General features: G+C 44.1%; 3 non-coding genes across 3 annotated transcripts; all 3 read right to left on the bottom strand.

The window, feature by feature from the left end:
- Nucleotides 1-438: 438 nt before the first annotated feature.
- Nucleotides 439-561, bottom strand: LOC122437535. Its single transcript, XR_006268346.1, has one exon. It is a non-coding gene; the product is annotated as a small nucleolar RNA SNORA26 (small nucleolar RNA).
- Nucleotides 562-31,600: 31,039 nt separating this feature from the next.
- On the bottom strand, nt 31,601-31,723 carry LOC122437531. The gene has a single exon (XR_006268342.1). It is a non-coding gene; the product is annotated as a small nucleolar RNA SNORA26 (small nucleolar RNA).
- A 39,720-nt stretch (nt 31,724-71,443) lies between these two features.
- Nucleotides 71,444-71,607, bottom strand: LOC122437557. The gene has a single exon (XR_006268365.1). It is a non-coding gene; the product is annotated as a U1 spliceosomal RNA (small nuclear RNA).
- Between the last annotated feature and the right edge of the window lie 482 nt (nt 71,608-72,089).

Raw genomic sequence — 72,089 nt, 5'->3', positions numbered from 1 at the left:
TGCCACTTTCTAAAAAATAAATTGCATTGCTATAAATGTACTCTTCAACAAAGATGTTTGTTAGCAAATTTTATGAATACCCAAGCCACCTAACAAGAAGCCAAAAAGTTAGCAAGAGCGTTCAATTTCAGGAAATTTCAGCCCGATAGAGCACAGTCACTGACAGAAAAGATTCTTGAGTTGAAGGGAAGTGATCCCTTTCTGTCCTGGGACATCCTGCTAACTTCAGTGGGCTGGGAAAGCAGCTGCCCATTCTAACAGACGGGATTCTCAGGTGGCGCTAGTGGTGAAGAACCCACCTGCTAATGTAGGACACGGAAGAGACATGGTTTTTTCTTTTTCTTTTTATTGTCAAATCAAAGGCAAGTTTAAATTTAATGACTTTGGTATTAACTATACACATGCTAGTAAGTGCTAGGACGTAAAATCTTCTGATTCAGTTGTGACTCCAGACAGGATCCAGAGAGGAGTTCTAAAAATCTCTTCTCTGAGTTTTATGGAGACTTTCTTTACCCTCTTGTGTTAGCCTCTTAAGGCACTGCATCAGCCTTAAAAGGGCAATGGAAAGGGTGAATAGACACGGTTTTGATCCCTGGTCAGGAAGATTCCCTGGAGGAAGAAATGGCAAGCCACTCCAGTGTTCTTGCCTGGGAAATTCCATGAGCAGAGGAGGCTGGAGGGCTACAGTCCATGGGATCACAAAGAGTCGGACACGGCTGAAGCAACTTAGCACACACACAATCTGACAGACGGGCTGCTCTTGCCTCCAGATGGTGTCTGGTGTCCTGAAACATGTCAGCGCTCAGGGAGCCTTTAGAAGGGCCCAGCCATCACTTCTGCTGTTGCTCAGTGCATAGAAATGGTTCAGTTGAAAAAAGGTAGGGCTCTAGGAATAAAGTCAGGTCACAGAGAAAAAGAGGAGTATGAAATGGGACAAAGGAAGGATAAAAACAATAGAATTCTCCTACCTACAAAATACAAAGCAATAGCTTACTTGCCTTGATAAAATGTTTTTTTTTTTTATTTGAACTTTGGTTGAATAAATTTTTTAATGTACTTCTTCTACAATGATGTCACCTTCAATGATTACGATAAAGGAAAGTATCATAATATGTGTGAAATGCCTGGCACGGTATCAGTCAATGAACTGTACCGGTTATGCACTTCTGTTAGGGTGGCAAAATTCATCCCAGTTTGACCTCAAGTCAGATACCCTCTGTGAGCTTTTTTGGTTTCATCCTATTTATAATGAAGAAATTTGACACATTTTTCTTTCCCCCACAGAATGTCAGGCCCCACAGCAGCCGGAAAGTAGATTCCCTTAAAGCCTTGGCTGAACCTCACACAGCAATTATCCCTAAACATTGTAGTTGGAGGATTGTTTGGGGGTGTGGGGAAGATAAGCTTTCATAAATAGTTGTTCCAGGTTTGTATCTTTTACCTTAACATGAACAAATGCTCAGTGGCCTGTTGTCACACACATTTCACCCTCCATCCAGGTTATACCAACAGCTAAACTGAAGAGACGGATGCTATAGGGGTTCCCCAAGTCTCAGACTCACAAGACCCAGGTCGGAAGAGATGCTAGGGGAATGAGCAGTTGGTTCAGACCATCACTGTCCCAGGGCTGCCTGTCTCTCTTTCCTCAAACTCAGCTTCTATGTCACTGAACACAATGCTTATGTTCACTTTGGATCATCATGATCCCTGACCTATGACCTTGAACTCAACCATGCTCTGTATCTGGAACACAACCACAGGTCAATGGCAGGAGGAAAACTCAAAGAGATGGTCAAAGTGTGTGCCACCAACACTGCTCTGGAGCCCTGGTCTGTTCAATATGTGGGTGAACTGAATGAACACAGAACGATAGCACGAGGCTGTCAGATCTTCCTAAACAGACAGGCACCACCATGTATTCAGTGGCTCAGGGGTAAAGAATCAGCCGGCAATGTAGGAGACACAGGAGATGCGGGATCAATCCTCTGCCAGGAAGATCCCCTGGAAGAGGGCAGGGCAACCTACTCCAGGATTCTTGCAAGGAGAATCCCCATAGAGAGAGGAGCCTGACGGGCTAGTGTCCTGGGATTGCAAAGAGTCAGACAAGAATGAAGTGATGGCACAAGCACACCACGTTTTCTAGGATATACACATAGACTCTTCTAGTCACTTTGACAGCTGGGAAAGAGCTCTTGTGAGGCTACAGTGACATACATAAGTGAAAGTATGAAATGCAGTGTTTAGTAATATTAAAAAAAACACAAATAGAACAACCCAGACCCAGAGGAAGAATTTAGAAAGTAGGGATATCAGACAAGTTTATTCTGAATACAACACGCTGCCCAGCAAAGAGAAGAAAATGACATAACAACAGGATGCAGCAAAAGCACTGAGATGGGACAGAAAATATATTTAAAAATTATTTATTCACTTAGTATTGTACTTTGATTTGTATCCTACAGTTTTTAGGACACAGACTAAACTGGAGAAGACCCAGAGAAGAAGTTCATCACAGTCCACAAGTTTCATGTCCTTCACTTGTGGAAAAGCCTTAAGATCGGTTTAGAGAGAAGATGAGGTGATATGGTTTGTCCAGTAGTCATGTATGCACGTGAGAGTTGGACTATAAAGAAAGCGAGTGGTGAAGAATTGATGCTTTTGAAATGCGGTGTTGGAGAAGATTCTTGAGAGCCCCTTGGACTCCATGGAGATCAAACCAGTCCATCCTAAAGGAAATCAGTCATGAATATTCACTAGAAGGACTGATGGCAGAGGCTGAAACTCCAATACTTTGGCCACCTGATGCAAAGAACTGACTCACTGGAAAAGACCCTGATGCTGGGAAAGATTGAAAGTGGGAGAAGAAGGGGACGACAGAGGATGAGATGGTTGGATGGCATCACCGACACAGTGGATGTGAATTTGAGTGAATTCCAGGAGTTGGTGATGGACAGGGAGGCCTGGTGTGCTGCAGTCCATGGGGTTACAAAGAGTCGGACAAGATTGAGTGACTGAAATGAACTGAACTGAACTTTATGACAGCCCGACAGAAATTAAGACCTGCTGGCAAAGTATTTTTACCATGAATATTTTTATACACAGATGAATGAACAATGGGAACTCAGCTGAGATAGTTTTTGGAAGGAGATAGGTCAGTGGTATCGGAACGTATGTAGACAACCCAAGAGTGGCTGCTGAGGGACTGGGTGCTATCAGTGGTGATGTCCACAAACGGTCATGGCCTAGGCACCTGGAAGGCAGGGGCCCCCAAGATTCCATGAACCCCTCCCCCTTCTAGTTCTGTTATGGCAACTCCAGATGGTTACCTAGCATGCTGGGTCCCTCTACTTCACTCCTGTCTTAGTCTGAGCCCCACAAAGCACCTGTGGCTCTGAGCTCTGGCATCTTCAACTTCTCTTTGTGGTTGAGAACCCTCTAGTTGTTCCCAACAGTAAGTCAGGAATTCCGTTTTTGTCATCCCTCAGTGCTGATTAAACCAATGTGATTTTGCTTATTTGAATCCCCCATATATTGGGTATCTCCTCCCCACCCCTGGCTTCTACCTCTTCTACCACATGTCACCATGGCAGTATGTCTTCCGTCTTTATCGGATATGAGGGCAGAACGTACCCTCATGGAAATCAACCAGGAGCTTCAGTTGCAGCTAGAAAAGTACAAGCAGGACTTCAGAGACCTCACAGAGAAATTCCTCGTATCCCAAGCTACTGCTTACTCCCTGGCCAATCATCTGCAGAAATACAGTAAGTCCTCGGGGTCATGGTCACCAAAGCAATGAATGATCACTGTCTTCCATCTAAGAAACTAAGCCTCCAACATTGGTCTCCTTTTCCCTTAGTCATTTTGAATTCCATTCTGACCACAGTGCAGGAAAGGTAGTAGTGTGGCTCTTTTGTCTTCAGTTCCTGAGGTTGGGGAAACTGAGGCACAAGGAGTGAGGCACTTTTCCAAGTTTTTAGTGATGTGTAGGGTGAGATTCGAGTTAAAATTCCAGACAGTGATTCCTGGTGCCAGCACAGGAGTGCCCATGTCTCTCAGGCACATACTAAGCTGCATTGATTGGAATCTTTTCTGTTCTGTATCTGATCCTGCATGCCTCTTGGCTAAACCTCTGAGACTAATGAACTCCGTCAGTTAGAGGTTCCCTGAGGTTTCATTGACAAAGCCCTGTGCTATTTGCACTGGGGTAACGTGTGGTTACACACTGTGAGAAGCAGGGGATATGATTTAAAGGAGCTTAAGGATGAATCTGCTTCTCACTGAAACCGTGGTCTCTGTGACGCCGTCATGACAGGGCCTCCCTGGTGAGAAGGAATCCATGCTTTCTGAGGTGCAGGTTCTCCTTCCTGAGTCCAAGAAAGCCATGTGACTCTGTGGCAAGAATGAAGGTGTTTCTGGTGAAATCAGACAATCTGCACTTTCCCCTCTCTCCCCACTTGAGCTGGTGAAACTTTGGTGATACAGGTTGACCAGGAGTCCGGGGGACCCTGAGTCTATGCTATAAGTTGTGTGATCAACATGAAGATGATAGTAAGTGGGGGGAGATCACCAGCCCTAGTAAAAACTCAGGCTGAGTGTGAGTTGGCCCTTTGCACCCACATCAGCCTGGCAATTGGAATCATTTTTTCCTGTTCAGTAAGAGGGGCCTGGAGTAAGGAAAGAAGTCATGACCAGGGTACATGCACAACAAGGGGATGAGCGGAATCTTGACAACTTGTGTCTGTGTCACTTTCCTATAGTCATTTTCAATGAAGCGATGAGGGAGTCAATGAAAAATGACTGACACAGAGAGATGTAAGAGGTAAAGCCTCCTGTTTAAGAAAGTGAAATGATGAGCTTTGGGGAAAGGACAAACTAAGTTTTATTTACACTGCTCCTTATGATAGTCACAAAATTCTAGGAAAGACATTGTGAGGCTGGTGAAGAAGAAATGTCTCACCAGGACCCTGGTGTGGAGGTCAGGGTCACCTTTCACACCTCAGCACTGTGTGAAAGACGTGGACTCTGGGCCAGGCTTCCTGGGCTCACATCCCTGGTGGGAACCTTTCTGTGTCTCGCTTTCCTCCTCTGTCCGTGTGGTGCTGTAATAGGAACTCTTGTTTGAGTTGTAGTGAATACTGAGTAAATCTGACAAAGCTCTGACAACAGTGCCTGGCTCAGTGTAAATACACTTAGTTCATACTTCCACTGTTCCTAATGACACAGGCTTTCTCAGGGTTTGGGCCTATCTCTTTCAGGTCCTTATGGTTTCATGTATTCTATTTCACACCAGTGTGTCCAGGTGAGTTGTATACTTGAGACACTTGTTCGTTACTGAGATCCCAGCATGAGGGAACCAGCAGCTCTGTAGTACTGGGAGGCTTACTGACCCCACAGGACTCGCCACCCAGGCCCCCGCTCAGTGTCTCACCTAAGAGGCTGCAGGTCCTGGTTCAGTGGCCCAGGATTCAGGGTCAGTCTCAGGGGATGTGAATTCTGACTTTGCCAAAAAGTAGTTCATCTTGTCAAGTCGTATTCTGTGCCTAGGAACTTCTCATTCTTCAGCTCTAAAATGGGGAGTCACCTCGGTTCAGACGCTGAGGAATCAGATGTGGAAATCTCTCCATAGAGACTGGAGAAGGAGTTGCATCCACCACTGAGGTGGCCCATCCTCCTACCTTGAAGGCAGTGACCACAGCAGCAAGGACTGCTTTCCCTGATGCAGCGTCTCTCTTTCCTCAGATTGTAAAGCATGTAAGGACATCCTTGAATCCGTGTTGGGGGAGAAGGTGCCGGTTGAGGCGCGGAGTTCAGCAGAGAAGCAGGCAGAGAAGCCAACACTTGATGAAAGGTTGAGGTAAGGAGGGCAGGGATATTCATCGCAGGCACAGGGCAGAATGTGATAAAATTGGTGGAGAACACCAGTTGGTGAATTATGGACTCCAGTTGTTATTCAGGAAGTAATTTACTTTGCTTTTAAATAAACTAGTGACTTGAATCCCATCATGAAATTCACTACATTCAAGTGAACCAGTGGCACTTAGCTCATTGACAATGTTGTGCCATCGGTACCTTATTTGCCTTTAAATCACAACCGCCTCCTGACTGACTACATCCTGGAATGCTTTCTTGACCCTGTCATTCTTACGTTCTTCCCAATTCACACCAGCTGTACGTGTCCACACTGTATATCTGGCTGTGTGTCATTCACTGGACAGTACTTTGTGTTGCCACATTAAAAATACAGAAAATATTTTGTGTATTTTTTAATGAAAATGGGTATGGCCGAGTGAGGAACTGAAGAGACGACTTCATGATGCAGATTTAGGAAGACATTGATGCATGCATGTGCACTCAGTAGTGTCTGACTCTTTATGACCCCATGGACTGTAGCCCACCAGGCTCCTCTGTCCATGAAGTTTCCAGGCAAGAATACTGGAATGGGTTGCCATTTCCTTCTCCAGTGAATGTTCCCGACTCAGGGATCAAACCTGCATCTCTTGTGTTTCCTGAATTGTCAGTCAGGTTCTTTACCAGCTGAGCCTCCAGGGAAGACATTAGGTTACCTTTACAGAAGGACAAGATGAATGGAATGTCACGGAATCTTACAGGAGTACTGTCTGATACAGGGGAAACCTTTGTTTACCTTGTTTGTCTTTGACATAGGCCAGTCATCAGATATGGAGTAGGAAATAGCAACCCACTCCAGTATTCTTGCCAGGATAAGCCAATGGGCAGAGGAAACTGGTGCACTATACTCCATTTGATCTCAAGAGTCGGACATGACTGAGTGACTGAGCCAGTCATCAGATATGTGCCAGAATTCTGTTTCGAGGTCTCCTTAGGGATGTTCTCACAGAAATCCCTAACTGTCTTTCATCTAACTCTTTGCCTTTTCCAATTGTGTCTTCTGTTCCACCTAGGACGTGTGACGTCCTAATTCGAAGTCAGGCACGAGAGCTGACCCAGTTACGGCAGACACTACAGGATGGGAAAGATGACTCTGTCCTGCTCAAGCAGCACCTCAAGGACCTCCTCACCCACAATGACCTGAACAACTACCAGGGGCAGGGCTTCCGAGAGAGCCTGTCTGAGGGATACCGCCTGGCAGAGCGCCTTGCCTGCAAGCTCAGCCCAGGTGAGGGGGCCACAGACCCTGAGAGCACTGATCCTCTCCTAGGTCCCCAGGTGATAAGATGAACACCTCCACTGGGAATGTTTATAAGCTTTCCTGTTTCATATCCTATTTGGGGCTATGTAGGAGCAGAATTGTCTTAGTAAGAGGATAGAGGAGAAATGCACAGGGTGGAAGTCAGCGTATCCCAACGGTCTGCTTCCTCCCTGATGGACCATGGCCACTGGGGAAGGAGGCAACATCCAGCCAGTATTAAAGCGCAGAAAGGAGAAGGTGACAGGCAGCTTCTTAGAGTGAATAGAGCCCTAGATGAAGCTTGGAAGTTCCCAGGTTCCATGCTGAGTGCTGTGTTTATAACTGTGTGAGAATGATTGCTTTTCCTTATGTTAGTAACTGTTCTCATCTGTAAAATGGATCAAATAATCTGTTGATGGTAGCTATAGTGATGAAATTTGGGAATATTTACAAATACACTGCAGAAAAGAGAGCCCTTCACTTTGTGGTGTTGGATGAGGTACTTGATAGAATTGGACTTGGTGTTGGGAAAATGGTTTAAACTGGAGCACTCACTTTCCATAGGGAGTTTCCCAGTTAACACACAAAAGCTACCTTGAAGAGCCAGGATGTTCCCAGATGGAGGAATGTGGGACGTGGTTGTTCTCCTTAGAGCAAGGACAGCATCTTTTGAGACCTGAGAAGGTTTATAGAGGCTGTGTCTTTGGCAGAATTTGTGACAGGATGGATGATACATTTGTAGAAGTGGAGATGGGAGGTGGACAATGTGAGGTGATATAAGGAAGAAAAGACAATTTAAATGTTTGCCCAGTTTCAAGCAGAAGGTGTCCTGAGGTTGATCTACCAGTTTAGAAACAGACTGCCTGTTGGATCAGAAATCCATGCTTGGGCAGCTGTTTAAAGACAATGCATTAAAACTCCCGTACAGTACTGCCTCACACATAGATGTTTATGGTTCTGTGACCAGGAGTCCCTGTGTTTTTAGTGGGAGAAGTGACGAAAAGCTGACTGGGTATTTCGAATTTTGTTTGCAGAAACTGATGAAGATGAAGATGAAGTCAATGAACAAGCACAAGAAACAGCAACCCCCAGGTGATGATTATCTATCAGTTCAGTTCAGTCCCTCAGTCGTGTCCGACTCTCTGTGACCCCATGGACTGCAGCCCACCAGGCCTCCCTGTCCATCACCAATTCCCAGAGTCTCAACTCAGGTTCATTGACTCGGTGATGCCATCCAACCATCTCATCCTCTGTCGTCCCCTTCTCCTCCCACCTTCTATCTTTCCCAGCATCAGGGTGTTTTCAAAAGAGTTAGAACTTCGCATCAGGTGGCCAATGTATTGGAGTTTCAGCTTCAACATCAGTCCTTCCAGTGAATATTCAGGACTGATTTCCTTTATGATGGACTAGTTGGATCTCCTTGCAGTCCAAGGGACTCTCAGGAGTCCTCTCCAACACCACAGTTCAAAAGCATCAATTCTTCGGTGCTCAGCTCTCTTTATAGTCCAACTCTCACATCCATACATGACTACTGGAACAACCATAGCCTTGACTACATGGACCTTTGTTGGCAAAATAATGTCTCTGCTTTTCAATATGCTGTCTAGTTTGGTCATAACTTTTCTTCCAAGGAGTAAGCGTCTTTTAATTGCACGGCTGCAGTCACCATCTGCAGTTATTTTGGACCCCCCAAAAATAAGTCTGACACTGTTTCCTCTGTCTTCTGATCTATTTGCCATGAAGTGCTGGGACAAGATGCCATGGTCTTAGTTTTCTGAATGTTGAGCTTTAGCCAACTTTTTCACTCTCCTCGATGACTTTCATCAAGAAGCTCTTCAGTTCTTCTTTGCGTTCTGCCATAAGGGTGGTTTCATCTGCATATATGAAGGTATTGATATTTCTCCTGGCAATCTTGAATCCAGCTTGTGCTTCATCCAGCCCAGAATTTCTCACGATGTACTCTGCATGTAAGTTAAATAAGGAGGGTGACAATATACAGCCTTGACGTACACCTTTCCTGTTTGGAACCAGTCCGTTGTTCCATGCCCAGTTCTAACTGTTGCTTCCTGACCTGCATACAGATTTCTCCAGAGGCAGGTCAGGTGGTCTGGTATTCCCATCTCTTTCAAAATTTTCCACAGTTTGTGGTGATGCACACAGTCAAACGGAGAAGGCAATGGCACCCCACTCCAGTACTCTTGCCTGGAAAATCCCATGGATGGAGGAGCTGGTAGGCTGCAGTCCATGGGGTCTCTAAGAGTCAGACACGACTGAGTGACTTCACTTTCAATTTTCTCTCTCATGCATTGGAGAAGGAAATGGCAACCCACTCCAGTGTTCTTGCCTGGAGAATCCTAGGGACGGGGGAGCCTGGTGGGCTGACATCTATGGGGTCGCACAGAGTCGGACACAGCTGAAGTGACTTAGCTTAGCTTACACAGTCAAAGGCTTTGGCATAGTCAATAAAGCATGATAGATGTTTTTTCTGGAATTCTCTTGCTTTTCCATTGATCTAACGGATGTTGACAATTTGATCTCTGGTTCCTCTGCCTTTTCTAAAACCAGCTTGAATATCTGGAAGTTCATGGTTCAGGTATTGTTGAAGCCTGGCTAGGAGGATTTTAAGCATTACTTTACTAGCATGTGAGATGAGTGCAATTGTGCAGTAGTTTGAGCATTCTTTGGCATTGCCTTTCTTTGGGACTGGAATGAAATCTGACATTTCCTAGTCCTGTGGCCACTGCTGAGTTTCCCAAATTTGCTGGCATTTTGAGTGCAGCACTTTCACAGCATCATCTTTTAGGATTTGAAATAGCTCAGCTGGAATTCCATCACCTCCACTAGCTTTGTTCATAGTGATGCTGCCTAGGGCCTACTTGACATCACATTCCAGGATGTCTGGCTCTAGGTGAGTGATCACACCGTCGTGGTTATCTGGATCATGAAAATCTTTTTTGTATAGTTCTTCTGTGCATTATTGCCACCTCTTCTTCATATCTTCTGCTCTGTGAGGTCCATACAATTCTATTGAGCGCATCTTTGCATGAAATGTTCCCATGGTATCTCTGATTTTCTTGAAGAGATCTCTAGTCTTTCCCATTCTATTTTTTCCTCTATGTCTTTGCACTTATCACTGAGGAAGGCTTTCTTATCTCTCCTTGCTCTTCTTTGGAACTCTGCATTCAAAAGGGAATATCTTTCCTTTTCTCCTTTGTTTTTCACTTCTCTTCTTTTCACAGCTATTTCTACTGCCTCCTCAGACAGGCATTTTGCTTTTTTGCATTTGTTTTTCTTGGGGATGGTCTTGATCTCTGTCTCCTGTACAATGTCACGAACCTCCGTCCACAGTTCATCAGGCACTCTATCAGATCTAGTCCCTTAAACCTGCTTCTCACCTCCACTGTTTAATCATAAGGGATTTGATTTAGGTCATACCTGAATGTCTAGTGGTTTTCCCTACTTGCTTCAATTTTAGTCTGAATTTGGCATTAAGTAGTTCATGATCTGAGCCACAGTCAGCTCCTAGTCTTTTTGCTGAGTGTATAGAACTTCTCCACCTTTGGCTGCAAAGAATGTAATCAATCTGATTTTGGTGCTGACCATCTGGTGATGTCCATGTGTAGAGTTTTCTCTTGTGTCGTTGGAAGAGGGTGTTTGCTATGACCAGTGCATTCTCTTGGCAAAACTCTATTAGCCTTTGCCCTGCTTCATTCTGTACTCCAAGGCCAAATTTGCCTGTTACTTTAGGTGTTTCTTGACTTCCTACTTTTGCATTCCAGTCCCCTATAATGAAAAGAACATCTTTTATGGGTGTTAGTTCTCGAAGGTCTTGGAGATCTTCAGAGAACTGTTCAACTGCATCTTCTTCAGCATTACTGGCCAAGGCAGAGATTTGGACTCCTGGGATATTGAATGGTTTGCCTTGGAAATGAACAGAGCTCATTCTGTCCTTTTTGAGATTGCATCCAAGTACTGCATTTTGGGCTCTTCTGTTTACTATGATGGCTACTCCATTTCTTGTAAGGGCTTCTTGCCCACAGTAGTAGATATAATAGTCATCTGAGTCAAATTCACCCATTCCAGTCCATTTTAGATCGCTGATTCCTAAAATGTCGATGTTCACCCTTGCCATCTCCTGTTTGACCACTCCCAATTTGCCTTGAAACACGGACCTAACATTCCAGGTTCCTATGCAGTATTGCTCTTTACAGCATCAGACCTTGCTTCCATCACCAGTCACATCCACAACTGGCTGTTGTCTTTGCTTTGGCTCCATCTCTTCATTCTTTCAGGAGTTATTTCCGCACTGATCTCCAGGAGCATATTGGGCACCTACCGACATGGGAAGTTCATCTTTCAGTGTCCTATCTTTTTGCCTTTTCAAACTGTTCATGGGGTTTTCAAGGAAAGAATACTGAAGTGATTTTCCATTCCCTTCTCAGTGGGCCACGTTTTGTCAGAACTCTCCACCATGACCCTTCACGGCGTGGCTCATAATTTCATTGAGTTAGTCAAGGCTGTGCCCCATGTGATTAGAGTGATTAGTTTTCTGTGATTGTGGTTTTCAGTTTGTCTGTCAGGAGCTGGTAATGTGTAGGGTAAACATGGACAGGGTCACAAAAGAACAATAAGTGAACTCAAGAGAGTCACATGCCAGATGTCAGTATAAGCACAACTTCACATGGCATTAATTTAATTCACTCAACGCACATGGAAGTGTCCCTGTAACTTGGTTGTCTGCTGTCTCTGTGCTACTTGTATGTATGACCCAAAGTGAATGCACCACCCTTAGGATTTCCTGTATAGACAGAGAGCATCTGTTCTCTTCTATAGGAAGTCCAAGTGAGATAAATATCGATTTCTACACAGTTGTTTTCAATCCTTGGAAGGAAGGTAACTAGCAACGGAATTAGTAGAGAAGCACCTAGCAAAATTAAACACCAGGACAACTGTCCAAAAAAGAAATTTAGTTGTCTGTGATACTAGTAAGTGAAAGCGGCCTTAGAGGCCTTTCAATTCCTAAAGAGAAGGTAGAACATCTCAGAGAGTCTATAAAGCTTTAATATCTGTACTCACCTCACTGTGCATGCTCAGTTGCTCTGTTGTCTCTGAATCTTTGTGACCCCCACAGACTGGATGGAGCATGCCAGGCTCCTCAGTCCCATGCATTTTCCCATCAAGAATACTAGAGTGGGTTGCCATTTCCTTCTCCAAGGGATCTTCCTGGCCAGGGTTCGAAGCTGCATCTCTGCATTGGCAGGAGACACTCAGCCTCCTGAGCCACCGGGGAAGCCCTTATTCACTTGACTACTTCATCTTAAATTCAACATGGCTTAGGACCTGTGGGGAAGCACTTGGTGTGGAAGTTCATCTGTGCTTCCTGTTCCTGAAAGTACCATCCTGGGATGGTTGAGGCTCCTTCCTCCTCAGAGCTTTGTGGCTGGTCTGTTGCGTACCTGCTTGACCCCTCTCTGATCCCCAGACAGACACACTCCACTTCATATAAGAGAGGACAGTTCCTTCTGTCTTGAAGGGGCCTGCTCTTGTACTCTCTGTGACCACTCCCCATGCCTCCTGTCAAAACCAGCCAGCATGGCTTGGGGTCAGATCGTCTTCATTTAACTTTCTGTCACTCCTTTCCCATCTGGCACAGCATGGAGCTGCAGGAGGTTGAAAAGAAGGAAGTGCATAAAGAATCCAAGGATGAATGTGTTTTGATGCCTTCAATTCTCCAAGGAAGTTCTGATAAGCACCAGCCTTACAGTGATGACAAATTTAACTTTAATGAACTGGAAGTAGACGTTGATCCGGATGGACCATGTGGTTACTCTCATGCTAAAGAAGATGAAATTCCAACCAATATCTCAGGTAGCCCCCATATTATTTGTCCCCACAAGCTGTATAGACCAAGGAAGGTCATCTCTTAGGACAGGCTGTATAGACACATCTTAGTCGAAACCAGGGAAAAGGGTCTATTATGGAACAGAGACATCAGGTGGGTCAGGGAGCTTTCATTCTTTTCTTGGCTCTGGGCTTGCCTCTGTCACCCTGACCCCAGTGTCAGGCATTTGACCCAAATCAGTTTTGACAACTCTCACCCACCTCAGCTGGAAATCCACAGGAGGTATCTGTCAGAACTAGTTTGGAGCCAGTGTATTGTTACCTGCAGTGATCTAATTTTTGTAAATGTTCCTGGCCTCTCCAGAAATGATGATGGTGTTGCCTCTTTATAAGGAGAGGTGATTTCCAGGTTTGGTTTTATTCCTCTCAGCCCCAGTCTCCCCTTTCTCGATGTTGGCAGGTCTTAGCTAAGATGTTATCTGACACCAAGACAGACACAACTGTACCATTGCCTCGCTTGGATGTTTCCATGCAGCAAGGCTGGGCTCTGGCAGTTCCTCCAGCTTCCAATGGCCATGGCTTCTGTGTAGCACCAAAGATTGTTTTTGATTTGAGGGTTAGTACTATTCACTGGGCTATCCTGGTGGCTCAGATGGTAAAGATCTGTCCGCAATGCAGGGACCCAGGTTCAATCCCTGCGTCATGCAGATCCTCTGGAGAAGAGAATGGCACCCACTCTAGTATTCTTGTGTGGAGAATTCCATGGCCAGAGGAGCCTGGTGGGCTGTAGTCCACGTGGTCACAAAGAGACGGATATTACTGAGTGGCTAAGGCTTTCACAATTCACCCATCACTCTAGCCCCAAGTATAAATTCCTCTAAACCATCAACAACCACATAATCTGATGGGACTAAGCAGTACTACAGAAATAATTCTAGAAAATAACTCAGCTCATGTTCCAGCATCTCTGTGGAAAATACATTTTTAACTGCTTATACAGACTCAGAACAAAGGATGTTGGGAGAGATACCAGCTCCTGCAGCAAATTTCCTCAATGGCTCTGGAAGCAGTCCAGTCTAATTCTCATAAGACTTAAGTGTCCTAGAATAACTTTGCTAAAGAATTATGTTCTTACAATGAGAATATTAAAGTCCTTGTTGTATATGTGATTACTGAGTAGATATGTGTGAGGTCTGATTTTCTTATTATGACCTGCTGTCTCTGAATTTCTTACTAGACAATGAAAATTATCACAAGCAAGTGAGTGGACAAGAGCTCACATTTCCCAGGTAATTTGAAGATCTGTGGGCTGTGAATGTCAGTGGTGACAGCAAGAGACTTCAGATCCAGAGAAAAATAGAAAGTAGCCTATGTAACTCTTTCATCTATTCATTCAACAACAATTATCTCTTTAACAACGTTGTCTATTTATGTTTCACATGTTTTTGCATTTCAATTTTTTAATCCTTCAAGTTTAGTAATGTACAGTGAGTTGATGCAGGTGAAATAACCAAACCTAGGAGTTCCTGTGTTCATGTGCTTTCTCCTGAGTGGTTAATGTAGGGTGAGATCCTATGGTCTTACACTGGTTTGGCATCAGCATGTTGGCAAATATTGGATTTCAAGGGAAGAAAACAGAATGATATTCATATTACAACAAAATATTGAAAAAATAGTTCTTGAAGGCAGAATATCTAGTCTATAACTCCTTTTTCTCCAACTCTGAAATACTAATTTGGAAGGTATATTTGTGCAAATAAAAAATTTTAAATTGAATGGAATAGAGTCCAAACTCAAACAAATTTTTAACTTCTTAACAGCTGTGTTGACTTGGACACAGGATATCCAGATCAACACAATGTGTGCAGAAAAGTTTGCACCGAGGTCCCAGTCCTCTGTGTGTGCTGAGGGTCATGACTTTAGCATGCAGGGAACGTTCCGACTCCTCCTTCAGCCACCGGTTGTGTGGCCAGTGCCCGGAGAACCTGCTGGATGTTTCCCACCCCAGGGCAGCCACACTCCACTCCACCTCAGGAGGAGTTACGTCCCTCCTTAAGGGGGCTGCCCTTTTGCTTTCTGTGACCACTCTCAATTCCTATCATCAAAACCAGCCAGATCGCTTGGAATCGAGTCCGCTTAATCTGTCATCCCTTCTCCATCTGACACAGCGTGAATGTACAGGATGTGGAAAAGAAGGTGGTGTTCCCGCAATCCCACGATGAATGTGTTTCAGTAGCTTCCACTCCCCAGGAAGGTTCTGCCTGCAACCAGCCTTACAGTGATGGGAAAGTTGCATTTGATGAAGAGAATGTGGAGTCTGCCGTGGATGGAGCCTGTGGTTGCTCTCATGCTGAAGAGGATGAAATTCCAACTGGTCTCACAGGTAGACTTCACTACATCTGTTAGTCTACTCCTGGAGAATTAATCCCCTTTAATAGACCCTATGCTTACATCCTGAAGCCTGGTTTGAACCAGACTCTATAATTCCATCTAAAATAAGACATTCTATGAATGAACTTTTCTAAGTTCCCTGTCATGGGTGTCCCTGTGGTAAACCACTCTACCCAAGGTGGTCCAGCCAGACTCACGTGTACCTCAGCAGCTGTGGCACAGGAGGTACCGTTCAGGCTTCCTAATTTTGAGTGAACCTCTTATCTCACATGAAATGCTTTAATTTTCATTTCTGGGTAATGTCCCTGAGTTCCTACACCTGTCCAGGGCTTTTGGCAGGCTTGTTTATACCTTTGGAGATGTCACTACTTTAGTTCACTTCTATCAACCCATAGGCTCTCTCTTTTCCTTTGACTTATCTTGTTCGAAGTCTTCTGGAACCAGAAGGTAAGCCACACTGTCATCTTTTGGTATGTTTCTCTGAGCTAAGGCAGGGCCCTGGAACTTCCCAACCTGATGAATGTCCACTGTTTGCAGCGTTGAGATTCATTTGACTTGATGGTGTATGGATTCCACTTCCATTTAATCTCAGTGTATAATCACTTATCCCATTAGTAAACAACATTTCAGATGAAAAATTCCTGAGTATTATAGCAGGCTGCGAATGTAGCAAAGTTGTTCCCCAGGAACTGTGGGGAAAAGGATTTATTTAGCTGTTTGCACAGAATCACGACCAGGATACTCGGCCAATGACATATGACATCAAGGAAATTTGCCCATTGCCTCAAGAAGGAAACGCAGTGCCTTCTTATGAGGCTCTTTCTAGGGCCTCCTGGATGATTTCTGTCTCAACAGCCTGTTACCACATTGTGAAGATAGGCACAGGATTGGGCATTTTTGAAAGGCATTTGCCTGATAACACTCTCCTGTTAATTTATTTGCAGAAAAGCAGAATGATCATGATGACCTGAAAGGACCAGAGGTGGTTGCCCCGAGGTAATTTTGAATATCTGTGGGCTCTTTGTACAGTGCTGACATCTACACACCCTGATCCAGGGAAAAACAGAAAGTGCTGAATATATTGTGTCAGCAGTTTTGCCCACCACTATTATCCTTTTTCATAATGTTCTCTGCTATCACTGTAGTACTTCTATTATTTCCCATTTCGTATTTACTTGTCAAGTTTAAAACCCAAATCAGTTGACCCGGGTGAACTAAGTCAGACTGGTGTTTTTGTACTCAACCTTTATGTCAGGTGTGGTTTACAGAGTGAGATGCGTATCTGCTTTCTGTTTGGTGTTTCATGCTGGCATGTGTGTCATAGTAATGTCAATGTAGTGTAAATGGAAGTGTGAAAGCCAATGTTCTGTGTTCCTGTATGTGAGGCATGACTGCACCATCAGAGAGAATTCAGTCTGTTCATCAGCCTGTTCCTGGCCAGAGCACTGAGCACCTACTGCTCTTTCCCTCTTCTGCCCCTGTGAAACCACGCTGTGTCTCACACACAAAATAGACTTTTCTCTCTCTAATGGATGAGACCCTTGGCGTGCTTCACCACTCAAACATTCCACTAGAACCAGATAGAACTGTACAGTTTCTGATCAGTCTTGGCTTAATCTTTTGCCCTCCCTCCCCGACCAGGTTCAGCAGACAGATGCCACAGATGGTAGAAGATGGTGTCCCACAGAACTCTCTGGATGACTATTATCTGACTTACTCGGTGCTTCCTAACCTGTCAGACTCCTTCTGGCCTTATAGGAGCACAGCCGTCTTCTCACCTGAGGACCTGGATGTCTCTTATGCTCGGGATGTAACCAGTGAGTGTTGTCTTGTGATAAAACTCCACCTGGATGCCCAGGTAGACCCTGTGTGCTTCGTACTCCTCGCCTCTGGGGTGCTGAGATTTCTCATCCCTGTTGGAAGTTTTGTAGACAGTGATTTGAATCAGACTCTGTGGTAGAGTTTTAAGTACAGACATCAATGGGTCTGGGAGCTCTGCTGTCTTCTTCATTCAGGTGAAGCCTATGGGTCAGGCCCCAGGTTAGATCACGGACCCAAGGCTGGTGTGAAACACTCACTCACTTGTATGTGTGCAGGGGTCCGGAGATGACTGTATTTTTTCCTGACTCCTTTGCGATGTCTCTTCTTGCCCACAAGGCTCCCATTTTCACACTCAGAGTGCCCCTTGAATCTCCCCGCCTTCCCACAGGCGCTCACAGCCTTCATTATTTGTTACTCCCCTGGTGTCACTGCTGGCACCCCCAGTGTCTGCTTCTCTAAATTGCTTGTCTTAGCAAACCAATCATCTGGGCTCCAGGATGCAGACAGCCCTCCCATCACCTTGCGTGTGTGTTTCATGAAGCAAGGCAGAGCCCTGGCATTCTCCCACCCCATGAATGACTGAAGGGTCCGTGTAACAACTAGGATTCATGTGACTCGAGGTTTTGTTCATTCCACTCATCATTCTGCTAAAGCAGTCAGCATATGATGAGACAAGCCTGAGTATTACAGTATTCTGCAAGAATGCTGTGGGCTATTCCCCAGACTCTGTGGGGAAGATGAATCTTTAACTTTTACTGAGACTTGGAAGAGAATACTGTGGTGAGGATCCACCAGGGAAGGGAGATCTAGCCTGATGGCTCAGGAAAGTAAACCAAGGAGAGTCTGAGAGATCCAACTTGAGGCATCTGGAATATCCTTCTTAAAGAGCCTATCATCTCATTGCTGATATAAATGTCCCTATGGTAGTATTAGACACTGGATTATTAATTTACACAATGAGATCTGTAAATGTTTCTCAACTTGTCTGAATTTATCCATAGAAAATCTTGCTGATCTTGAGGATGAGGAAAATCAAGACATCATCTGTTCTAGGTAACTATGGAGAAACGTGGGTCTGACATCAGTAGGGACATTTGGTCATCTCACATGCATGGGAATCAGAAAGTGCTGCACATGCCTATTTCTTCCATTCAGACCACCACAAATTATCCCTGTAACAACGTTGTCTGTTTTCACCCTTTATGAATCCCTCTCAATTATAGTAACTTGCAGTCAGTTGAAGCAGGGCTACTGATCAGCCACAGGATTTCTTGTACTCCTCTGTCCTCTCCTTTCCATGAAAACCAGGATGCCATACTTATCTGCCTTTGTCTTTGGCAGGTATTTCCTGGCAAGAAAAGTAACTAGGGAAATAAAAATTCATGTCCCATTGCAGTATTAGAAAAATTGGTCTTGCAGAGACAAGATTTCTAGGAGTCCATTATGCTGCCAGAGCTGGTATTCATCTGGATGCGGCATGTAAATTTCAACAAAATTTACGGTCCATTTGAAGCCGTCTTTGTGTTCTGAGGGCGTGTGTGACATGACTATGTGTCCTGGGGTGGCTCCTCTCCTTCCTCCTGAGCTCATTTCTTCTCTGTGCTCAGAGCATCTCATGCTCACTCTCCCTCACTCTCTCTCACTTTCCCTTTGCAAGTGCTTTCAAGCCCCAGATCGGGGTTGTGGGTGGGGGGATTGTTATGCCTCCCTTTAAGGGACTCCCCATTTGTTTTTCGCAACATGTCCCTTAACCCTCCCATCAAAACCAATTATTGCTCCAGGTTGACTAATCCCTCTTGTTTAACTATCTGCTCTCCCAACCCCACAAATCTCAGTATGGAGCAGCTGGTGGTAGAAGAGAATGAAGTCCACCCGGACTCACTGGATGAATGTTATCTGGCTGCTTCTATTGGCCATCATCTGGAAGGCTCCTGTCATCCTTCTAGGAGTGTCACCTTCCCAACAGAGAAGAGAGAGGTTTTCTTGGCTCTAGATGTAAACGGTGAGTGCTCCCAGACAGGTTCTTAGGCTCGGGTCGATTAGAACTATGTTCTCAGTTTGAACTTTTAAAAGGCGTCTTGAACCTTTGCCTGCCCCAGGCTGCCCTCTGTCACCTGAACTCGTCTCGCCAGCACAGGCTTGTGGTATCAAGTCAGACCACAGAGGGCAAGTGGAGGCATAAGGGCAGAATCTCAGCTCCCACTGTCTCACCTGCAGGAATTTGTGTAACAGAGCTCTTTTTATCAAGATAAGAATCCTTAGAGTCATGAAATTTTGCTACTAATTGTATTTCTTGAAAATGCAAGCTCTCTGGCTTTGCATTCATGATTGCAATCTGCTCCATATTTGTAATGCATGTTATATTGTTCCCCAACTCCAGATTCTTACCCCTTTGCTGCCTATCTCCCTCTGAAGCATTTAGATACTAGGTCCTGAGCATCAAATCTGTCTATGTGCTGTCATTTCCGTGAAGCCAAAAGCTGTCTCTGTTGTTCTATCGTCTAGAATCACCCTTGTGTTTCATCCTTTGTGCAGCAAAAAGGAGATTTCCATGTGTGGCTTATAGTTTCAATGTTTTATGCAATCTCAGTGGTATAATCTCATGGAAACTATCTATAACTTGTGTGTCTGATGGGGGTATTGACCTAATTTATGGGCCAGGTCCCCTTGGGTAGGAGTTCATAGGGTGTGGAAATTAAAACCTAGTATGAAATCCTTCTTGGGCTATTTTTTTTTGTACTTTTTCTTTAGGAGAATCATTGTTAATGTTAGGACTTTGATACATGAGATCATCTTGATAAACCAGAAGAAACTCCATTATGTATCAGACTTTATCTGACTTCTTTTAAAATGATATTGGGCATATAAATGTGGGAGTGGAATCTGAGTAGCCAGTGCCTGGGAAGTTCCTAGGGACTAGAGCTGAGAGCTGCAAATGCCTTCATGGGGGGAGAAGGCTGGGGAGGGTGTTAAGGAACTGAATGTATATCACCACCGCCAGCACCCACCACCACCTAATTCATATGTTGAACCCTAATCCCTGTGGGGCTGTATTTGGAGAAAGCATTTTGAGGAAGATGTTGTTCAGTCATGTCCACCTCTTTGCGACCGATGTGGTCTTCAGCATGCCAGGCTTCCCTGTCCTTTACATCTCCTGGAGATTGCTCAAACTCATGTCCGTTGAGTCGGTGATGCCATCCAACCATCTTGTCTTCTGTTGTCCCCTTCTCCTCCTGCCTTCTATCTTTAAGGAAGTAATTAAGGTGGCTCAGACGGTAAAGCGTCTGCCTATAATGTGGGAATCTGGGTTCGATTCCTGGGTCGGGAGGATCCCCTGGAGAAGGAAATGGCAACCCACTCCAGTACTCTTGCCTGGAAAATCCCATAGCCGGAGGATCCTGGTAGGCTACAGTCCATGGGGTTGCAAAGAGTCGGACAGAACTGAACGATATAACTTTCATTTGCATGAGCTTAAATGAGGCCATAGCCTTGGGGTCCTGATCTGATAGGATTAGTGTCCTTGTGAGAAAAGAAACCAGAGAGCTTGGGCTCCTGCCCTACCCCAGCTCAACCACAGAGAAGAAGCCCGGAGAGGACCCAGTGAGAAATCTGCTCTAACATTTGCAAGCCAGGAAGAGTGTTTGCATCATAAATTGAATTGACATGACATGACATGAACATGAGTCTTTATCTTGGACAACCAGCCTCCAGAATGTGTGAAAACGGACTGATAGTTGAGCCACCCAATCTATGGTAATTTTGTATGGCTTGCCTGAGCTGACTAATACAGGAGGTTGCTTAACCATTGGCCTGAGAATCTTCTCCTACCTGGGCCTTTGTGAGATCTGCCCCAATTTTGTTCATTTCCTGTAATTAGTACTCACAGCCTGCTTTCCCTTGTTGAGGCTTATCTGTGACTTTAGAATGAGAATTGATCACCTGGTTTAGGGTTTTATAGTATAAGTTATTCCATGTAACAATAACCTGCACAAAGGAGTTGGATTTTTGGGTTTTTTTTTTTTTTTGTAAACAGTTTTTGCGTCTTCCCAAATATCAACCTGGCATGTTTTGAACAGCCAGATTGAGATTTTTGCAGAGTGACCCCATGAGAACATGTGGGCTGCATTTCCTCTTCTCCTGGGAGATTTCTGTGGTTTGGACTCTCCAGAGCCACAGACTAGGGTTTGGGTGCTGGTGAGGAATCTGTGGCTAGCTCTAAGGAGACCTAGGCAAAAAAGAAAAAATCCCTAGAATCAGAGCATGGAAGGGGGCTGGAGGGGAATGAGATAAGAGGCTGCTCTTATGGGAATCAAGGGGGTTGGAGGATGAAAGAGGTGGTTGGGCATGTGTAACTGTCCACCATGAGGTCAGGAGAAGTTCAAGAGAGAGCAGCTGCTATTCTGGGACCAGGGACTAGAACTTTCTTTGCCATTCAGGCTCTGGTCATCTTCCTCCTTACTCTGCCTCTGTTTTCCCCTCCTCCTCCTTTAGAATTGACAAGGAAACATATTATCCCTTAAAGCCTTCAGAAGGTAAGACAGTCCTGTTGACATTTTGAGTTTAGTCTAATGAGAACTTTGTTGGCCTCCTACAAAATTGAAGATAATAAAAGTGTGTTCTTTTAAGGTAATAAAAGTGTGTTCTTTTCAGAGGCTAAACTCATGGTCACTTATTACAGCAGACATAGAACATCAGTTCAATGTGTCTATTACATTCACTTTAGAAGTTATAAGATGGGGGACATAATGAACCCTGTATGGACCTGCAGGTTGTCTACTGACAGGTCAAGCAATATTGGTACTTCTTTGAAGCATTTCATTAAGTGTCTTTTTTCCTTTCTGTTTTTTTCCCCTCAAGGACTCTCATCCTATTTCCTGCACAGTTGTCCCCAACGTGGTTCTCATTTACAGCAAATTGGAAGACATTGGTGATGACACAGGTTGATTTCATTTGTTTTAGAATGGATTCTAACATGTAGAGGGAAATAATATAATTTATGAAAAGTTAAATATTGTAGAATACTCCATCTTAAAGATACACTTTTTTGCAATTATTTTTAAAAATTAGGGTGAAGCACTATCTTTTAAAGGGTGAAACACAAATTAGCTTTTAGGAATTTTCCCCAAAAGTAATTTGTGATTTGATCCTGACCAGGTCTGAAATTTACATGATTCATGTGCTGTTGTTTTTGTAAAATCTTTGTCCACAAAATGATGTTTTTTAAAAGCAATACTTGAGTCCTACATTAATTACAGGTTATATTATCAATTCCTAGAGTCCCCAGCAACATTGGGATGAAGCAAAAATTTCTGGGATGCTTGAATAACCACACAGCAAAGGATACTCCAATTTTACTACTTTATCTTAAAATAATACTTCATAGCTTGGCTGACTTTTCACCCATTCTGCTGATTCTGCCAGTGAGTTCCTCTATAGTGACAGCCAGAGGTGCTGATGGAAAATATTTAATTAGCTAAGTGTAAAAAGCAGAAGTTGAGGTCTTTCCATCTACTTCAAAAAGGGGGCATGTCGCTGTACCTCAGGGCTGAGTCTCTTGAAGGATCGTTTTGTAATTGGTGGTGGTGGTGGTGAGCTTTTTTGTTCATGTTGTTGCTTATTTTATTTTTCAACTGTTACTAGGAATTAACTGTGGAATGAGTGCTTGATTTTAATTCTGGAAGGCAAAAGAATGTAACGAAGGACATTTTTCTAGGAATGTTTGAAGATCTTCATGTTAATTTGTGGTTCAACGAATCTACTTTTTAATTAAATATTTTTAATTAAAAGAGAACAAACTCAAAAAAAAAAAAAGAGAGAGAGAACAAACTTATATATGGGTTTGAATCAGTGTTATAGAACAATAGGTCTTAAACTGTGATCTACAGCTTACCCACATCAGAAACATATGGTTGTGTTTATGTGAAAAATTCAGACTCTAGGACTCAACACCAACTAAATCTCTGGGAAATGGAAGCCAGGAAATATATTCTCGCTAAATAGACCAGAAATAGGAGGCCCTGGGCCTCTCCTACTGCTTCCGTGGGCCTGAGGAGCTGATCCTGTGTTCCAGGTGCTCCTGCGGGTGGTTGTTAATGCAGATGGACTCCTCTAGGCCCTGGGGCAGATTCCAGATTTCACCAAGATATTCCTCTAGCAAGTCAGCCCCTGCAGCCACCCAGCAGGACAGGAGGAGGTGGGGATGGAGCACCCTGGTCACTCGTGGGGCCCACACTGGGGGTGGGGCTCGGCCAGCAAAATCCCAAAGATCACCATCCTCTCTCACACAGACATCCAGAAGTTTAGATGAGCTTGCTTGAAGAGTAAACTGGCTTCAAACACAGGACAGGTGATGCTAAGCAAGCCCCAGTGGCCTCCTCCCATACAGGGGTATGTGTAAGGGAGTTGTAATACATGGCCAGTTACCTGGGCAACTGGTAGGTGTAAGGCGTTTCCCATTGTCTAGAAAAATAACTGAAGGCTGTGGATCTCGGTCTAGATCCCAGACAGGTGTGACCTTTGCCTGAGTTGACTTGAGGGTACTAGGGAGGAGCTCAATTAAGCTTAATTCCTCTCCTTGCACTGACCCTTGACTGAACATTCCTTCACAAGGAACAATGCTCTTCCTCCACCCTTAGAGAGAAGGCCTAAGGTAAAAGTGGGTATCTCATGGACTTCCCTGGTGGCCCCGTGATTAAGAATATGCCTGCTAATGGAGGGGACATGAGTTTGATACATGGACCAGGAAGATTCCACATGCTGCAGGGCAACCAAGCCCATGTGTTCACCACAGCTAGTGAAGCTCATATGCTCTAGAGTCCTGGCTCCATAACAAAAGAAGGGACCACAATGAGAAGCTTGTGCACCATAACTAGAGAGTAACCTCCACTTGCTGCAACTAGAGCAAGGTCCTGCATAGCAATGAAGACCCAGCACAGCCAAAAATAATAAATAAATAAAGTTTCAAACATTAGTACCTCATGTCAACTCATCCTGTGTGGTTAATGATTGGTTCTCAGCAATTGCCTGAAATCACTTTTATTATGGAAGGAAGAAAGCTCCCTGAACTTTGCCAAAGAGATCTGTGATGTGGTCTTTGGGAGCAAAAATGATTGTACTGATGTCTGCTATTTAATGTTTCAACTAACCATCCCTTGCCTCATCAAGGCCATGGCCTTTGTTTGCTAAAGTTTTGAATATTTGCCATCTCCAGTCCTTTCAGCAGGTAATCCAGGTGAATTTGCTTTTCCAAAGGAGATTGGCTGATTCTATGTCCTGTTATTTGCAAACAGACCTTAAAATGCCTTTTCTTAGCTCTTCTTCCTGCAACCCTGATTTGGAAGTGCCAGTTCAATCTCAATCACAATTATCTACTCCTCCATAAATGGCTGCACCTGTGTTTGCATAAAAACATCTCTAGTATGACATTATCTTTGTCTGTATGGCACTGAAGTAGGAATCTGACAGTTGATTAGAGAGTTGGAAAAAACACTCCAAAGAAAAGAACAAAAGATGCAGGAAAGAGCAGTGGGTGGGGTGCTGATGACAGACTCCATCAGATACCTCATTTTTCCTGGGGACAGCCTTTTTCTGAGAATCCCAGTTCTCTTCTGTTGGAACTGGGCTGCATCCCATCATTCACCTGTGTGGCTGCACCTCTCCACCAGGTGGAGACCAGGGAGCTAGGAGTTAGAAGGAGAGTTTGAATTGGGTTGGTACACAGGGCACGTTCATGGGGTTAGGATCTGTGTAGAAACAGCCCCACATTCTGTTATAACTCTTGATGATGGAAGATGTTCTGTGAATGTTGGCACCTGGCATTCTGGAAGGGTCTGAGAGTGGGCTGCGAGGGGACTAGGGTGCAGGGACTGAGAAGGATGTGATGAGAGCACAGAGGTAGTCACTGACTCGCTCGCACCCCTGCTCCGCCCCTAGGCCCAGGGTGGGGAGGATGAGGGGTGCACTTGGAAGGACTTGGCACTGCTAGGGCCCTTCCTTTTCCTCACTCTGTGAGCAGGGTCTAGAGGAGAAATGGAGGAGGATGCCCTGGTAGAAAAGAGGTGGATCCTAAATGAGACTTCATTTCACAGGCTGACCCACTCAGCTTTGTGTTTACCTGTGGGTTTGGACTGAAGCTGGCACATGGAGGAGCCTGAGGATAGGTCTCCAGTTATGCTCACTTCCTGAGGTCTCATCACGTACCACTGGCCACTGCTGCCGAGTTCTGTCCTGGAAAAGAGTGGGGCTGGGCAGGGTTGGGCACCATCCTACAAAGGAGACATTTTCCCTTGAGAAGCCACCTTTACAAGGGACTTGTTTTACTTAAGCTGAGTCACGCCTGTTGCTGCTAGGACTTCAAGGTCTTCATTCTCGGCCATTTGTTTAATGTTGGGGCTTTTTCCTTCATGAGAACCTCCCTGGAATTTTTGTCTGAAATGCAGTTTCTCGAGTCTTATCCCCAAGTTTACAAGAAGCCCTGTAGTGTCTCTGGTGTAGATTTCCTATACTGTGCAGCCAGCACCCAGGGATTGGGACCTGTCTCCTGTGTGATATCACAGTTAATCATCAAGGTTAGTACTACTTTCTCTATTTTACATGATACATTCTTCTCCATTATACATGAGATCCATATGCTCAAAGAGGGTAATGAAATCACCATGCAAAGCAGACTTGGTAGTTTGGTGGAGTTGGAAATTGCATCTTGGACTTCTGTCACCAGGGCTGTGCTTTCATTGCTTTCACATAGACACAGGGTAGGATTGGTGGAAATCGGGTAGGGAGCAGAGGACATCAGTAAGAGTTAGTGATTCCTGGTAACTAGTATGGATCTGCTTGACAAGTACTTACTGAATATTCTATGTGGCAGGCTTTGAAGAGACTTTGGGTGGAGGGTGACTGAGGCTCAGAGAAGGCCTGGCTCTCAGGAACATGGCCTCTAACACACGAGCCAGATGTTTTACAGAGAAGCACATCTAATTTTAAAATACAGACTGTGACGTATTCAACAATCATGCATTCCTTGGTCCCACTGTGTCCACCAAGTTGGTAAACACAGTTAAATATGGGCCTACTGGAAGGAGATTGGGCTTCTCTGGTGATTCAGATGGTAAAGAATCTGCCTGTGATGCAGGAGACCGGAGTTCAATTCCTGGGTCAGGTAGATACCCCTGGAGAAAGAAATGCCAATTATAAATACAGGACTATTGAAAAGAGATGAAATTCTTTTGGGGAAATGTCCGTCAGGTATTTTATTTTAGGAAGCAAAATAAGAAGTATGTTTGATCAAATGTCCCCTGAAATTTAGCAATGGGTTCCTGGTGCTTTTGGATACAAAAACTTTTGGTCAAGGTTTGTGTGGCAGCTATGCTGCATAAGGGTGTGGGAATTTAGGCAAAATCTCCACATCTCTCTGGGACTCAGTTTCCCCATCCATAAGAGGTTATTCCAATTCTCCAAATTCCTTTCCTGTTGAGTTTTTTCTGAGTGCATAAGAGACTGAGATGCATGTTAAACATGCACTGGGATCTGCAGCCAAGACCTGATCTTGGTTCCTTCTCTGTGTGTCTCCTATAGGAGCCTCAACTGGGCCCACACACTGGAAACACAGTGAGGAGAGAGGGGATGAAAGAAAGGAAATCAGCAGGTTCGGAGGATGAGAAAACCCAAAGAGAAGCAAGGTAATGGTCGAGGAGCTGTTTGCCAAGGGAGGTGAGTTTAAGGACAAGCTGAGCTTGGAAAGTTCAATAGGAAGTGAGGAATGCACAGCATCATGAAAGTTCTCAAGGAGCAACCTGAGCTGAGCAGGAAGGACCAGGAGAGGAACTTAGTCCACAGTGAACTTGTGCACCTGCCGAGGAGATCCACACGACAGATCCAGTTGGCTTATACTGCTAGGAGCACCAAGTCCAGGAGGAGGATGAGGTCTATACTGCTGGGAGCACCAGTTCCAGGAGGAGGAGGATGAGACCCTGAGGCTCTGCCCTAGACCCCCAGCCTGAAACGTGGAAGCGCCCACATGTGGATGTCCTCCAAGTAAGTGTGCAATAAGGTGGATAAATGGTGTTTGGGGAAAATTAGAGATCTTCATTCTTATCAGGGGCCAGGATAATGGGACTTATTTCTGAAGCAGAGATGGTAATAATATTCTTCTGCATGTACAATTTTGAGGCTTTACACACATCATCTCTTAACTATATGTTGAGTGCTTAATTTGTAGACAAGAAAGAGTATGTATACTGTTCCATTGTATAAATTTGTTAAAAAGGCAAATTCGTCTAAACTGGCAATGGTTGCTTGGGGCTAAGAGTTGAGGGAGTGATGCACTGCAAAGGGGAACAAGGAAAGTTGTGACCAATGGAAACACCCTGCATCTTGATTCTGGCTGTGGTTTCCATAGTGTATACATCTATCAAAATGCATTTAGTTGTATATTTTTAAACGATGCAGTCAAGAGGACTCATATAAAAATCTACCACATTTCTCCATACCAGCAGTATTAGGAAATGAAATTCAATAAAACATAATAGAGAGAAACATCCATGATCATTTAATGCTTAAGAATACAGATACTGACGACTCCTGAAATCTATTGCTAAGAGAAATTAAAGAAGACCTAAATAAACAGAAATATACATTATATTCATAGATTGGAAGACAATATTTTTAGAAAGTCAAATCCTTGTTCTTCTGAATAGTATTGCAGCTGGCATTTGGGGCGAGGTATAGTTTTGCAGGCGAATTATAACATGTAAGTGGAAATCAAAGTATCTCAATTAGCCAAGACGGAGAAATAAGTTGGAGGATTTACTCTACTAGATTTCAAAACTCAGGTTAAAACTACAGTAAGTAAGAGACTATACTGGTGTAAGTAAACAGAACACAAATGAATGAAAGAGGAAAGATAGAAAAGTTACCCACGCCCATATTCAGTTTTTTAATAAAGTCACCAATATAGGAATGCAAGGGATTTCTGTGTGTTAATTTTATATCCTGCCACTTTACTATATTCATTGATTAGCTCTAGTAATTTTCTGGTAGAGTCTTTAGGGTTTTCTATATAGAGGATCATGTCATCTGCAAACAGTGAGAGTTTTACTTCTTCTTTTCCTATCTGGATTCCTTTTACTTCTTTTTCTGCTCTGATTGCTGTGGCCAGAATATACTAACAATGAAAAAACAGAAAGAGAAATTAAGGAAACAATACCATTCACCATTGCAACAAAAAGAATAAAATACTTAGGAGTATATCTACCTAAAGAAACAAAGGACCTATACATAGAAAACTATAAAACACTGATGAAAGAAATCAAAGAGGACACAAACAGATGGAGAAACATACCGTGTTCATGGATTGGAAGAATCAATATTGTCAAAATGGCTATTCTACCCAAAGCAGTCTATAGATTCAATGCAATCCCTATCAAGCTACCAACGGTATTTTTCACAGAACTAGACCAAAGAATTTCACAATTTGTATGGAAATACAAAAAACCTCGAATAGCCAAAATAATCTTGAGAAAGAAGAATGGAACTGGAGGAATCAACCTGCCTGACTTCAGACTCTACTACAAAGCCACAGTCATCAAGACAGTATGGTACTGGCACAAAGACAGAAATATAGATCAATGGAACAGAATAGAAAGCCCAGAGATAAATCCACGAACCTATGGACACCTTATCTTTGACAAAGGAGGCAAGGATATACAATGGAAAAAAGACAACCTCTTTAACAAGTGGTGCTGGGAAAACTGGTCAACCACTTGTAAAAGAATGAAACTAGAACACTTTCTAACACCATACACAAAAATAAACTCAAAATGGATTAAAGATCTAAATGTAAGACCAGAAACTATAAAACTCCTAGAGGAGAACATAGGCAAAACACTCTCCGACATAAATCACAGCAAGATCCTCTATGACCCACCTCCCAGAATATTGGAAATAAAAGCAAAACTAAACAAATGGGACCTAATGAAACTTAAAAGCTTTTGCACTACAAAAGAAACTATAAGTAAGGTGAAAAGACAGCCCTCAGATTGGGAGAAAATAATAGCAAATGAAGAAACAGACAAAGGATTAATCTCAAAAATATACAAGCAACTCCTGCAGCTCAATTCCAGAAAAATAAATGACCCAATCAAAAAATGGGCCAAAGAACTAAACAGACATTTCTCCAAAGAAGACATACAGATGGCTAACAAACACATGAAAAGATGCTCAACATCACTCATTATTAGAGAAATGCAAATCAAAACCACAATGAGGTACCATTACACGCCAGTCAGGATGGCTGCTATCCAAAAGTCTACAAGCAATAAATGCTGGAGAGGGTGTGGAGAAAAGGGAACCCTCTTACACTGTTGGTGGGAATGCAAACTAGTACAGCCGCTATGGAAAACAGTGTGGAGATTTCTTAAAAAACTGGAAATAGAACTGCCATATGACCAGCAATCCCACTTCTGGGCATACACACTGAGGAAACCAGATCTGAAAGAGACACGTGCACCCCAATGTTCATAGCAGCACTGTTTATAATAGCCAGGACATGGAAGCAACCTAGATGCCCATCAGCAGATGAATGGATAAGGAAGCTGTGGTACATATACACCATGGAATATTACTCAGCCATTAAAAAGAATTCATTTGAACAGTCCTAATGAGATGGATGAAACTGGAGCCCATTATACAGAGTGAAGTAAGCCAGAAAGATAAAGAACATTACAGCATACTAACACATATATATGGAATTTAGAAAGATGGTAACGATACCCTATATGCAAAACAGAAAAAGAGACACAGAAATACAGAACAGACTTTTGAACTCTGTGGGAGAATGTGAGGGTGGGATATTTCAAAAGAACAGCATGTATACTATCTATGGTGAAGCAGATCACCAACCCAGGTGGGATGCATGAGACAAGTGCTCCGGCCTGGTGCACTGGGAAGACCCAGAGGAATCGGGTGGAGAGGGAGGTGGGAGGGGGGATTGGGATTGGGAATACATGTAAATCCATGGCTGATTCATATCAATGTATGACAAAACCCACTGGAAAAAAAATAATAAAAACAAAAACAAAAACAAACAAACAAACAAAAAATAAAGTCACCAATATGCATCATGGGGTAATGATAGACTTTTCTGAAAAATATCTGTTGTGATAAATAGTATCAAGTGAGAAATTATTAATACATTGGGGAAGTTTTCAGTAGAAATGCAGTATAGGTGAAGGAAACAGCTAGTTGAAAGAATCTGACACAAGAGTGAACTGGAAAATGTGGGCTGGGGTTTTGGAGTAGAAGGGACGCTACCCGGGTGTGGCTCCAGCACTTACAGAGAGGGGGTCTTGGCCCGTTAGAGACCCTCTCTGTGCCTCAGTTTCTTGAACTGCAAAGCAGCAGAGAGTTATGTTTTTGGCACCAGTCAATTTTGAACACTAGAAGTACCATAAAATGAAATAATCATCCCCTCGAATCATGAGGGAGGTCAATGAAATCAGTGGGTAAAATTAAGTGCACACCTGAGTGCATTTAACAAATAGATTCCAGGTCCCGCCTCAACTCACTGAACCACAGTTGCTTCAGGAGAGGACTGGGCACTTGTCTGGGTGCTAACTCAGATTAGTGATTCTTACAATGATCGGCTTAGGGACAGAACACAGTGAGCTGTATGACTTTTACCCAGACACAGAAGTAGGACAGAGCAGAAGCACAGGGGTGTTTCCAATCTAGTGACTAAAGCAGAGAACTATAGGGAGACTCTAGAACTGAAGGACTAGGCCCATCTGACCCCATTTTACTCTTGTCCAGTTTACAGCAGAGACACAAGTCCTTGGGGACACATGCCTGTGGCAGCTGACCATCCACCTTGAGGAAAGTGAGAGGCCTAATTTTTAATTCAGTCTGGTTTTGAGTGAAAGCTAAATTCACCCTTGTTTGCTCATTGATGGGACCAATCCTCTCCAAGCCACCACTTTCTAAAAAATAAATTGCATTGCTATAAATGCAAACTTCAACAAAGATGTTTGTTAGAAAATTTTATAAATACCCAAGCCATCTAACAAGAAACCAAAAAGTTAGCAAGAGCATTCAATTTCAGGAGAGTTCGTCCCAGTAGAGCACAGTCACTGAGAGAAAAGATTCTTGAGTTGAAGGGAAGTGATCCCTTTCTGTCCTGGGACATCCTGCTAACTTCAGTGGGCTGAGAAAGCAGCTGCCCATTCTAATAGATGGGATTCTCAGGTGGGGCTAGTGGTAAAAAACCCACATGTTAATGTAAGACATGCAAGAGACATGGTTTTTTCTTTTTCTTTTTATTGTCAAATCTAAGGTCAAGTTTAAATGTAATGACTTAAGTATTAACTATACACATACTAGTAAGTGCTAAGACTTAAAATCTTCCGATTCAGTTGTGACTCCAGACAGGATCCAGAGAGGAGTTCTAAAAATCTCTTCTCTGGGTTTTATGGAGACTTTCTTTACCCTCCTGTGTTAGCCTCTTAAGGCGCTGCGTCAGCCTTAAAAGGGCAATGGAAAGGGTGAAGGAGACACGGTATTGATCCCTGGTCAGGAAGATTCCCTGGAGGAAGAAATGGCAAGCCACTCCAGTGTTCTTGCCTGGGAAATTCCATGAGCAGAGGAGGCTGGAGGGCTACAGTCCATGGGATCACAAAGAGTCGGACACGACTGGCGCAGCTTAGCACACACACGTTCTGACAGACGGGCTGCTCTTGCCTCCAGACGGTGTCTGGTGTCCTGAAACACGTCAGCGCTCAGGGAGCCTTTAGAAGGGCCCAGCCCTCACTTCTGCTATTGCTCAGTGCATAGAAATGGTTCAGTTGACAAAAGGTAGGGCTCTAGGAATAAAGTCAGGTCACAGAGAAACAGAGGAGTATGAAATGGGATAAAGGCAGGATAAACACAATAGAATTCTCCTACCTACAAAATGCAAAGCAATAGCTTACTTGCCTTGATAAAATGTTTTTTTTTTTTTTAATTTTAACTTTGGTTGAATAAATTTTTTAATGTACTTCTTCTACAATGATGTTACCTTCAATGATTACGATAAAAGAAAGTATCATAATATGTGTGAAATGCCTGGCACGTTATCAGTCAATGAACTGTACCTGTTATACACTTCTGCTAGCATGGCAAAATTCATCCCCATTTGACCTCAAGTCAGATACCCTCTGTGAGCTTTTTTGGTTTCATCCTATTTATAATGAAGAAATTTGACACATTTTTCTTTCTCCCACAGAATGTCAGGCCCCACAGCAACCGGAAAGGAGATTCCCTTCAAGTCTTTGCTGAATCTCACACACCAATTATCATTAAGCATTTTAGTTGGAGGATTGTGTGGGGGTGTGGGGAAGATAAGCTTTCATAAATAGTTGTTCCAGTTTTGTATCTTTTACCTTAAAATGAACAAATACTCAGTGGCCTGTTGTCACACACATTTCACCCTCCATCCAGGTTAGACCAACAGCTAACCTGAAGAGATGGATGCTATAAGGGTTCCCCAAGTCTCAGACTCACAGGTCCAGGTAGGAAGAGATGCTAGGGGAATGAGGAGTTGGTTCACACCATCACTATCCCAGGGCTGCCTGTCTCTCTTTCCTCAAACTCAGCTTCTATGTCACTGAACACAATGCTTATGTTCACTTTGGATCATCATGATCCCTCACCTATGACCCTGAACTTAACCATGCTCTGTTTCTGGAATACAACCACAGGTCAATGGCAGGAGGAAAACTCATAGAGATGGGTCAAAGTGTGTGCCACCAACACTGCTCTGGAGCCCTGGTCTGTTCAATATGTGGGTGAACTGAATGAACACAGAACGATAGCACGAGGCTGTCAGATCTTTCCTAAACAGACAGGCACCACCATGTATTCAGTGGCTCAGTGGTAAAGAATCAGCCGGCAATGGAGGAGACACAGGAGATGCGGGATCGATCCCTGAGCCACGAAGATCCTCTGGAAGAGAGCAGAGCAACCCACTCCAGGATTCTTGCAAGGAGAATCCCCATAGAGAGAGGAGCCTGACGGGCTACAGTCCTGGGATCGCAAAGAGTCAGACAAGAATGACGTGATGGCACAAGCACACCATGTTTTCAAGGATATACACATAAACTCTTCTAGTCACTTTGACAGCTTGGAAAGAGCTCTTGTGAGGCTACAGTGAAATACATAAGTGAAAGTATGAAATGCAGTATTTAGTAGCATTAAAAAAAATCAAATAAAACAACCCAGACCCAGAGGAAGAATTCAGAAATTAGGGTTGTCAAATTTCAGTTTATTCTATAGACAACATGCTGCCCAGCAAAGAGAAAAAAATGACATAACAACAGGATGCAGCAAAAGCACTGAGATGGGACCGAAAATATTTTTTAAAATTATTTATTCACTTAGTATTGTACTCTGATTTGTATCCTACAGTTTTTAGGACACAGACTAAACTGGAGAAGACACAGAGAAGAAGTTTATGACATCTACAAGTTTGATGTCCTTCACTTGTGGAAAAGCCTTAAGATCTGTTTATAAAGAAGAGGTTAAAAAAAAAAAAGAAGATGAGGTGATATGGTTTGTCCAGTAGTCTTGAATGCATGTGAGAGTTGGACTAAAAACAAAGCGACTGCCGAAGAATTGATGCTTTTCAAATGTGGTATTGGAGAAGATTCTTGAGAGCCCCTTGGACTACATGGAGATCAAACCAGTCCATCCTAAAGAAAATCAATGCTGAATATTCACTGGAAGGACTGATGCTGAGGCTGAAACTCCAATACTTTCGCCACCTGATGCAAAGAACTGACTCATTGGAAAAGACCCTGATGCTGGGAAAGATTGAAGGAAGGAGGAGAAGGGGATGACAGAGGATGAGATGGTTGGATGGCATCACCGACTCTGTGGATGTGAACTTGAGTGAACTCCAGGAGTTGGTGATGGACAGGAAGGCCTGGAGTGCTGCAGTCCATGGGGTTGCAAAGAGTCAGACATGACTGAGCGATGGAAATGAACTGAACTGAACTGAGGTGACTTTATGACAGCCCGACAGGAATTAAGGCCTGCTGGCAAAGTATTTCTCCCATGAATATTTTTATACACAGAAGGATGAACAATGGGAACTCAGCTTAGATAGTTTTGGGAAGGAGATAGGTCAGTGGTATCGGAACGTATGTAGACAACCCAAGAGTGGCTGCTGAGGGATTGGGTGCTATCAGTAGTGATGTTCACAAATGGTCATGGCCTAGGCACCTGGAAGGCAGGGGCCCCCAAGATTCCATGAACCCCTCCCCCTACCAGTTCTGTTATGGCAACTCCAGATGGTTACCTAGCATGCTGGGTCCCCCTCCTTCACTCCTGTCTTAGTCTGAGCCCCACACAGCACCTGTGGCTCTGAGCTCTGGCATCTTCAACTTCTTTTTGTGATTGAGAACCCTCTAGTTGTTCCCAATAGTAAATCAGGAAATCCAGTTTTTGTCATCCCTCAGTGCTGATTAAACCAATGTGATTTTGCTTGTTTTACTCCCCCATATATTGGATATCTCCTCCCCACCCCTGGCTTCTACCTCTTCTACCACATGTCACCATGGCAGTATGTCTTCCCTCTTTATCGGATCTGAGGGCAGAATGTACCCTCATGGAAATCAACCAGGAGCTTCAGTTGCAGCTGGAAAAGTACAAGCAGGACTTCAGAGACCTCACAGAGAAATTCCTCGTATCCCAAGCTACTGCTTACTCCCTGGCCAACCATCTGCAGAAATATAGTAAGTCCTCGGGGTCATGGTCACCAAAGCAATGAATGATCACTGTCTTCCCTCTAAGAAATTGTAAGTCTTCAATATTGGTCTCCTTTTCCCTTAGTTATTTTGAATTCCATTCTGACCACAGTGCAAGAAAGGTAGTAGTGTGGCTCTTTTGCCTTCAGTTCCTGAGGCTGGGGAAACTGAAGCACAAGGAGTGAGGCACTTTTCTAAGTTTTTAGTGATGTGTAGGGGGAGATTCGAGTTAAAATTCCAGACAGTGATTCCTGGTGCCGGCACAGGAGTGCCTCTGTCTCGCAGGCACAAACTAAGCTGTGTTGCCTGGAATCTTTTCTGTTCTGTATCTGATCCTGCATGCCTCTAGGCTAAACCTCTGGGACTAATGAACTCCATCGGTTCGAGGTTCCCTGAGGTCCCATTGGCAAAGCCCTGTGCTATTTGCACTGGGGTAACATGTGGTTACATACTGTGAGAAGCAGGGGATATGATTTATAGGAGCTTAAGGATGAGTCTGCTTCTCACTGAAACCATGGTCCCTGTGAGGCCATCAAGACAGGGACTCCCTGGTGAGAAGGAATTTGTGTTTTCTGACTGTGCAATTTCTCCTTTCTGAGTCCAAGAAAGCCATGTGACTCTGTGGCAAGAATGAAGGTGTTCCTTGTCAATCAGACAATCTGCACTTTCCCCTCTCTCCCCACTTGAGCTGGTGAAACTTTGGTGATACAGGTTGACCAGGAGTCCGGGAGACCCTGAGTCTATGCTATAAGATCTGTGATCAACATGAGGATGATGGTAAGTGGGGGCAGATCACCAGCCCCAGTAAAAACCCAACAGAGTGTGAGGAGGCCCTTTGCACCCACAGTCAGCCGGCAAATGGAATCATTTTTGCCTGTTCAGTAAGAGGGGCCTGGAGTAAGGAAAGAAGTCATGACCAGGGTACTTGCACAAAAAGGGGATGAGCGGAATCTTGACAACCTGTGTCTGTGTCACTTTTCTACAGTCATTTTCAGTGAAGCGATGAGGGAGTCAATGAAAAATGACTGACACAGAGAGCCATAAGTGGTAAAGCCTCCTATTTAAGAAAGTGAAATGATGAGCTTTGGGGAAAGGACAAACTAAGTTTTATTTACACCACTCCTTATGATAGTCACAAAATTCTAGGAAAGACATTGTGAGGCTGGTGAAGAAGAAATGTCTCACCAGGACCCTGGTGTGGAGGTCAGGGTCACCTTTCACACCTCAGCACAGTGTGAAAGACGTGGACTCTGGGCCAGGCTTCCTGGGCTCACATCCCTGGTGGGAACCTTTCTGTGTCTCGCTTTCCTCCTCTGTCCGTGTGGTGCTGTAATAGGAACTCTTGTTTGAGTTGTAGTGAATACTGAGTAAATCTGACAAAGCTCTGACAACAGTGCCTGGCTCAGTGTAGATACACTTAGTTCATAGTTCTACTGTTCCTAATGACACAGGCTTTCTCAGGGTTTGGGCCTATCTCTTTCAGGTCCTTATGGTTTCACGTATTCTATTTCACACCAGTGTGTCCAGGTGAGTTGTATACTTGAGACACTTGTTCGTTACTGAGATCCCAGCATGAGGAGACTGGAGAAGGAGTTACATCCACCACTGAGGTGGCCCATGCTCCTCCCTTGAAGGCAGTGACCACAGCAGCAAGGCCGCCTTTCCCTGAGGCACTGTCTCTCTTTCCTCAGAGTGTGAAGCATGTAAGGACATTGTTGAATCCGTGTTGGGGGAGAAGCTGCCGGTTGAGGCGCGGAGGCCAGCAGAGAAGCTGGCAGAGAAGCCAACGCTTGACGAAAGGTTGAGGTAAGGAGGGCAGGGATATTCATGGCAGACACATGGCACACTATGATAAAATAGGTGGAGAACACCAGTTGGTGGATTATGGACTCCAGTTGCTATTCAGGAGGTAGTTTACTTTGCTTTTAAATGAACTAGTGACTTGAATCTCATCATGAAACTCACTACATTCAAGTGAACCAGTGGCACTTAGCTCACTGACAATGTTGTGCCAATGGTACCTTATTTGCCTTTAAATCACAACCGCCTCCTGACTGACTACATCCTGGAATGCTTTATTGACCCTGTCATTCTTATGTTCTTCCCAATTCACACTAGCTATACGTGTCCACATTCTATATCTGGCTGTGTGTCATTCACTGGACAGTATTTTGTGTTGCCACATTAAAAATACAGAAAAAAAAAAACAAATAAAATAAAAATACAGGAAATACTTTGTGTATTTTTTAATGAAAATGGGCATGGCTGAGTGAGGAACTGAAGAGACATCTTCATGATGCAGATTTAGGAAGACATTGATGCATGCATGTGCACTCAAATGTCTGACTCTTTATGACCCCATGGACTGCAGCCCACCAGGCTCCTCTGTCCATGAAGTTTCCAGGCAAGAATACTGTAATGGGTTTCCATTTCCTTCTCCAGGGAATGTTCCCGACTTAGGGATCAAACCTGCATCTCTTGTGTTTCCTGTATTGTCAGTCAGGTTCTTTACCAGCTGAGCCACCAGGGAAGACATTAGGTTACCTTTACAGAAGGACAAGATGAATGGAATGTCACAGAATCTCACAGGAGTACTGTCTGATACAGAGGAAACATTTTTTTATCTTCTTTCTCTTTGACATAGGCCAGTCATCAGATATGGAGTAGCAAATAGCAACCCACTCCAGTATTCTTGCCAGGATAAGCCAATGGCAGAAGAAACTGGTGCATTATACTCCATTAGATCGCAAGAGTCGGACACGACTGAGTGACAGAGCCAGTCATCAGATATGTGCCAGAATTCTATTTCGAGGTCTCCTTGGGGATGTTCTCACAGAAATCCCTAACCGTCTTTCATCTAACTCTTTGCCTTTCACATTTGTGTCTTCTCTTCCACCTAGGACGTGTGACATCCTCATTCGAAGTCAGGCACGAGAGCTGACCCAGTTACGGCAGACACTACAGGATGGGAAAGATGACTCTGTCCTGCTCAAGCAGCACCTCAAGGACCTCCTCACCTACGGTGACCTGGACAACCACCAGGGGCAGGGCTTCCGAGAGAGCCTGTCTGAGGGATACCGCCTGGCAGAGCGCCTTGCCTGCAAGCTCAGCCCAGGTGAGGGGGCCACAGACCCTGAGAGCACTGATCCTCCCCTAGGTCCCCAAGTGATAAGATGAACACCTCCACTGGGAATGTTTATCAGCTTTCCTGTTTTGTGTCCTATTTGGGGCTATGTAGGAGCAGGATTGTCTTAGTAAGAGGACAGAGGAGAAATGCACAGGGTGGAGGCCGTTGTATCCCAACGGTCTGCTTCCTCCCTGATGGACCATGGCCACTGGGGAAGGAGGCAACATCCAGCCAGTATTGAAGCACAGAAAGGAGGAGGTGACAGGCAGCTTGTTAGAGTGAATAGAGCCCTAGACGAAGCTTGGAAGTTCCCAGGTTCCATGCTGAGTGCTGTGTTTATAACTGTGTGAGAATGATTGCTTTTCCTTATGTTAGTAACTGTTCTCATCTGCAAAATGGATCGAATAATCTGTTGATGGTAGCTATAGTGATGAAATTTGGGAATATTTACAAATACACTGCAGAAAAGAGAAAACCCTTCATGTTGGATAAGGTACTTGATAGAGTTGGACTTGGTGTTGGGAAAATGGTTTAAACTGGAGCACTCACTTTCCATGGAGATTTTCCGAGATAACACAGAAAAGCTACCTTGAAGAACCAGGATGTTCCCAGATGGAGGGATGTGGGATGTGGTTATTCTCCGTAGAGCAAGGACGGCATCTTGTGAGGCCTGAAAAGCTTTATGGAGCCTGTGTCTTTGGCAGAATTTGTGGCAGGATGGATGATACATTTGTAGATGTGGAGATGGGAGGTGGACAATGTGAGGTGATATAAGGAAGAAAAGGCAATTTAGATGTTTGCCCAATTTCAAGCAGGTGTCCTGAGGATGATCTACCAGTTTAGAAACAGACTGCCTGTTGGGTCAGAAATCCATGCTTGGGCAGCTATTTAAAGACAATGCATTAAAACTCCTGTACAGTACTAACTCACACATAGATATTTTGACTCTGTGACCACATGAGTCCCTGTGTCTGTAGTGGGTGAAGTGACTAAAAGCTGACTGGGTATTTCTGATTTTGTTTGAAGAAATTGATGAAGATGAAGATGACGAACAAGCACGAGAAACACCAACCCCCAGGTAACGATTATCTATCAGTTCAGTTCAGTCCCTCAGCTGTGTCCGACTCTTTGTGACCCCATGGACTGCAGCCCACCAGGCCTCCCTGTCCATCACCAACTCCCGGAGTCTCAAACTCAGGTTTATTGACAGACTCAATGATGCCATCCAACCATCTCATCCTCTGTCGTCCCCTTCTCCTCCCGACTTCAATCTTTCCCAGCATCAGGGTGTTTACAAATGAGTTGGATCTCCATATCAGGTAGCCAAAGTATTGGAGTTTCAGCTTCAACATCAGTCCTTCCAGTGAATATTTAGGACTGATTCCTTTGGGATGGACTGGTTGGATCTCCTTGCAGTCCAAGGGACTCTCAAGAGTCTTCTCCAACACCACAGTTCAAAAGCATCAATTTTTCAGTGCTCAGCTCTCTTTATAGTCCAACTCTCACATCCATTCATGACCACTGGAAAAACCATAGCCTTGACTACATGGACCTTTGTTGGCAAAGTAATGTCTCTGGTTTTCAATATGTTATCTAGTTTGGTCATAACTTTTCTTCCAAGGAGTAAGTGTCTTTTAATTGCACGGCTGCACTCACCATGTGCAGAGATTTTGGAATCCCCCAAAATAAGTCTGCCACTGTTTCCTCTGTCTCCCGATCTATTTGCCATGAAGTGACGGGACCAGATGCCATGGTCTTAGTTTTCTGAATGTTGAGCTTTAGCCTACTTTTTCACTCTCCTCTTTTACTTTCATCAAGAAATTCTTCAGTTCTTCTTCTCTTTCTGCCATAAGGGTGGTGTTATCTGCATATCTGAGGTTGTTGATATTTCTCCTGGCAATCTTGATTCCAGCTTGTGATTCATCCAGCCCAGCATTTCTCATGATATATTCTGCATGTAAGTTAAATAAGGAGGGTGACAATATACAGCCTTGACATACTCCTTTTCCTATTTGGAACCAGTCCATTTTTCCATGTCCAGTTCTAACTGTTGCTTCCTGACCTGCATACAGATTTCTCATGAGACAGGTCAGGTGGTCTGTTATTCCCATCACTTTCAAAATTTTCCACAATTTGTGGTGATGCACACAGTCAAACAGAGAAGGCAATGGCACCCCACTCCAAGTACTCTTGCCTGGAAAATCACGTGGATGGAGGAGCCTGGTAGGCTGCGGTCCATGTGGTCGCTAAGAGTCAGACATGACTGAGAAACTTGATTTCCACTTTTCTCCTTCATGCATTGGAGAAGGAAATGGCAACCCACTCCAGTGTTCTTGCCTGGAGAATCCCAGGGATGGGGGAGCCTGGTGGGCTGACATCTATGGGGTCGCACAGAGTCTGACACAACTGAAGTGACTTACACAAAGACTTTGGCATAGTCAATAAAGCATGATAGATGTTTTTTTTTTTTTTTTGGAAGTCTCTTGCTTTTCCATTGATCCAATGGATGTTGGCAATTTGATCTCTGGTTCCTCTGCCTTTTCTAAAACCAGCTTGAACATCTGGAAGTTCATGGTTCAGGTATTGTTGACGCCTGGCTAGGAGAATTTTGAGCATTACTTTACCAGCAATGTGAGATGAGTGCAATTGTGCAGTAGTTTGAGCATTCTTTGGCATTGCCTTTCTTTGGGATTGGGATGAAAACTGATCTTTTCCAGTCCTTGGCCACTGCTGAGTTTTCCAAATTTGCTGGCATATTGAGTGCAGCACTTACACAGCATTATCTTTTCGGATTTGAAATAGCTCAGCTGGAATTCCATCACCTCCACTAGCTTTGTTTGCAGTGATGTTTCCTAATGCCCACTTGACTTCACATTCCAGGATGTCCGGCTCTAGGTGAGTGATCACACCGTCATGGTTATCTGGATCATGAAAATCTTTTTTGTGTAGTTCTTCTGTGTATTATTGTCACCTCTTTATATCTTCTGCTCTGTGAGATCCATATCATTTCTGTCCTTTATTGAGCCCATCTTTGCATGAAATATTCCCATGGTATCTCTCATTTTCTTGAGGAGATCTCTAGTCTTTCCCATTCTATTGTTTTCCTCTGTTTCTTTGCACTGATCACTGAGGAAGGCTTTCTTATCTCTCCTTGCTCTTCTTTGGAACTCTGCATTCAAATGGGAATATCTTTCCTTTTCTCCTTTGCTTTTCACTTCTCTTCTTTTCACAGCTGATTGTACTACCTCCTCAGACAGCCATTTTGCCTTTTTGCATTTCTTTTTCTTGGGGATGGTCTTGATCTCTGTCTCCTGTACAATGTCACGAACCTCTGTCCATAGTTCATCAGGCACTCTATCAGATCAGTCCCTTAAACCTACTTCTCACCTCCACTGTTTAATCATAAGGGATTTGATTTAGGTCATACCTGAATGGTTTTCTAGTGGTTTTCCCTACTTGCTTCAATTTAAATCTGAATTTGGCATTAAGTAGTTCATGATCTGAGCCACAGTCAGCTCCTGGTCTTCCTTTTGCTGACTGTATAGAACTTCTCCACCTTTAGCTGCAAAGAATGTAATCAATCTGATTTTGGTGTTGCCCATCTGGTGATGTCCATGTGTAGAGTTTTCTCTTGTGTTGTTGGATGAGGGTGTTTGCTATGACCAGTGCGTTCTCTTGGAAAAACTCTATTAGTCTTTGCCCTGCTTCATTCTGTACTCCAAGGCCAAATTTGCCTGTTACTCCAGGTGTTTCTTGACTTCCTACTTTTGCATTCCAGTCCCCTATAATGAAAAGGACATCTTTCATGGGTGTTAGTTCTTGAAAGTCTTGTAGGTCTTCATAGAACTGTTCAACTGCAGCTTCTTCAGCATTACTGGCCAAGGCATAGATTAGGATTCCTGCGATATTGAATGGTTTGCTTTGGAAACGAACAGAGCTCATTCTGTCCTTTTTGAGATTGCATCCAAGTACTGCATTTTGGACTCTTTTGTTTACTATGATGGCTACTCCATTTCTTCTAAGGGCTTCTTGCCCACAGTAGTAGATATAATAGTCATCTGAGTCAAATTCACCCATTCCAGTCCATTTTAGATCGCTGATTCCTAAAATGTCGACGTTCACTCTTGCCATCTCCTGTTTGACCACTCCAAATTAGCCTTGAAACATGGACCTTACATTCCAGGTTCCTATGCAGTATTGCTCTTTACAGCATCGGAACTTGCTTCCATCATCAGTCACATCCACAACTGGCTGTTGTCTTTGCTTTGGCTTTATCTCTTCATTCTTTCAGGAATTATTTCTCCAGGGCTCGAAGCCACATCTCTGCATTGCCAGGAGCCACTCAGCCTCCTGAGTCACCAGGGAAGCCCTTATTGACTTGACTACTTCATCTTAAATTCAACATGGCTTAGGACCTGTGGGGAAGCACTTGGTGTGGAAGGTCATCTGTGCTTCCTGTTCCTGAAAGTACCATCCTGGGATGGTTGAGGCTCCTTCCTCATCAGAGCTTTGTGGCCGGTCTGTTGGGTACCTGCTTGACCCCCTCTCCCCAGACAGACACACTCCACTTCATATAAGAGAGGACAGTTCCTTCTGTCTTGAAGGGGCCTGCTCTTGTACTCTCTGTGACCACTCCCCATGCCTCCTGTCAAAACCAGTCAGCATGGCTTGGGGTCAGATCTTCTTCATTTAATTTTCTGTCATTCCTTTCCCATCTGGCACAGCATGGAGCTGCAGGAGGTTGAAAAGAAGGAAGTGCATGAAGATTCCAAGGATGAATGTGTTTTGATGCCTTCAATTCTCCAAGGAAGTTCTGATCAGCACCAGCCTTACAGTGATGACAAATTTAACTTTAATGAACTGGAAGTAGACATTGATCTGGATGGACCATGTGGTTACTCTCATGCTAAAGAAGATGAAATTCCAACCAATATCTCAGGTAGCCCCCATATTATTTCTCCCCACAAGCTGTGTAGACCAAGGAAGGTCATCTCTTAGGACAGGTTGTATAGACACATCTTAGTCGAAACCAGGGAAAAGGCTCTCTTGTGGAACAGAGACATCAGGTGGGTCAGGGAGCTTTCATTCTTTTCTTGGCTCTGGGCTTGCCTCTGTCACCCTGACCCCAGTATCAGGCATTTGACCCAAATCAGTTTTGACAACTCTCACCCACCTCAGCTGGAAATCCACAGGAGGTATCTGTCAGAACTAGTTCGGAGCCAGTGTATTGTTACCTGCAGTGATCTAATTTTTGTAAATGTTCCTGGCCTCTCCAGAAATGATGACAGACTTGCCTCTTTATAAGGAGAGGTGATTTCCAGGTTTGGTTTTATTCCTCTCAACCCCAGTCTCCCTTTTCTCGATGTTGGCAGGTCTTAGCTAAGATGTTATCTGACACCAAGACAGACACAACCGTACCATAGCCTCGCTTGGATGTTGAAGCAAGGCTGGGCTCTGGCAGTTCCTCCAGCCTTGAATGGCCATGGTTTCTGTGTAGCACCAAAGATTCTTTTTGAGTTGAGGGTTAGTACAATTCACTGGGCTATCCTGGTGGCTCAGATGGTAAAGAATCTGTCCTCAATGCGGGGGACTCAGGTTCAATCTGTGTATCATGCTGATCCTCTGGAGAAGAGAATGGCACCCACTCTAGTATTCTTGTGTGGAGAATTCCATGGCCAGAGGAGCCTGGTGGGCTGTAGTCCTTGCGGTCACAAAGAGACAGATATTACTGAGTGGCTAACGCTTTCACAATTCACCCATCACTCTAGCCCCAAGTATAAATTCCTCTAAACCATCAACAACCACATAATCTGATGGGACTAAGCAGTACTACAGAAATAATTCTAGAAAATAACTCAGCTCATGTTCCAGCATCTCTGTGGAAAATACATTTTTAACTGCTTATACAGACTCAGAACAAAGGATGTTGGGAGAGATACCAGCTCAAGCAGCAAATTTCCTCAATGGCTCTGGAAGCAGTCCAGTCTAATTCTCATAAGACTTAAGTGTCCTAGAATAACCTTGCTAAAGAATTATGTTCTTACAATGAGAATATTAAAGTCCTTGTTGTATATGTGATTACTGAGTAGATATGTGTGAGGTCTGATTTTCTTATTATGACCTGCTGTCTCTGAATTTCTTACTAGACAATGAAAATTATCACAAGCAAGTGAGTGGACAAGAGCTCACATTTCCCAGGTAATTTGAAGATCTGTGGGCTGTGAATGTCAGTGGTGACAGCAAGAGACCTCAGATCCAAAGAAAAATAGAAAGTAGCCTATGTAACTCCTTCATCTATTCATTCAACAGCAATTATCTCTTTAACAACGTTGTCTATTTATGTTTCACAAGTTTCTGCATTTCCATTTTTTAATCCTTCAAGTTTAGTAATGTACAGCGAGTTGACCCAGGTGAAATAACCAAACCTAGGAGTTCCTGTGTTCATGTGCTTTCTCCTGAGTGGTTAATGTAGGGTGAGATCCTATGGTCTTACACTGGTTTGGAATCAACATGTTCGCAAATATTGGATTTTAAGGGAAGAAAACAGAATGGTATTCATATTACAACAAAATATTGAAAAAATAGTTCTTGAAGGCAGAATATATAGTCTACAACTCCTTTTTCGCCAACTCTGAAATACTAATTTGGAAGGTATATTTGTGCAACTAAAAAATTTTAAATTGAATGGAATAGAGTCCAAACACAAACAAATTTTTAACTTCTTAACAGCTATGTTGACTTAGACACAGGATATCCAGATCAACACAATGAGTGCAGACAAGTTTGAACGGAGGTCCCAGTCCTCTGTGCATGCTGAGGGTCATGACTTTAGCATGCAGGGAATGTTCCGACTCCTCCTTCAATCGCCGGTTCTGTGACCAGTGCCCTGCGAACCTGCTGTCTCTCTCCCACCTCTGGGCAGCCACACTCCACTCCACCTCAGGAGGAGTTACGTCCCTCCTTAAGGGGGCTGCCCTTTTGCTCTCTGTGACCACTCTCAATGCCTGTCCTCAAAAACAGCCAGATAGCTTGGAGTCGAGTCCTCTTAATCTGTCCTCCCTTCTCCATCTGACACAGCGTGAATGTACAGGATGTGGAAAAGAAGGTGGTGTTCCCGGAATCCCACGATGAATGTGTTTCAGTAGCTTCCACTCCCCAGGAAGGTTCTGCCTGCAACCAGCCTTACAGTGATGGGAAAGTTGCATTTGATGAAGAGAATGTGGAGTCTGCCGTGGATGGAGCCTGTGGTTGCTCTCATGCTGAAGAGGATGAAATTCCAACTGGTCTCACAGGTAGTCTTCATTACATCTGTTAGTCTACTCCTGGAGAATTAATCCCGTTTAATAGACCCTATGCTTACATCCTGAAGCCTGGTTTGAACCAGACTCTATAATTCCATCTAAAATAAGACATTCTATGAGTGAACTTTTCTAAGTTCCCTGTCATGGGTGTCCCTGTGGTAAACCACTCTACCCAAGGTGGTCCAGCCAGACTCACGTGTACCTCAGCAGCTGTGGCACAGGAGGTACCGTTCAGGATTCCTAATTTTGAGTGAACCTCTTATCTCACATGAAATGCTTTAATTTTCATTTCTGGGTAATGTCCCTGAGTTCCTACACCTGTCCAGGGCTTTTGGCAGGCTTGTTTATACCTTTGGAGATGTCACTACTTTGGTTCACTTCTATCAACCCATAGGCTCTCTTTTCCTTTGACTTATCTTGTTCGAAGTCTTCTGAAACCAGAAGGTAAGCCACACTGTCATCTTTTGGTATGTTTCTCTGAGCTAAGGCAGGGCCCTGGAACTTCCCAACCTGATGAATGGCCACTGATTGCAGCTTTGAGATTCATTTGACTTGATGGTGTATGGATTCCACTTCCATTTATCTCAGTGTGTAATCACTTATCCCATTAATAAACAACATTTCAGATGAAAAAAGCCTGAGTATTATAGCAGGCTGAGGATGTAGCAAAGTTGTTCCCCAGGAACTGTGGGGAAAAGGAATTATTTAGCTGTTTTCACAGACTCACGACCAGGGTACTCTGCCATGACATATGATATCAAGGAAATTTGCCCAATGGCTCAAGAAGGAAACCCAGTGCCTTCTTATGAGGCTCTTTCTAGGGCCTCCTGGATGATTTCTGTCTCAACAGCCTGTTACCACATTGTGAAGATAGGCACAGGATTGGGCATTTTTGAAAGGCATTTTCCTGATATAACTCTCCTGTTAATTGATTTGCAGAAAAGCAGAATGATCATGATGACCTGAAAGGACCAGAGGTGGTTGCCCCGAGGTAATTTTGAATATCTGTGGGCTCTTTGTACAGTGCTGACATCTACAGACCCCGATCCAGGGAAAACCGGAAAGTGCTGAATATATTGTGTTGGCAGGTTTGCCCACCACTATTATCCTTTATCATAATGTTCTCTGCTTTCACTGTGGTACTTCTATTATTTCCCATTTCGTATTTACTTGTCAAGTTTAAAACCCAAATCAGTTGACCCAGGTGATCTAAGTCAGACTGGTGTTTTTGCACTCAATCTTTTATCAGATATGGTTTACAGAGTGAGAGGCATATCTGCTTTCTGTTTGGTGTTAGCTTGCTGGAATGTGTGTAATAATAACGTCAATGCAGTGTAAATGGAAGTGTGAAAGCCAAAGATCTGTGTCCCTGTATGCTGCAAAGAATGTAATCAATCTGATTTTGGTGCTGACCATCTGGTGATGTCCATGTGTAGAGTTTTCTCTTGCGTCGTTGGAAGAGGGTGTTTGCTATGACCAGTGCATTCTCTTGGCAAAACTCTATTAGCCTTTGCCCTGCTTCATTCTGTACTCCAAGGCCAAATTTGCCTGTTACTTTAGGTGTTTCTTGACTTCCTACTTTTGCATTCCAGTCCCCTATAATGAAAAGAACATCTTTTATGGGTGTTGGTTCTCGAAGGTCTTGGAGATCTTCAGAGAACTGTTCAACTGCAGCTTCTTCAGCATTACTGGCCAAGGCATAGATTTGGACTCCTGGGATATTGAATGGTTTGCCTTGGAAATGAACAGAGCTCATTGTGTCCCTTTTGAGATTGCATCCAAGTACTGCATTTTGGGCTCTTCTGTTTCCTATGATGGCTACTCCATTTCTTGTAAGGGCTTCTTGCCCACAGTAGTAGATATAATAGTCATCTGAGTCAAATTCACCCATTCCTGTCCATTTTAGATCGCTGATTCCTAAAATGTCAATGTTCACCCTTGCCATCTCCTGTTTGACCACTTCCAATTTGCCTTGAAACACGGACCTAACATTCCAGGTTCCTATGCAGTATTGCTCTTTACAGCATCAGACCTTGCTTCCATCACCAGTCACATCCACAGCTGACTGTTGTCTTTGCTTTGGCTCCATCTCTTCATGCTTTCAGGAGTTATTTCCCCACTGATCTCCAGGAGCATATTGTGCACCTACCAACATGGGAAGTTCATCTTTCAGTGTCCTATCTTTTTGCCTTTTCATACTGTTCATGGGGTTCTCAAGGAAAGAATACTGAAGTGATTTTCCATTCCCTTCTCAGTGGGCCACGTTTTGTCAAAACTCTCCACCATGACCCTTCTCGGCATGGCTCATAATTTCATTGAGTTAGACAAGGCTGTGCCCCATGTGATTAGAGTGGTTAGTTTTCTGTGATTGCGGTTTTCAGTTTGTCTGTCAGGAGCTGGTAATGTGTAGGGTAAACATGGACAGGGTCACAAAAGAACAATAAGTGAACTCAAGAGAGTCACATGCCAGATGCCAGTATAAGCACAACTTCACATGGCATTAATTTACTTCACTCAACCCACATGGAAGTGTCCCTGTAACTTGGTTGTCTGCTGTCTCTGTGCTACTTGTATGTATGACCCAAAGTGAGTGCACCACCCTTAGGATTTCCTGTATAGACAGAGAGCATCTGTTCTCTTCTACAGGAAGTCCAAGTGAGATAAATATCGATTTCTACACAGTTGTTTTCAATCCTTGGAAGGAAGGTAACTAGCAACGGAATTAGTAGAGAAGCACCTAGCAAAATTAAACACCAGGACAACTGTCCAAAAAAGAAATTTAGTTGTCTGTGATACTAGTAAGTGAAAGTGGCCTTAGAGGCCTTTCAATTCCTAAAGAGAAGGTAGAATATCTCAGAGAGTCTATAAAGCTTTAATATCTGTACTCACCTCACTGTGCATGCTCAGTTGCTCAGTTGTCTCTGAATCTTTGTGACCCCACATTGGATGGAGCATGCCAGGCTCCTCAGTCCCATGCATTTTCCCATCAAGAATACTAGAGTGGGTTGCCATTTCCTTCTCCAAGGGATCTTCCTGGCCAGGGTTCGAAGCTGCATCTCTGCATTGGCAGGAGACACTCAGCCTCCTGAGCCACCGGGGAAGCCCTTATTCACTTGACTACTTCATCTTAAATTCAACATGGCTTAGGACCTGTGGGGAAGCACTTGGTGTGGAAGTTCATCTGTGCTTCCTGTTCCTGAAAGTACCATCCTGGAATGGTTGAGGCTCCTTCCTCCTCAGAGCTTTGTGGCTGGTCTGTTGCGTACCTGCTTGACCCCCTCTCCCATCCCCAGACAGACACACTCCACTTCATATAAGAGAGGACAGTTCCTTCTGTCTTGAAGGGGCCTGCTCTTGTACTCTCTGTGACCACTCCCCATGCCTCCTGTCAAAACCAGCCAGCATGGCTTGGGGTCAGATCGTCTTCATTTAACTTTCTGTCACTCCTTTCCCATCTGGCACAGCATGGAGCTGCAGGAGGTTGAAAAGAAGGAAGTGCATAAAGAATCCAAGGATGAATGTGTTTTGATGCCTTCAATTCTCCAAGGAAGTTCTGATCAGCACCTGCCTTACAGTGATGACAAATTTAACTTTAATGAACTGGAAGTAAACATTGATCCGGATGGACCATGTGGTTACTCTCATGCTAAAGAAGATGAAATTCCAACCAATATCTCAGGTAGCCCCCATATTATTTCTCCCCACAAGCTGTATAGACCAAGGAAGGTCATCTCTTAGGACAGGCTGTATAGACACATCTTAGTCGAAACCAGGGAAAAGGGTCTATTATGGAACAGAGACATCAGGTGGGTCAGGGAGCTTTCATTCTTTTCTTGGCTCTGGGCTTGCCTCTGTCACCCTGACCCCAGTGTCAGGCATTTGACCCAAATCAGTTTTGACAACTTTCACCCACCTCAGCTGGAAATCCACAGGAGGTATCTGTCAGAACTAGTTTGGAGCCAGTGTATTGTTACCTGCAGTGATCTAATTTTTGTAAATGTTCCTGGCCTCTCCAGAAATGATGACGGTGTTGCCTCTTTATAAGGAGAGGTGATTTCCAGGTTTGGTTTTATTCCTCTCAGCCCCAGTCTCCCCTTTCTCGATGTTGGCAGGTCTTAGCTAAGATGTTATCTGACACCAAGACAGACACAACTGTACCATTGCCTCACTTGGATGTTTCCATGCAGCAAGGCTGGGCTCTGGCAGTTCCTCCAGCTTCCAATGGCCATGGCTTCTGTGTAGCACCAAAGATTCTTTTTGATTTGAGGGTTAGTACTATTCACTGGGCTATCCTGGTGGCTCAGATGGTAAAGATCTGTCCGCAATGCAGGGACCCAGGTTCAATCCCTGCGTCATGCAGATCCTCTGGAGAAGAGAATGGCACCCACTCTAGTATTCTTGTGTGGAGAATTCCATGGCCAGAAGAGCCTGGTGGGCTGTAGTCCACGTGGTCACAAAGAAACGGATATTACTGAGTGGCTAAGGCTTTCACAATTCACCCATCACTCTAGCCCCAGGTATAAATTCCTCTAAACCATCAACAACCACATAATCTGATGGGACTAAGCAGTACTACAGAAATAATTCTAGAAAATAACTCAGCTCATGTTCCAGCATCTCTGTGGAAAATACATTTTTAACTGCTTATACAGACTCAGAACAAAGGATGTTGGGAGAGATAGCAGCTCAAGCAGCAAATTTCCTCAATGGCTCTGGAAGCAGTCCAGTCTAATTCTCATAAGACTTAAGTGTCCTAGAATAACTTTGCTAAAGAATTATGTTCTTACAATGAGAATATTAAAGTCCTTGTTGTATATGTGATTACTGAGTAGATATGTGTGAGGTCTGATTTACTTATTATTACCTGCTGTCTCTGAATTTCTTAATAGACAATGAAAATTCTCACAAGCAAGTGAATGGACAAGAGCTCACATTTCCCAGGTAATTTGAAGATCTGTGGGCTGTGAATGTCAGTGGTGACAGCAAGAGACTTCAGATCCAGAGAAAAATAGAAAGTAGCCTATGTAACTCTTTCATCTATTCATTCAACAACAATTATCTCTTTAACAACGTTGTCTATTTATGTTTCACATGTTTTTGCATTTTAATTTTTTAATCCTTCAAGTTTAGTAATGTACAGTGAGTTGATGCAGGTGAAATAACCAAACCTAGGAGTTCCTGTGTTCCTGTGCTTTCTCCTGAGTATTAATGTAGGGTGAGATCCTATGGTCTTACACTGGTTTGGCATCAGCATGTTGGTAAATATTGGATTTCAAGGAAAGAAAACAGAATGGTATTCATATTACAACAAAATATTGAAAAAATAGTTCTTGAAGGCAGAATATCTAGTCTATAACTCCTTTTTCTCCAACTTTGAAATACTAATTTGGATGTTATATTTGTGCAAATAAAAAATTTTAAATTGAATGGAATAGATTCCAAACTCAAACAAATTTTTAACTTCTTAACAGCTGTGTTGACTTGGACACAGGATATCCAGATCAATACAATGTGTGCAGAAAAGTTTGCACCGAGGTCCCAGTCCTCTGTGTGTGCTGGGGGTCATGACATTAGCATGCAGGGAACGTTCCGACTCCTCCTTTAGCCACCGGTTGTGTGGCCAGTGCCCGGAGAACGTGCTGTCTCTCTCCCACCCCAGGGCAGCCACACTCCACTCCACCTCAGGAGGAGTTACGTCCCTCCTTAAGGGAGTGCCCTTTTGCTTTTTGTGACCACTTTCAATGCCTGTCCTCAAAACCAGCCAGATAGCTTGGAGTCGATTCCTCTTAAGCTTGTGTCCTCCCTTTTCCCTCTGACACAGTGTAAACATGCAGGATGTGGTAAAGAAGGTGGTGTTCCCAGAATCCCAGGATGAATGTGTTTCAGTAGCTTCCACTCCCCAGGAAGGTTCTGCCTGCAACCAGCCTTACAGTGATGGGAAAGTTGCATTTGATGAAGAGAATGTGGAGTCTGCCGTGGATGGAGCCTGTGGTTGCTCTCATGCTGAAGAGGATGAAATTCCAACTGGTCTCACAGGTAGTCTTCACTATATCTGTTAGTCTACTCCTGGAGAATTAATCCCCTTTAATAGACCCTATGCTTACATCCTGAAGCCTGGTTTGAACCAGACTCTATAATTCCATCTAAAATAAGACATTCTATGAGTGAACTTTTCTAAGTTCCCTGTCATGGGTGTCCCTGTGGTAAACCACTCTACCCGAGGTGGTCCAGCCAGACTCACATGTACCTCAGCAGCTGTGGCACAGGAGGTACCGTTCAGGATTCCTAATTTTGAGTGAACCTCTTATCTCACATGAAATGCTTTAATTTTCATTTCTGGGTAATGTCCCTGAGTTCCTACACCTGTCCAGGGCTTTTGGCAGGCTTGTTTATACCTTTGGAGATGTCACTACTTTGTTCACTTCTATCAACCCATAGGCTCTCTTTTCCTTTGACTTATCTTGTTCGAAGTCTTCTGAAACCAGAAGGTAAGCCACACTGTCATCTTTTGGTATGTTTCTCTGAGCTAAGGCAGGGCTCTGGAACTTCCCAACCTGATGAATGGCCACTGATTGCAGCTTTGAGATTCATTTGACTTGATGGTGTATGGATTCCACTTCCATTTAATCTCAGTGTGTAATCACTTATCCCATTAATAAACAACATTTCAGATGAAAAAAGCCTGAGTATTATAGCAGGCTGAGGATGTAGCAAAGTTGTTCCCCAGGAACTGTGGGGAAAAGGATTTATTTAGCTGTTTGCACAGACTCACGACCAGGATACTCTGCCAATGACATATGATATCAAGGAAATTTGCCCAATGGCTCAAGAAGGAAACCCAGTGCCTTCTTATGAGGCTCTTTCTAGGGCCTCCTGGATGATTTCTGTCTCAACAGCCTGTTACCACATTGTGAAGTTAGGCACAGGATTGAGCGTTTTTGAAAGGCATTTGCCTGATATTACTCTCCTGTTAATTTATTTGCAGAAAAGCAGAATGATCATGATGACCTGAAAGGACCAGAGGTGGTTGCCCCGAGGTAATTTTGAATATCTGTGGGCTCTTTGTACAGTGATGACATCTACAGACCCCGATCCAGGGAAAACCGGAAAGTGCTGAATATATTGTGTCGGCAGTTTTGCCCACCACTATTATCCTTTTTCATACTGTTCTCTGCTTTCACTGTGGTACTTCTATTATTTCCCATTTCGTATTTACTTGTCAAGTATAAAACCCAAATCAGTTGACCCGGGTGAACTAAGTCAGACTGGTGCTTTTGTACTCAACCTTTATGTCAGGTGTGGTTTACAGAGTGAGATGCGTATCTGCTTTCTGTTTGTGTTAGCATGCTGGTGTGTGTGTCATAGTAATGTCAAGGCAGTGTAGATGGAAGTGTGAAAGCCAGTGTTCTGTGTCCCTGTATGTGAGGCATGACTGCACCATCAGAGAGAATTCAGTCTGTTCATCAGCCTGTTCTTTGGCCAGAGCGCTGAGCCCCTACTGATCTTTCCCTCCTCTGCCCCTGTGAAACCACGCTGTGTCTCACACACAAAACAGACTTTTCTCTCTCTAATGGATGAGACCCTTGGCGTGCTTCGCCACTCAAACATTCCACCAGAACCAGATAGAACTGTACAGTTTCTGATCAGTCTTGGCTTAGTCTTTTGCTCTCCCTCTCCCACCAGGTTCAGCAGACAGATGCCACAGATGGGAGAAGATGGTGTCCCACAGAACTCTCTGGATGACTATTATCTGACTTACTCGGTGCTTCCTAACCTGTCAGACTCCTTCTGGCCTTATAGGAGCACAGCCGTCTTCTCACTTGAGGACCTGGATGTCTCTTATGCTCGGGATGTAACCAGTGAGTATTTTCTTGTGATAGAACTCCACCTGGATGCCCAGGTAGACTCTGTGTGCTTCGTACTCCTCGCCTCTGGGGTGCTGAGATTTCTCCTCCCTGTTGGAAGTTCTGTAGACAGTGATTTGAATCAGACTCTGTGGTAGAGTTTTAAGTACAGACGTCAGGTGGGCCTGGGAGCTCTGCTGTCTTCTTTATTGAGGTGAAGCCTACGGGTCAGGCCCCAAGTTAGATCACGGACCCAAGGCTGGTGTGACACACTCACTCACTTGTATCTGTGCAGGTGTCTGGAGATGACTGTATTTTTTCCTGACCCCTTTGCGATGTCTCTTCTTACCCACAAGCCTCCCATTTTCACACCCAAAGTGCCCCTTGAATTTCCGCGCCTTCCCACAGGCGCTCACAGCCTTCATTATTTATTCTCCCCTGGTGTCACTGCTGGCACCCCCAGTGTCTGCTTCTCTAAATTGCTTGTCTTAGCAAACCAATCATCTGGGCCCCAGGATGCAGAGAGCTCTCCCATCACCTTGCGTGTGTGTTTCATGAAGCAAGGCAGAGCCCTGGCATTTTCCCACCCCATGAATCACTGAAGGGTCCGTGTAACAACTAGGATTCATGTGACTCGAGGTTTTGTTCATTCCACTCATCATTCTGCTAAAGCATTCAGCGTATGGTAAGAAAAGCCTGAGTATCACAGTATTCTGTAAGAATGCTGTGGGCTATTCCCCAGACTCTGTGGGGAAGATGAATCTTTAACTTTTACTGAGACTTGGAAGAGAATACTGTGTTGAGGATCTACCAGGGAAGGGAGATCTTGCCTGATGGTTCAGGAAAGTAAACCAAGGAGAGTCTGAGAGATCCAAATTGAGGCATCTGGAATATCCTTCTTAAATAGCCTATCATCTCATTGCTGATATAAATGTCCCTATGGTAGTATTAGACAGTGGATTATTAATTTACACAATGAGATCTGCTAAATGTTTCTCAACTTGTCTGAATTTATCCATAGAAAATATTGCTGATCTTGAGGACGAGGAAAATCAAGACATCATCTGTTCTAGGTAACTATGGAGAAACGTGGGTCTGACATCAGTAGTGACATTTAGTCATCTCACATGCAGGGGAATCAGAAAGTGCTGCACATGCCTATTTCTTCCATTCAGACCACCACAAATTATCCCTGTAACAACGTTGTCTGTTTTCACCCTTTATGAATCCCTCTCAATTATAGTAACTTGCAGTCAGTTGAAGCAGGGCTACTGATGAGCCACAGGATTTCTTGTACTCCTCTGTCCTCTCCTTTTTATTAAAACCAGGATGCCATACTTATCTGCCTTTGTCTTTGGTCTTAAGACCTTGGCAGGTATTTCATGGCAAGAAAAGTAACTAGGGAAATAAAAATTCATGTCCCATCGCAGTATTAGAAAACTTGGTCTTGCAGACACAAGATTTCTAGGAGTCCATTATGCTGCCAGAGCTGGTGTTCATCTGATGCAGCATGTAAATTTCAACAAAATTTATGGTGCATTTGAAGCCGCCTTTATGTTCTGAGGGTGTGTGTGACATGACTATGTGTCCTGGGGTGGCTCCTCTCCTTCCTCCTGACCTCATTTCTTCTCTGTGCTCAGAGCATCTCATGCTCACTCTCCCTCACTCTCTCTCACTTTCCCTTTGCAAGTGCTTTCAGGCCCCAGATTGGGGTTGCGGGTGGGGGGATTGTTATGCCTCCCTTTAAGGGACTCCCCATTTGTTTTTCGCAACATGTCCCTTAACCCTCCCATCAAAACCAATTATGACTCCAGGTTGACTAATCCCTCTTGTTTAACCATCTGCTCTCCCAACCCCACAAATCTCAGTATGGAGCAGCTGGTGGTAGAAGAGAATGAAGTCCACCCAGACTCAGTGGATGAATGTTATCTGGCTGCTTCTATTGGCCATCATCTGGAAGGCTCCTGTCATCCTTCTAGGAGTGTCTCCTTCCCAACAGAGAAGAGAGAGGTTTTCTTGGCTCTAGATGTAAACGGTGAGTGCTCCCAGACAGGTTCTTAGGCTCTGGTCAATTAGAACTATGTTCTCAGATTGAACTTTTAAAAGGCGTCATGAGCCTTTGCATTCTTCATGCCCCAGGCTGCACTGTGTCACCTGAACTCGTCTCACCAGCACAGGCTTGTGGTATCAAGTCAGACCAGAGAGGGCAAGTGGAGGGATAGGGCAGAATCTCAGCTCCCACTGTCTCACCTGCAGGAATTTGTGTAACAGAGCTCTTTTTATCAAGATAAGAATCCTTAGAGTCATGAAATTTTGCTACTAATTGTATTTCTTGAAAATGCAAGCTCTCTGGCTTTGCATTCATGATTGCAATCTGTTCCATATTTGAATGCATGTTATATTGTTCCCCAACTCCAGATTCTTACCCCTTTGCTGCCTACCTCCCTCTGAAGCATTTAGATACTAGGTCCTGAGCATTAAATCTGTCTAAGCCCTGTCATTTCCGTGAAGCCAAATATCTGTCTCTGTTGTTCCATCCTCTAGAAACACCCTTGTGTTTCATCCTTTGTGCAGCAAAAAGGAGATTTCCATGTGTGGGTTATAGTTTCAATGTTTTATGCAATCTCAGTGGTATAATCTCATGGAAACACCCATAACCTGTGTATCTGATGGGGGTATTGACTGAATTTATGAGCCAGGTCCCCTTGGGTAGGAGTTCATAGGTTGTGGAAATTAAAACCTAGTATGAAATCCTTCTTGGGCTATTTTTTTTTTCTTTTTCTTTAGGAGAAGCATTCTTATTGTTAAGACTTTGATACATAAGATCATCTTGATAAACCAGAAGAAACTCCATTATGTATCAGACTTTATCTGACTTCTTTTAAAATGATATTGGGCATATAAATGTTGTCTGTCAATCAGTTGGTGCCTTTTCCCTTGGAAGCAGTTTCTTTCTTATTTCTCATTCTTGCCCTGAGGAGCAGAGAAGCAAAGGCTTTCTCAGGATCACAGTAGTTCACAAACCAGAAAGGGAACACACAGTTATTGTGCACCTGCTGTCCTCCATGCTCTTCCTAAGCGAGCTCCTAGTGCACTATAACCCCTTCAGCCCTCCCAGGCACCCTCTCAGGAAGCTGTGGTGTCCCATGGCGGAGCCGAGGGCACTGAGGATCAGCAGGTCCCTTCACTGGGCCCAGACTCCTGGCCACTGGCAGGTGGGACACTGACCTCTCCTGGGCCCGACTCCTGGCTCAGGCTCTGTCCTCTCCTCTCAGCAGTCAAACCATCAGTGACTCAGAGAGGATGTTGCTCACGTTTTTCTCTTTGCCCTATCCAAATGATTTGCAACTATCTTAATCTTCAACAGAAAGTTGCCAGAGGGCTGCAGAGAAGCCCTGAGGTCCCTCACTCAGACCTGCCAGCTCCCAGCCCCTCTGTGCACTGTGTCCCAAGGGCAGAGCCAGCGGCTCCCCGGCCCCTCCAGGTAGAGCCACAGCTCCAGGGGGTTCTCTCTGGGATCAGCCAGGGTGAGAGTCCACGCCGCTCCCCACGCCTGCCCCCAGGTCACCTGCTCTCACGACGGGTCCAGGTAGACCTTGAATTTGGCTGTGCTGAAGCCATTGAAAACTGTGGAGGTCTATCTCAGAAACACTGACCGCCGGGTGTGGGTTCCCGTGAAAAGGATGAGTGAGGCTCAGACACGTGACTCAGATATGTGTCTGAGATGTTTGTGAGTGTGTGATATGGCCCAGTCCTGGGAGTCCATTGTTCACAATGGGCCAGGAAAGGCCAAATCCCCACAGATGGATTGAGATGAATGAATAGAATATCTATACAGGATCCATCCTGCGTCTTCATTCTCATGATAACCTGAGAATAGTGTGAATAGCTTTCATGGAGCCATGCGGATACGAGTAGTCAGGTCTACCCCATCCTCTCTGTACAAGGAGAAACCCTGCAGAAACAACACAAACACTTGATTTTTAAATTATATCTTGATCTTCTATTGGAGGCTTATCTCCACACTAACAGACTTAGGCAGTAATGTTTATGTTTGAAAAAATGTTTGGTTATTTTATATTCTGTGAATGCAAAGAATATTCAAAGCCTAGGTTTAATAAAACCCATTCTCAAGAAAAGACAAATAAAATTAGATGATCAAATTACACAATGACAATTAAAAACAATCCTAGACATTGATTCAAAATAACACTGGGGAATAAGGGGATACATAGTTTTGACAGTTCTTTCAACCACCAAATTTGTACAAGGATTTACCCTTCAGCCCAATGTGAATTATCATAAAATCTGATGAAGTGTCCTAAAATACGATGATTAATGATTAATGAAGTTTGCCTGGTGGAAATATGAAGGGCACACCAGACTGAGAGAAGTGCTTTAGGAAAAAGCCCTGGAAACTCACAGAGGCTCCTGGTACAGGGCTGGGGTCAGAAAGGGGCCAGCCTGAGCCTAGGAGGATTTGCAGAGGGAGCTGTAGGAAGTGATGTTGCAGAAAAAAGAGGGACTAGAAGACAGGAGCACAGGAAAGGTGGGTGAGGCGGTTCGATCTGTGTAGCAGGGAAGGGAGGATGAATTTCCATAAACTGAGGAGCATGTGACAAATCAGGATTGGAGATGGTAAGACAGGAGAAATATCAATAACCTCAGATATGCAGATGACACCACCCTTATGGCAGAAAGTGAAGGAACTAAAAAGCTTCTTGATGAAAGTGAAAGAGGAGAGTGAAAAAGTTGGCTTAAAGCTCAACATTCAGAAAACTAAGATCATGGCATCTGGTCCCATCACCTCATGGGAATTAGATGGGGAGACAGTGGAAACAGTGTCAGACTTTATTTTGGGGGGCTCCAAAATCACTGCAGATGGTGACTGCAGCTGTGAAATTAAAAGACGCTTACTCCTGGGAAGGAAAGTTATGATCAACCTGGATAGCATATTAAAAAGCAGAGACATTATTTGCTAACAAAGGTCCATCTGGTCAAGGCTATGGTTTTTCCAGTGGTCATGTATGGATGTGAGAGTTGGACTTGAAGAAAGCTGAGCGCCAAAAAATTGATGCTTTTGAGCTATGGTGTTGGAGAAGACTCTTGAGAGGCCCTTGGACTGCCAGGATATCCAACCAGTCCATCCTAAAGGAGATCAGTCCTGGGTGTTCATTGGAAGGACTGATGCTGAAGCTGAAACTCCAGTACTTTGGCCACCTCATGCGAAGAGTTGACTCATTGGAAAAGACCCTGATGCTGTGAGGGATTGGGGGCAGGAGGAGAAGGGGACAACAGACCATGAGATGGCTGGATGGCATCACCGAATCGATGGCATGAGTCTGAGTAAACTCTGGAAGTTGGTGATGGACAGGGAGGCCTGGCGTGCTGCAATTCCTGGGGTCGCAAAGAGTTGGACATGACTGAGCGATGGAACTGAACTGAAGACAGGTGGCCTTTGAGAGTGTAGAGAGGACTGAATCAGACAAAGCAGTTGGAAGGAGGTTGGATGAATCTGATGAGAGTCAGACTCAGATGCTCTCTGGAAGACTAAGAGATAACAGACACATGAGAGACAGCTACAGAAACAAACCTTGTTGAGGGTGCGGATGCATAAGGAGGTGAGAGGAGAGCCCCACAGCAATGGAGAGCAGGCCCTGGCGGCCGAGACCTCACAGCAGCCTGAGCTGCACCAGAGGAGGGAACTTCATGCCTGGTTAGCCCAGGTTCTGAGAATATGTACTCATTTCGCAGTAGAAATATATAAACAGATTTCATCACGAGCACTGTCGAGGCACCAGTGGATGGACGTGTATTGAAGGAGTGTACTTATATAATCTATTTAAAGAGACACAAAGTTGTTTCCAACAGGGTCTCAGCCCTCTCTCCCACTAGTTCTAGCTGCTAATACCATCCATACCCATTCTGCCCCACGTGGGAATAGATTTTATTCTATATGTACATGTACAGTGAGTGGAAGGGTAGACAAAAATTTCAAGCAAGGAAGTTCAAAAGGGTCTGGAATGTACTGTATTTCCTCAGCTCAAATTCTAGTAGGACCTGAAGCTTTCAGGCCATATGTTTCTTCCTGTTCTTTTATTCCTGTGGGTACATATCAACAACTCTTTCTCCCCCATGCCAAAGGCTTGTCTAGAACCTTCTCTCTAGGCTCCAAGACTAATAAGGCTCATAACAGAATAAGAGGCTTGACCTCCTGTGTCACCCAAACCCTCTCGACTCAAGTGGGTGATTTCTCATTTCAAGAAACTGCAGCCCAGCACTGCCTTCTCCACACCCCAGTCCCAGGCATAAATACGGCGCCTTCTTCACATTGATGTCTGCCATTGTTGTCTGCGTTATTGGGTGGTTTCACTTATGGGCTAGGACAGCAGAAATGGGTCCTCTGGGAGGGCTTAGCAAGAAAAAGCTTTCATTGGTCCAACAAACCCTCTTTTCCTTTCAGGTGACACCTGGGAGGACTCTCACCAAGAACCTGTGAGTTTCCCAGGGTCAGAGGTGCCAACTTCACAGGCACAGCTTCACAAAAGCACCCACATGACTGATTGTCTGCAGTGGCAGCTGGACCAGCATCTTGACTGTGGTGACAGCAAAGCCATTCTTGGTCTTTCTTCCACCAACTGTGCCTTTACCACCAACCCTGATTCTGGAAACCAAGGACCACTCTTTCTAGGTAAGAAAGAAAAGGGGATTAGAATGCTCTGGTCCATGTGCTGGTTATCACAAAGCTCTGGGTGGAGGAGGCAGAGGGCCTCTCCCAAACCCTCTGTCAGCCCAGTTGAAACCCGTGACACTCTACCAGAGTGAGGTGATCAAGAGCCTGGGACTTAGGACCAGCTCAGCCTCAGGCCCTGGTTCTGCAAACTCCTGCTTGTTTAACTGAAACAACTTATTTATCTTCCTAGGTATTTGCCTCTCTCATCCCTCAACTGAACTCATGAAAATTCTATCTCCTTTGCATGATTGTTGGGAATCTTAAACAATATAATGTCCAGGGCATCTGATTCGCTAAAATTTGTTTGATTACCACTATGAATATATAATATCTAAGCATTGTGTCTTTCTGGTGCTTTAACGCTTACAAAATGATTGCACAATGGTTGTTTCCTCTATGGTAGCATAAGCTTTATGGTCTCCGCTTTCTCTAAACCCCATCTTCCCTTGCTTTCTCAGGAAGGTAGCTTGGCCAGTGTTTTCCTCTCCTTTCAACATCTGTCATCAAGGCAATTTACTCCTGTTGGGTGCTCCCAGGAACAGTGTATTAGCAACATGCAATTGGAGTGTAAACACTGGCCCTGCAACTCAGTCCCATGTTGGCTTTTCATATCCAGTTTCTTTTCCTCATTTTCCCCTCATTTTGAAATAAAGGGCTACCCTCATTCTTGAAGTGCACCCATCAGTCTCTTTTATGACCCTCCATTTAAGTCATTCTCTCCACTCATCTCCTTTTCCGTCTCCTAGTCTTCCTCTCCTCTGGATCCACCTCTGTTCAAGTTTCCTTCAAAGAGCTTTCAGACCCTCACATCCATTTCATCTGGGACGTATTCATCCTTACCCTCCCTCGCTCTCCATATCCTCCACTGGAGCCTGGGGCTGCCTGGTGCTCCTCCCTCAGGCTGTGGCTTCATGTGAGGATCCAGGAGAGACCCACGTCCTCAGGTGGAGCTGAGCTGAGAAGGAGCCCCCTGGTGCAGCACCCAGAGTCTCACGGAAAGTGCTCAGGGAGGGAGGGGTGCAGAGCCTGACAAGAGCCAGTAGGTCTTGTGGTGTTTATTGTCTCCTCTTCCGCTTGTCTCTCCTTTTCTTGTGCTTGGTCTCCCACATTCTCAGCCAAGACTGAACCCCACTGGCTCAGTCACTCTGTTTCCTGCTCACCTTCCATGGAGACCTGAGCATAAATCCAGGCTTCACAGCATATTTTGCAGCAAAGCGTAATCTTAATGCCCTTTACTTTCACACCCCTTCACACTGTGACTCCCATCTGCCCCCCCCATATCTCCTAGTTCCTGTCACCAAATAGAGCTTCTTTCTCATTCTTCTTATTTTTCTATTTTCTTTTCCAAATTCAACTCATCAGGAAGCCAACAGAATGATCCATTCAATAGCTCAAATCCTTCATTCATTTATTCCATCACAAACACACTCACCTTTGAGTTTTCTTCCATTTTTATCATATCATCTATGCCTTATATAAATTATGTATAAATATCATATGTAGTGTGTGTCCATATATATGAAGTGTATATTGATGCACATTTAAAAGTTTTCCAATTTAGACTTCCCCACTTCTTTTCTCTCATGAGGTTCTCCTTCAACTTCCACTTTCCTTCATCTCTTCCCTCCCAACAGTACAAACTACATCCTGTAGGAGTTTCTTGCCTTTGTCTTTTCTACCTAGGAATTTTTGGTTGTCATCCATTTTATTTCCCTTGGCTCATTTTTGGCATTTGGAAACACGTTTGCCCTGTGGCACACTTAGCAATACTGGGTAGTATGAGGAAGATCAGCAAAAAAGAAAATATAAAAATATCTCCATTGCTTCACCTACCCATGGGATTTCAGATGGCCTTTCTTGTTCCTGGACACTTTTGGTACCTGATGTCCTTCTTGGGTGAAGGAATAAGTCTTTGTAAATCATGAATAACAATGGATCCTGTTGGCTGTGGTTTTCTCTTCAGAGCTGGATGCTTCCATCAGAATGAAGAACCCTCGCAAGCTGGAAGGTGAGGGCTCCACAGCAAGCACACAGGAGCATCCAGCCTGTAACAAGATTGAAGGCTTAAGTGTCATGAAACAGAAGATTCTCAGAAGAAAACTGCTGTTTGGCAAGTGGAGACTAGCGTGCAGATTCCCTGGCCTTCAAGCTTAGGGTACAGAGGTAATCCCAGGCACTTCTTCCTTATGCTCTTTATCTGTTATGGCTCAATCTCCCACTAAGTTTTCTCTTCCTCATTTGTTCACTCAACAGCTGACACACCTCTGTGTGGTCTTTCCTCCTTTTCCATGGGGGCTGCCACCCTGCAGTGGCCTTCCCTCTCACTCTCCTGTTTCCACTCTGACCCGTACTGTTTCCCCACTGCTACCGTCCTCATATTCCCTCTGACCTTTCCTATTAGCCACAAGGAAGCCCAGATCCATGGTCCTCCTCATCAGAAGAGCAGCATTTAAGCCACTGAAAACATTGGCCTTCAATCACACACATTCTTGGTTTCCTCACCTGACTTTCCCCCTTGCCTCCAAGTCCACTGCCTCTTTCTTTCAGGATCATGACTGAAGGAATCACTCACATGTGAGTTGGATTCTGGAGAAATGAACCTAGGACAGTCCTTAACCCTCAGCTTTTCCACCTGAATAAGAAATGCCAGAGCTGAAGGAAAAAGCCTTGATTACTAACATAAAAGAAGAACCTGGGTCATAGGTGGGAGTGCTGGACTGGCCTGAGTCATGATTCCCCTCAGGCCCTGATGGGCAGAACTTTGCTAATGTGCAAGGGCTTCCAGGAACTCACTGGAGCTGGCATTAGGGGAGGGCAGTAAATGGCCCCCTATAGGGACACTGGGGAAAAGGAGATAGAGAAGCCAGGTTTTCAAAATACACAGAGCGTGAGATGGACAGCGCTCGGACCTCTCCAGTTTACTCACATTATTCCTTCTCAGTATTAGTCAAAGCCCAGAAAAATGAACTGAGTTGAAGTCTGAGGCCAGGGAATGTAGGACAGCATTATACTGAATTAACTTGGGCCACATTTATGAAGACCCAGGGAGATACACAAGAATACAAGATAATCATTGCTTCTGACCATCCAATTGAGAAGGCCAATTATATATGAGAGTAACAGAAAAAGACCAAAAAATCTTTAGGGCCAGTGGGGAGAAGTCCATATTGGACTAGAAGGAGAAAATAAAAAGAGTGATGTGAAATAGTGTATGTCTAGTGTGTAGTTCTAAATCATGCTATTGTAAGATGAAAACGGATTGGGTTTTGAGCTAACATGAATGCCTTAACCCAATCCATTGAAATTCTGATTTTAAAGTTCTGAGGATGAGGTTTGCATATCAGTATCTTTCAAAGCTCTGCTAATATGCATCAAGGATCAGAGGACAGTGGATCGGATAGGATATAAGTAACCAATATGGCAATGGCCTATGAGTGGCTGCTTCCTCAAAAAGCTGAATATCAACAATTAAGGGAATTTGCATTCTTCTCTCAACAGAACTATTTTGTACAGCCTGGAGAAGAGAAAAGAGAAAAAAAGAGATGTAGATAGTTAAGTTAGATATATAATCTCTCTGTTTGGATTCAAGTTTCTCACAATTTTCATAGTACAATTTACAAGAAAACAAAGAAACAAACAACAGAACATTACAAATGCCTCAAAGTATAAAATCACCCCTCCCCTTGCCACAAGAATACAGTTTAGTATTTCCTTTTCAAATGTGAAAATGCAACTTGCAGTTAGCTATTCACTAGACGTGTTTCACAGACTACTAACTGGTTCAGAAGAGCAGATGCAACAAAGTTTTTTTCATTGAATATATTCTTTATGCAAAAGCCCCATAATGAATATTAGGCTTTACCCTGCTATGTTTACCCTTTTACATACCCATCTATCAGTTCAGTTAAGTTCCTCAGTTGTCTCCAAATCGCTGCGACCCCATGGACTGCAGCAGGCCAGGCTTCTCTGTTCACCACCAACTCCCAGAGCTTGCTCACATTCATGTCCATTGAGTCGATGAGGCCATCCTACCATCTCATCCTCTTTTGTCCCCTTCTCCTCCTGCCTTCAATCTTTCCCAGCATCAGGGTCTTTTCCTGTGAGTCAGTTCTTCACATCAGGTGGCCAAAGTATTGCACTTTCAGCTTCAGCATCAGTCCTTCCAATGAACATTCAGGACTGATTTCCTTTAGGATGGACTGGTTGGATCTCCTTGCAGTCTAAGGGACTCTCAAGAGTCTTCTCCAACACCATCGTTCAAAAGCATCAATTCTTTGGCACTCAGCTTCCTTTATGGTCCAACTTTCACATCTATACATGACTACTGAAAAACTCTAACTTTGACTAGATGGACCTTTGTTGGCAAAGTCACATCTCTGCTTTTTAATATGCTGTCTCAGTTTATCATAACTTTCCTTCCAAGGAGTAAGAGTCTTTTAAATTCATGGCTGCAGTCACCATCTGCAGTGATTTTGGAGCCCAAGAAAATTAAGTCTGTCTCTCTTTCCATTGTTTCCCCCTCTATTTGCCATGACGTGATGGGACCAGATGCCATGATCTTCGTTTTTTTGAATGCATAGTTGTAAGCCACACTTTTCACTCACCTCTCACTTTCGTCAAGAGGCTTTTTAGTTCCTCTTTGCTTTCTGCCATAAGGGTGGTGTCATCTGCATATCTGAGGTTATTGATATTTCTTCTGGCAATCTTGATTCCAGCTGTGCTTCATCCAGCCCAGCATTTCACATGATGTACTCTGGATTTAAGTTAAATAATCAATATGAGTATATACAGCCTTGACATCCTCCTTTCTCAATTTGGAACCATTCCGTGTTCCATGTCCAGTTCTAATGATGCTTCTTGAGCTGCATACAGGTTTCTCAGGAGGCAGCTAAGGTGGTCTGGTATTCCCATCTCTTTAAGAATTTTCCATACTTTGCTGTGATCCTCACAGTCAAAGGCTGTGGCCTAGTCAAGAAAGCAGAAGTAGGTGTTTTTCTGTACACTAGCATAAAATACTAGGAGAGACTCTTTCTTAGAGAAAAGCTTGGGAAAAAGGTGATGAGAATTCAGTATAACTAAACTGAATTCTCTTTCACTTCAGAGTTTGATTTGTGTAGATGTCAAGGATATTCCTAGAAATGCCTTAAGGTAGATCCAGCATGAAATCACCTTCATAGCATTTTGGTGTCCACAGGATGCCAATGGGTTGAGACACAGTTCCACTCCCTGCTCTCTTTTTGCTCATTTTATTTTGAGTTTCCCCCCTTTCCATTCATTCCTCAGTCTCTTTGGAGCAGGATTTCCCTGGAACGCCTTATTCCTGTCCAGGAGGATGACCAAACATGCTCCATTAACTGTTGACTCCTCCACATGGGAGCTTTCCTCTCTTCTCTACCTTCCCAGAAATGTGTAGGAAGGGCCTGTGGCCTGGGTTGTCAGTAACAAGTCATGTGGTTTTGGATAGTCCTTAGACCTTGAAAACATAGCTCCTCCCCTCTAAATTATGCAACTGGACTTGCATACATTCTGAGGTCCCTTTTGGTGCTCACATCCAGGACTCTCCGGTAGCCTGCTTCTCCTCCTCAGAGGGCAGGGAGGAAGAGGTAGAAGAGGGTCCTTTCTCAATGAGGATCCTCTGCTCCCATAGCAGTCTATTTCCAGCTGTGTATGAGGGACGCTCAGCACGTCCATCCCTGAATATATGGGAAAGCGTACAGATGAAGGGGATTCAAGAGTGAAAGGACTGTTGAGGATTGAGCGGTGGGGATCCAGTCAAGGCTCTGAAGCAGCTCTGAGCGGAGACATCACCAAGCATAGGTGGGGTGAGGAGGGGTCCTTCGATGCTGCACCACAGGCTAGAGGAAAGTTTAGGGAGCTGTTCCTTCTAAATCATGGATCTCACTTTCCTCTCCAGCCAGCCTGTGCTCTCCCTTCAGCTCGTCCTGTCAACAGCTCTATCTGCCCCTGGCCCCAGTCACCATGTGGCCATCCCTCCAGTCTCAGCAGGACCTAACAAACACTCACATTGCTTCTCTCCCTCTCTCTGTCTTTCACAGATACCAATTACTTTAGGAACTAAGGAAAGATATTGTTAATTTGAGAAACCACACTATAAAATGTACCTTTTCCATTTGATGCAAAAAAAAATCTACAACAGCAACTCAATTTAAACCTCAGCAACACTGGAGGGATCCCTTCCTGAGAATGAGCATCCCAACCGACAACCACGCTCCACACCCCAAGGGACAGAATTGATGGGAGTCATCCCAGTCATCAGCCTCGGAATGTAATCCTCAGTAACGTGATCAGTGCTTTGATGGACACACAGTTTGGAAAGACCTTGACTTGTGCACCTCTAAATATTCATCCTCCACACACCAGCATGGGAACAAGTGGAAGAAGACAACATATCATCCCGGTCATTCTTTGCCACCAGATGGACTGTGCTCAAAGCAGACAGCATTTACTATGCATTGTTCTTGCTGAAAGTGTTTGTCCTGTGTTTACTATTGAGGTAGATATCAGATAACTGCAGAATTTAGACCTTTGAACCAGACAACTGGCCTGTCTTTCTTCAAACAGTCGATGTTTGCACCAAAAAGACAGCAAAAAGGAGAAGAGATGTTTCAGGTTCCAAAGGACTAAAAAGATCATGTTACTTTATTTCTTTAGTCCTTTGGAACCTCAAACATCTCCTCAGCTTCTTGTCTTTGATGGTCGTGACATTGACTTGTTTGCAGAGGATAGGTCAGCTGTCTACTCAAAGGTCTCCATTTTGCAGTTGTCTGATCATTTCCTCATGGTTAAATTCAGGTGAACCCTTTTTGCCAGGAACACCATCTAGTACATGCTGTGTGCTTCCTAGTGCAGCCTGTTTGGAGGCTAAGAGTGTCCACTTTACCTGTCACCACTATCATCATTTTAGCATTGAACACTGTTATGCAGAGGCTTAGAAGATCTGTTCATTGAAAAGACAGGCTTTTGTGTCTGTAATGAGTAATTTGATGAGTGGTATTTTGAGAGTGTATGAATATCATACTCTATGATGCTCTTTCTGTAAAAATTTTACCATCCTTTATTGATCCCTGATGTGTGTCAATTATCATATCTGTGGTATTGCCAGCTTTGTGCTGTGGAAAAGACAATCCCTACCCCTAACATATTATTAAAAATATTTTTGTGTTTCACTGTGGACCCATGCTTTTTTAAAATTCAGTGTTATAATCCCTTATTTTCTTACATTTATTTTTAATTGGAGGCTAACTGCTTTAGAATGTTGTGCTGGTTTCTGCCATACACCAGTGGGAATCAAACGTAAGTATAAATATGTCCCCTCCTTCTTGAACCTCTTCCCACCCCTCCCCCACCCACAGTCCATTATTAACATGACTGATTTTATTAATATAAAGACTCTGTTTCTCATGTGCCGTGCTGTGCTTAATTGCTCAGTCGTGTCCGACTCTTTGCACCCCCATGGACTGTAGCCCCCCTGGCTCCTGTGTCCATGGGGATTCTCCAGGCAAGAATACTGGAGCGGGTTGCCATGCTCTACTTCAGGGGATCTTTCCAACCCAGGGATCGAACCCAGGTGTCCCCCATTGCAGGCGGCTTCCACCAGGGCAGCCCAAGAATACTGGAGTGGGTATCCCATCCCTTCTCCAGGGAATCCGACAGCCAGGAATCGATCCGGGGTCTCCTGAATCCCAGGCAGATTCTTTACCAGCTGAGCTACCAGGGAAGCCCCTTTGTTTCTCCTATTCAGTTTTGTATCTTAAACTCCTCTCGCATCTTTTCATCTATGTTTACCATTTGTAGTAGATGGTATCTTCTGTGTTTCTTTCTCTGTGATTTTATTTTCTTTGTGTATGCATATTTGGGTGTGTGTGTGTGTTTTGCTTGGTATTTTGGAAGGCCTGGATAGCTAGTTAGTGCACTAACATTTTTGACATGTTAGTCCTTTAGTATTTTGTCACATGTCTAATATTTGAAGTATATGTTTTAAATGTTGTCTATCAACCTCAACTACTTACTACTGTGATGATCGAGGACATTATTTGCTTTTTTCTTCTGTCTTTACCTACCTGATAGTATTATTACCTTATTGCATTATTTCAACCCAATCAAATGTATGCCCTTTATATACCATATTTTCCCTACCTTTTTTTGTTAATGTGCTAGTTGGTAGGGTAGAGGTAGGAGCTGGAGGAGGGGCCCACTGGGTCCTTTCGACCCCCTGGTGGCACAGGATGGCTGTCCCACTCTGGGAGTACTAGCAGCCTCCCTGCGGAAGTTTGAGGGTGTACCTAGGCTGCCCTCACAGCAGGGCCCACAGCACAGTGGCTTAAATCTACAATCACATATATTCAGTGATGACCAGATGTACAAAACTCACTTTCCTGTCAATTCTTGATGAGTAGAGTTCATCTTTAAAGAATTCTCATGATGGTATGGGGACTTATGTTTGATATACCTAATACTTTTTTTCTGTTGCTTTGATTCAGTACAGACACCTTGGCTAAACAAAAAGAACTTATCCACAATGAGTTCTATTGATATTTGAAAAAAAAAATATTGTCTTACTTTGTATGTTCTGCTGAGATGTAGAATGTAAATTGATTTTTTTTCACTGAGGACAAAGAGTGATCTGGAGCTTCAGGACATTTTTTCTTTTAGAAAGCAAGTCTTTCAGCTCTCCTAGGATAGGTCTTAGAACTGACCATTCCAGGTCTATTGCCCCTAGGTATCTATAACTTTCCCTCCGATCCTTTCTCACTATCTTTTGTTCATTTCTATTCTGTTCGATGTTTTCATTTTTAATGCAGTGTCCCTTATTAGTTTCGATAAATATGTTCTCTAAGTACCGTGTCATTTAGAGTTTTTTTCCAAAGAATTTTCTTTACCTTCAATTTTTTTTAATTTCTGCCAGTTCCAATTTCTCATTTCTTCTTTCCTATCTACTTCTATCTCATGTTCTGCATTTTTAATTAAAATATTGAAGTTTTTTCCATGTGTATGTGTCTACAAATGCTTTGTTCAGAATAATTCAAAATATGGATGCCATTTTACATTTCCCAATGTTCTTTGTGTGATTTTGAGGCAACCTTCTCATTTGCTGAAATTTTTGACTCCACCTGCAATGTGGGAGACATGGGTTCAATCCCTGGGTTGGGACGATTCCCTGAAGGAGGGCATGGCAACCCAATCCAGTTTTCTTGCCTGGAGAATCTCCATGGACAGAAGAGCCTTGAGGGCTACATACAGTTCATGGGGTCCGCAGAGCTGACACAACTAAGCACACAGCACTCGAAAAAACATAGCTTTGACTGGAATATAGTTGGAACAAAAGTTTAAATGTCCTTCCCTGGTTATTCTGACATCTGTGTCAGCTCTCGGTCACTCATAAATGATCAATGTGTCCCTTCATTGTGAGTCATTTCCCCTTCCTCTTTGGATACCTACAAATCGGATGGAATGCCAGACATTGTAAATGTTATCTTGTTGGGTGCTGGATAGTTTGTGTTCCTATAAATGTTGAGTTTTGTTCAGGGTTGCCCTTAAGTTATTTGTAAACAGTTTGACGGTCTCAGGTCTTGCTTTTATGATTTGCTAAATGGTCTGGAGCAGCTGAACACTCAGTCTAGGGCTAACAAATTCCTGCTACTGAGCTAAGACTTCCTTGAGCACTCCACTCCACGATCTCCTTAATTACAAGGTTATTATTAGTATTTCCTAGTCTACCTGCTGAGGGCAAGCATGACTGTGAGTGCCAGGCTCTCTGTTCTGTCTGAGCCTGTGGAAGCTTTCCCCCTGACTTTGGGGAGTTTTCTCCCAGGGCTGCACTGATCAGTACTTTGCTGCCCTCTGGAGGAGCCTCCTTTGCAGGGCTCTCCTGACTACCCTCAGCATCTCTCTCCTCCCTGGGAGTTTGTCCTATGCACTCTAGCTCCTTTGACATCCAGGAACTTGTCCTCAACTCAGCAAGGTCCACTGGGCTGGTTTTCAGTTTGCTCCTGGTGCCTCGCTTGGGAACTCTCCACGCAATCAGTTGGAGCCACTGGAGCCATTGTTTCCCATCTCTCAGGGATCACTCCCTGTCCTTCTTCACCTGATACCAAGTCTCCTGAAAATCTCTGTTTAATGTCCCCAGTCTGACTTTGTGGTTTCAGCAGTTCAGTAAACTTAGTTTCTATTAATTGTATATGGGTGTGGGGACCCTCTGAACTCAACTTGTGAAAAAACCATTAAGATTCTAAAAGAGTTCTACATGGTACAGAACACAGGTTCCCACTAAAATCTTTTGAGGTCTGCATTTGTCAAACAACAATTAAAGACTTCACACAAAGTGTCACGACTAGCAAACATCTTGCAAAGAAATCAGACATCATTGAGTGAGTGAACAACAACTGCAAGTATCTCAGTAGAAGTTTTGCCTGAGGTGTCTCAAAAGTAATCACACCCCTTCATTCAATTTCTTAAAGATTGGCTGACCTGCCTCTTGAGAAACCTGTATGCAGGTCAGGAAGCAACAGTTAGAACTGGACATGGAACAGACTGGTTCCAAATAGGAAAAGGAGGACATCAAAGCTGTATACTGTCACCCTGCTTATTTAACTTATATGCAGAGTACATCATGAGAAACGCTGGACTTGATGAAGCACAAGCTAGAATCAAGATTGCAGGGAGAAGTATCAATAACCTCAGATATGCAGATGACACCACCCTTATGGCACAAAGTGAAGAACTAAAAATTCTCTTGATGAAAGTGAAAGAGGAGAGTGAAAAAGTTGGCTTAAAACTCAACATTCAGAAAACTAAGATCATGGCATTCAGTGCCATCACTTCATGGCAAATAGATGGGGAAACAGTGGAAACAGTGGCTGGCTATTTCTCTGGGCTCCAAAATCACTGCAGATGGTGATTGCAGCCATGAAATAAAAAGACACTTACTCCTTGGAAGGAGAGTTATGACCAACCTAGATAGCATATTAAACAGCAGAGACATTACTTTGCCAACAAAGGTCCGACTAGTCAAGGCTATGGTTTTTCCAGTGGTCATGTATGGATGTGAGAGGTGGACTATAAAGAAAGCTGAGCGCTGAAGAATTGATGCTTTTGAAATGTGGTGTTGGAGAAGACTCTTGAGAGTCCCTTGGACTGCAAGGAGATCCAAGGAGTTCATCCTAAAGAAGATCAGTTCACGGTGTTCATTGGAAGAACCAGTATTGAAGGACTGAACCTGCAGTCCTTGGGTCACCTGATGCGAGGAGACCCGAGTGTGATTTCCAGGTTAAGAAGATTCCCTGGGGAAAAAAAATAGCGACCCACTCCAGTATTTTTGCCTTGAAAAAAATCTCACAGAGAAGCCTGGCAAACTACACTCCGTGGGAACCCAAGAGTCAGATACAACTGAATAACTAAATCACTGCCAAGGAAACATGGATTAACCCTGCAGTTATTACTTAGTTATCAGGGGAAAGCGCGCACGCAGTCCCCCACTACCATAAATTACACAGTCGAGTTTCCCCTATTTGAGGAAATCGCAGAGGTCAACACACCCGGAGTGCAATGGGTGAGCCTCGCCCTGGGAGAACCACCTTCTTGATCATGGTGTCTCCTCTGCCAGGTAAGTATGAGTTGACCTTCCCCCTGCCCCCCGCACAGCCTTAGACACGTTCACTGTACACACACGCTGACTTTGCCGTTTCCCCGCAGTTCTTCCACTATCCTCCGCACCCTCTCCTTTCCCACACCCCCTCAGTCCCTCCAAATAACTCTTCTAAAAAAAATATCCAACAAAATCTCATGAAAATTTCCATAAGGAGGGAAGTGGCTCGCTAGGAACAGGACCACTTCGCTGCAAGATTTACATAAACCAACCCCATTCGGGACCTCTAAGGCGGCTCCTCTTCTTCAACCCAACCCACCCCTGTGGAGATAACCAATGGCGAGTCCCCTGTGACGGGAAGTGACGTCATGACTTCATCAACGTTAGCAATGGACATACTTACAACGATAGAAACTACCTGGGGCGTCTTTGGTGGCTCAGGCGGTAAAGCGTCAGTTTACAATCCGGGAAACCGGGGTTCGATTCGTGGGTCGCGAGGGTACCCTGA

Source organism: Cervus canadensis, chromosome 2 (assembly GCF_019320065.1).
Source record: "Cervus canadensis isolate Bull #8, Minnesota chromosome 2, ASM1932006v1, whole genome shotgun sequence".
Taxonomy (NCBI): Eukaryota; Metazoa; Chordata; class Mammalia; order Artiodactyla; family Cervidae; genus Cervus; species Cervus canadensis.
This window is presented reverse-complemented; position numbering and strand designations above follow the sequence as displayed.